The sequence below is a fragment of the Pseudorca crassidens genome, chromosome 8 (genome assembly GCF_039906515.1).
Source record: "Pseudorca crassidens isolate mPseCra1 chromosome 8, mPseCra1.hap1, whole genome shotgun sequence".
Classification (NCBI taxonomy): Eukaryota; Metazoa; Chordata; class Mammalia; order Artiodactyla; family Delphinidae; genus Pseudorca; species Pseudorca crassidens.
Genome location: NC_090303.1, coordinates 19987819 through 20049501, shown reverse-complemented (window position 1 = coordinate 20049501; position 61683 = coordinate 19987819). Strand labels below are relative to the sequence as shown.

Genomic DNA, 61683 nt, shown 5'->3' with positions numbered 1-61683 from the left:
ACTCTTGGCTTCTGCTTCTAGCAGTATGACCTAGGTACTCTAAAAAGCCTTCCTCACACTGTTCTACCAGGTCTTGGATAAATTACAATGAGCTTATTTTTTTTTTTTTTAATTTTGTATTGGAGTATAGTTGATTTACAATGTTGTGTTTCGGGTGTACAGCAAAGTGATTTAGTTACACGTATTCACATATCTATTCCTTTTCAGATTCTTTTCCCGTATAGGTTATTGCAGAGTATTGAGTAGAGTTCCCTGTGCTATATAGTAGGTGCTTGTTGATTATTTTATATATAGTAGGGTATGTATGTTAATCCCAACCTCCTAGTTTATCCCTCCCCCCACTTTCCCCTTTGGTAACCATAAGTTTGTTTTCTAAGTCTGTGAGTCTGTTTCTGTTTTGTAAACAAGATCATTTGTATCATTTTCTTTTAGATTCCACGTATAAGTGATATCATATGACATTTGCCTTTCTCTGTCTGATTTACTTCACTTAGTACAGTAATCTCTAGGTCTAACCATGTTGCCACAAATGGCATTATTTCATTCTTTTTTATGGCTGAGTAATATTCCATTGTATATATGTACCACATCTTCTTTATCTATTCATCTGTCAGTGGACATTTAGGTTGCTTCCATGTCTTGGCTATTGTAAATAGTGCTGCAGTGAACATTGGGGTGTATGTATCTTTTTGAATTATTGTCTTCTCCAGATATATGCCCAGCAGTGCAATTGCTGGATCAAGTGGTAGCTCTGTTTTTAGTTTTCTTTTTTTTTTTTTGCGGTATGTGGGCCTCTCACTGTTGTGGCCTCTCCCATTGCGGAGCACAGGCTCCGGACGCGCAGGCTCAGCGGCCATGGCTCACGGGCCTAGCCACTCCACGGCATGTGGGATCTTCCCGGACCGGGGCACAAACCCGTGTCCCCTGCATCAGCAGACAGACTCTCAACCAGTGCGCCACAAGGGAAGCCCCTATTTTTAGTTTTTTAAGGAACCTCCATACTCTTCTCCATAGTGGCTGTACCAGTTTACATTCCCACCAACAGTGCAAGAGGGTTCCCTTTTCTCCACACCCTCTCCAGCATTTATTGCTTGTAGACTTATTGATGATGGCCATTCTGACCGGTGTGAGGTGATACCTCATTGTAGTTTTGATTTGTATTTCACTAATAATTAGCAATGTTGAGCATCTTTTCATGTGCCTGTTGGCCACCTGTATGTCTTCTTTGGAGAAATGTCTATTTAGTCCTTCCACCCATTTTTTGATCGGGTTGTTTGTTGTTTTGATATTGAGCTGCATGAGCTATTTGTATGTTTGGGAGATTAATCCCTTTGGGTCGCTTCATTTGCAAGTATTTTCTCCCATTCCATAGGTTGTCTTTCTGTTTTGTTTATGGTTTCCTTTGTTGTGCAAAAACTTTTAACTTTACGTCCCATTTGTTTATTTTTGTTACAATGAGCTTATTTTTAATAGACAGCTTGGCTTGCAAGGAAGTAAGAGAAATCCCAAAGTCATAAAAAAGAAAAAGAGTAAAAAGTAGCATGCACTGTAAGCAAATCCATATATCAGAGTAGGGAATGGGAGGAGGCTAAGCCTTGGGCCACTGCAAGTAGATGGGCTAAATTTGAGAATCTCACCCTAGACCAGGACATTTGAAGATGGCCATAACCTTAGACAAGGGTGGCCTAGGAAGAATATTCATGCTAGCAAACCAAAGAAGCTTATCAAGAAGTCTGTCTCCACACTGATTCTAGATAGGGTGAAAAAGAAAAAGAGGAATAGTCACCCTCTGAAATTTTTAACCCATGAAACTGGCCCCGTCTAGTCTGGAATTCAATCTTACACTCTCCTTATGATCAAAGAAACTCCAAACCAAGAAATCAAAGAACTTGCTAGAGCACTGGTAGCTGGCAGATCTCAGGCACACAGATCTCACCAATTATGTTCAACAAAGTAAGTGCTCACAATATTAAAATTACTAAACACACAAATAAACCATGAGACAGAATCATCAGAAATAATTAACAGATTTATTGCCCCAGAGATTTTAGATATTGGAATTACTATATAGAGAATATATATAATCACGTTTTATATGTAAAAGAAATAAAGGTGATTTCTAAAAAATAAAAAAATGTAAAGAATCCATTAGATACAACCAGATAGATTTGAAGCAAAATGCTTAGAATTGAAAAATATGATCCCTGAAATTTAAAATATGATTTGTAAATTAAATATAAATTAGGTGTAATTGAAGAGGAAAGTTGTGAACTAGAAGACAAATCTAAAGAAGTTTCCCAGAATGAAATACAGAAAGCCAAGGGGTTGGAAAATAAAAAGAGGCTAAGCATCAGGGAAGATATATGTGTCTAATCAGAGTTCCACTAGGAGAAATAAAATAATGGAAAGACAATATTTGAATAGAAATTGTTTGAAAATTTTCCATAAATGATGAAAGATATGAATCCACACATATAGGAAGTATGATAGATATCAAGCAAGATAAATGAAAAGTAAATTCAAGCATGACAGTAAAAGTGTAGTCCAAAGTTAGAGGAACTACCATAAAAGTAACCAAAGAGAAATGTATACCACCTACAAAAGAACAATTTCTAGACTGAAAATAAATACCAGAGACATTAGCATAATATATTCGAAGTGCTGAAGTAAAATAATTGTCAGTCTGAAACTGTGTTTCAGCAAAACTCATTTTTCTCATTAACAGTTTTTTTGAAAAATTATAGTTCATGTACAATATTATATAGCAAAACTCTTTTTTAAGACCAAAGATGGAATACAATCATTTTCAGATAAATGAAACCTAAGGGGATTTACTAGCAATAGACCAACACAGATAAAATTTCTGAAAATGAGTCAAGAAGTATGGTTTGAGGGACTTCCCTGGTGGCGCAGTGGTTAAGAATCTGCCTGCCAATGCAGGGGACATGGGTTCAAGCCCTGGTATGGGAAGATCACATATTCTGCAGAGCAACTAAGCTTGTGCGCTACAACTGTTGAGCCTGCGCTCTAGAGCCTGCGAGCCACAACGACTGAGCCCGTGAGCCACAACTACTGAAGGCTGCATGCCTATAGCCTGTGCTCCACAACAAGAGAAGCCACTGCAATGAGAAGCCTGCGCACTGCAATGAAGAGTAGCCCCCGCTCGCCACAGCTAGAGAAAGCCTGCGTACAGCAACAAAGACCCAATGCAGCCAAAAATAAATAAATAAAATTAATTAATTAATTAATTTTTAAAAAAAGAAGTAAGGTTTGAGATTCAAAAAGGAATAGAGGGCTTCCCTGGTGGCACAGTGGTTGAGAGTCTGCCTGCTGATGCAGGGGACACGGGTTCGTGCCCTGGTCCAGGAGGATCCCACGTGCCGCGGAGCGGCTGGGCCCATGAGCCATGGCCGCTGAGCCTGTGCGTCCGGAGCCTGTGCTCTGCAACGGGAGAGGCCACAACAGTGAGAGGCCCATGTACCAAAAAAAAAAAAAAGGAATAGAGAGCAAAGACTTTGGGACGTGTGAATAAATCTAAACAAACATTGTACAAATCAATAATAAAACATTAATTTGTGGAATAAAAAAAGACAACTAAAATACTGGGTAACAATAACATGTAAATTAGGATGAGATAATCAGAGTTTAAGAAATGTGTATTAATTGGGAAGAGAGTTGAGATATAGATGAATAATAGCTCACAACTGATTGTTTATAGTGTACTAGACATATGTAATAACTCACTTAACCCTCGTAACAGCCTTCTGAGTTACATACTATAGTTATCCTCAGTTTACAGATAAAAGTGGCACAGAGTTTAAATAATTTACCCAAGGTCACATAGCTAGAAAGCAAAGAGCTGGGTTCAAACTCAGGTAATATAACTCTAAAATGGATATACTATATAGTATTCTCTGTGCTGTTTCTAGAAAGTTAAAAATAAGTGATAAAAATTTAAGTAAACAGTAGAAGATATAGTTTCAAAACAATGAGGGGAAGTGGAATAAGAAAGAAAAAAACACTAAATAAGTACAAAAGAAGGCCCTCCCCAAAAAACAAAAAAACAAAAAAGTAGAAAAAGCAGAACAAATAAAATGCACAATGTAAGATAGAAAAAAATAAAACCAAATTAGATAACATAATAAACAGAAGTAGATTAAAATTAGTTAAAAGAGAGATTTTGAGATTCGATTTTTAAAAACCCATCAATATGCTGTTTACAAGAGACTTATAAAACATAAGGACACAGAAAAATTAAAAATAAAACGTTCCTTATGTGCTACACCTCAATTTTTTTAAATGTTAATATTCCACAAAGAAAATAACTATCAAACTTTCAATTAACAGATTATTTAGTACACAATTATCCAGAGAACAGAAAGAAGCAATGGTCCTACAGCTCATTCTGAGGACAGTTTGAAAAAGGAAAACTACAGGCCCCTCTGTATCCTAACAGGAACAGCATTCTAAAATGTATCTATTTAGGGCTTCCCTGGTGGTGCAGTGGTTGAGAGTCTGCCTGCCGATGCAGGAGACATGGGTTCGTGCCCCGGTCCAGGAGGATCCCACATGCCGTGCAGCAGCTGGGCCCGTGAGCCATGGCCGCTGAGCCTGCAAGTCCGGAGCCTGTGCTCCGTGACGGGAGAGGCCACAGCAGTAAGAGGCCCCCGTACCGCAAAAAATAAATAAATAAATAAATAAATAAATAAACAAAATATATCTATTTAAATCACCACATTAAGAGGCTAAAAGTTAAAAACCATATGATTGCCTGATAAATGCAAAAAAAATCATTTGATAAAACTTAAAACCTGATGATAATAACAATTTTTACAAAAGTAGGAATGAGGACAATTTTCCTTTACCTAAGAAACAATTTCTATCAAACAATATACTTTTACTTGGAATTATGACAGGTAAAAAGTAGTCCCTTAAAATAAAGAACAAGACAGATAAGCCCACCATCAGTACCTTTGTTGATACTACATAATCTTCGCCAGCAGAGTAAAACAAGAAATAGAAGTAAAAGGGATAAGAATATGAAAGGAAAAATGAAACTATCATCATTTTATGATTATAATTACTCTCATAAAAGATACAGGTAAAAATTATTAGAATCTATAAGAAATTAATTAAATGACTAGATTTAAGATCAAAATATAAACATCACATTTCTAAAAAAAAAAAAAAAAACTGGGGAAGTAAAAGGGAAAAACTCAAGCATTTTTTTCTGCCTTTTCTGTGTAAACTGTTCCATGGATAACGAACTAGTAGGCAAAGGGAAGCATCTCATACAATTATTCAAAGTAATACATGAAAGCAAAATGGTAGAAATAGAATATCATCTTTTTGCAACCGACAATGAATTAATGAGTCTAAATATTGAGTATCAATGGCTGCTAATATTTTTTTAAAAGAGTGAAAACCAGACTTCCTGAAAAAAACATAAATGGATAAAACCTGAGCCTGATGAAGCATCTGGATCAAGCTGCCAATTTCTAAGAAATACAGAGGACACAGGAACGTGATGGACTATAACATGAGTGTGCAACCAGCAAAATCCACACTGTAGAACTCTGTGTCAAACAGACTGAGTTTGCAACAGATGAAGTGTAGGGAAAAGCAAAGGATGGAGGGAGAATCCATAGATTAAAAGAGACTTAAAAGACATAACAAGGTGTTTTAAAAAAAAAAAACAGGCAAGACTAAATTATAGCGTAAAATAATGTAAGGGAGAGATTGCTATGAAAGACAGGATAGTGGTTATCTAGGGGGAAGAGAGGGGACTGTGAACTGTATGGGGCATATAGAGGGACTTCTGAGATGACAGGAAAAGTTGTTTCTTGACCTGGATAGTGGCTACAGTGTATCCATCTTATAGTTATCCACTAAGCTCTACATTTGTTTCATTTAGTGTTCTGTTTCTATGCTTTACTTTACAATTTAGAAGTTTTTAAAAGTTTTCTAAGAAGCTGTATTTCTCTATCACACAGCAAGCAATTAGAAAACATAACTTCAAAAATATATATTATTAATTCATGATACCCAGGAATACATCTAGCAAAATATGTATAGAACCTTTATGGAAAAAATAATAAAACTTCAGTGAAAGACTTGAAAGAAATTCTTTTTAAATATAGAGATATACTATATTCACTGATAGGAAAACTCATTAGCATTAAGATCTGATTCTCCCCAAATTGGTTGTTGTTGGGAGACAATTCTACATGAGCCTCTTGTATTTCTGAAGGTCTTGTGTGCAGAGACACTAACTGCTTTTATTCCAAGCTGTCTTTTCAAGACTCTTTGTATACTAACAGCCTGGGAGGATAGAGACAGGGTTTCCCTCCAGAGCAAGAGAGTAGATTTTTTATTGTTCTCTAAAAAGATAATGTCTCCCTCTGGGGCAAAGATCAGGCTGACTCATTCCCCATTATAGAAGATGCAGGTTCCCTAAGCTCAGTGTCCTCTCCTGTAATATAACCCACTGGACTGCAGCTACCACCCAGCCCTCTTCTCATAGCCCTCTGTCTGGAAACACGGCAAGGGGAACCAACACCAACACGCTGCTTGCTGTGCTATGAGTAATAGATCCCGTCCTTCGTCTGTGACCCAGGAGTCTCGTGTGTTCTGCCAGCATAAATGAGACTGTGGCAGGCTAGCTTATTCATTTGTAAGTAGGATAAATCTCAGACCCTTCACAGTTCCTCATAGTTAACCACTTGGGAAAAAAAGAGAAATTAGATACCTACTTACATTGTACACAAAAATCTACTCCATATGAATTAAGGACTTAACTGTGAAAAGCAAAAATTTAACTTTTAGAAGAAAATATAACCTAAGGAAAGGGAAAGATTTATTGAACAAAACACAGAAATCATAAAGGAAATAAAGTCAGCTAGATTAAAATAAAAGACTTCTGTTCATGAAAATATTCCATAAAGAAAGCTAAAAGCCACAAACTGGGAGAAAATATTTGTTAACTTTATTAGTGGTAAAGGATAACAATACAGAATATATAAGAACTCTTGAAAATCAATTTCCTAAAAGCCAAAAAAAAAAAAAAGGAAAAATCAAACAAAAGACATGTATAGGAATTTAATAGAAAAGGAAACAAATGGCAGACATATGAAAAGATACTCAACTTCATTAGTAATTTAAAAATGTTAATTAATTGCACAATGATAATGTCCATTTTATTGGCATAAATTTAAAGCACTAGTATGATTTATAGCAATAGGCTTTCTTATACTGTTAGTAAAAGTAAAATTTGGTATAATCACTTCAAAATATAATTTGGCATTATCTTGTAAAATTGAGCATTTGCATACACTAAATAAATTCATCAATTCTGTTTCTAGGTATAACGCTTGAGAAATTCTTGCCCATAAGCACCAAAAAACATGTACAAGAATGGAAAATACCAATATTTATCAACAGAGAATAGATAAATAAATTGTGGATTTATTTATGTGGATAATTAACTTATTAAATTGATGAATTAATACTACTATAAGTATGGAAATGAATAAACATAAGTTACAAATATCAACATAAATGATTATATTATATTAGATATATACTTTTGAGTGGGGAAAAAAACAGCAGATACACTATGGCTTCATTTTTATAAATCTCAAAAACAAAGGAGAACTAAACTGTTTGTTTAGTGATAAGTATCTATATGATAAAACTATAAAGTTGTAAGTACAGAAATGATAAAAACAAATCTCATGGTTGTGATTACTTCTGGAGAGTTGGGAGGGATTATAATCAAGGAAAGGTATACAGGCAATTTCAATAGTTCCAGATCTTAACTGAGTGGAATGCATGCATATATATAGATATATTTCAATGAAGATGTCAGCATTTTAAGAAAAAACAAGTTTTTAGATGAAAGCACTAACTGAATCTTTAAAATATACTTGACCATGCACCAACAGTAAATATTATTTTCTCTTAAACTGGAAGTAAATCTATATCTGTTAGAAATAATGCGGCCAAACAATGTGAATCTGAAGAATTTTGTTGCCAACACTTTATAGCAAGTATATGAGCCAAAGTGATTTAAGTTTGTAAAAATGCAAAATAGTATAAACAAAACTTGTGCTAAGCCAGATTTGAACATCTAGTGAGAATAACATTCATACTAAGTTTTCTGCATTGCGTTCTTTTTGCATTCATTTTTCACTTTTTTTAAAGATTCAAAACATACATATATATCACATTTTTGTATCAAATATTATCTAATGAAATAAGATAAAACAAATTGAATATTTTAAAAGATAACTTGACAGTTGTGAGGAAAACAGTAGAAGCAGGGACATTGGGGGAAGGCTACTGCAGTAGTCAGGGTAAGAGAAGGTGGTGGCTTCAACTAGAAGAGGCAGTGAAGATGGAAAGAGGTGGATAAATTTGGGATGATGTTGCAGATTGGGTTTCCTGGGATGCTGACTCTGAGAAAGATCAGGGTGAAATAAGTGTATAATTCGGGGCTCTTAGCATCAACACCCTTGACAGGGAAATAAAAGGGAAAGGAAGGGAGCAGGTTGGGCAGAAGGAGAAGTTGGGCTGTGATGCAGTCTCAGTGAAGGCCTCAGCAGAGTCATCCTGTGTTAGGAGTCGGGCCTCAAGCATCTGTCACTGTACATGGTTTGCTTACCCCCAGGAAAGGGGTGTGACCTTGAGTGTGGTGGCTCTCTTCAGGGGAGGGCAATTTCCAGAGAGGGCAGAGTGGCTGTGAGTTGGCAACACATCCAGCAGCTGTGGGCATAAGTCCCTTAGTCCCCTCTGAGGGGCACGTCACAGCATCTAGTACAGATATGTGTTGGGGGAATAGGAGACTTGCTGATGGATTGAATGTGGAAGATGAGGAAAGAGAGCTACTGAATTTTTGCTCTGAGAGCAGATGGTGGTGCCATTCATTGACATAGGAAGAAGGGGAGGAGGAAGAGGTTTAGGAGAAGGAAATCCAAAAACTCTTTTCTGTGATGTTTAAGTTCAAGATGCTTATAAAAATTCAAGAGGAGATGGCAAGTTAGATAGGCAGTTAGATGTAGACATGTGGATTCCTAAGGAGAAGTCCATGGTAGAAAACAAAACAAAACAAAACAAATTTAGTAGACATGGCAAATAGATGACTTTTAAAGCTCTGAGACTGGATATGATCATTTAGGAAGATTGTACAAATAGAGAAGAGGACCCTGACCAAGCCCAAACCACGCTGACTTTAGAAGTGGGGCAGAGGGACTTCCCTGGTGGTCCAGTGGTTAAGAATCCACCTTCCAATGCAGGGGACGTGGGTTTGATCCCTGGGTGGGGAACTAAGATCCCACATGCTGCAGGGCAACCAAGCCCACGTGCCGCAACTACTGAGCCTGCACACCACAACTAGAGAGCCCACATGCCACAACTAGAGAGCCCACACGCTCTGGAGCCCATGTGCCACAGCTAGAGAGAAGCCTGCATGCTGCAACGAAGAGCCTGTGTGCCACAGTGAAAGATCCTGCATGCCACAACTAAGACCTGATGCAGCCAAAAATAAATAAATATTTTTTTTAAATTGAACTCATCTTTTTTTTTAAAGACTAGTTTTTGTAAGTCAATTTATTTTTTTTAAGTATTATTTTAACTATTTATATTTATTTTTGGCTGCATTGGGTCTTCGTTGCTGCACACAGGCTTTCTCTAGTTGCGGCAAGCGGGAGCTACTCTTCGTTGTGGTGCATGGGCTTCTCATTGCAGTGGCTTCTTCTGTTGCGGAGCACGGGCTCTAGGCGCGTGGGGTTCAGTAGTTGTGGCTCGCGGGCTGTAGAGCACAGGCTCAGTAGTTGTGGCGCACGGGCTTAGTTGCTCCGCGGCATGTGGGATCTTCCCGGACCAGGGCTCGAACCCATGTCCCCTGCATTGGCAGGCGGATTCTTAACTACTGCGCCATCAGGGAAGCCCCAAAACTGAACTCATCTTTAAAAAAAAAAAAAAAAAGGAAGTGGGGCAGAGGATAGGAGCCAACAAAGAAGATTAAGAGGAACCCATGACATGGGGTATAATGGAAGCCAAGTCCTGGGGAAAAAGTATTTCAAGAAGCAAAGAGTAATTAAGTGTCAAATGCTGCTGAAAGGTCAGGTAAGACAAAGCAGAGAGGAGACCACTGGATTTGGAAATTATGGGGGTAACGTGTCATTGACAAAACAGTCTTTGTGAAATAATAGAAATAAAATATGAGCAGTGAATTAGGGAAGAGAGTTGAAATTGAGGAGGTGGAGGCAGCGATATAGACAACTTTTACAAGAAGTCAGTCATAGCCATTTGAATCTGAGAGACTAGGATTTGTTGCTAGCTTTTTGAGTTTCTCAAGATAAGATGGAATTTTTTATAATATCAATTGTCCAGTAAGTTGGCACATTGTTCAACACAGTGCAGACCAACATTGTGAGTATCAAAAATACATCTAGGAGTCAGGTTCAGCCAGTGGGTTATGAGTTTCTGACTTCCATCAAGAAAGCGAACTCTCGGTCTTCCCTGGTGGCGCAGTGGTTGAGTCCGCCTGCCGATGCAGGGGACGCGGGTTCGTGCCCCGGTCCAGGAAGATCCCACATGCCGCAGAGCGGCTGGGCCTGTGAGCCATGGCTGCTGAGCCTGCAAAAAAAAAAAGAAACGAACTCTCAAAAAGTAAACTATTATAAATATCATGGTAGAGCATGCTCCAGGACAGGTGAGTGAGTACAGGAAACTTGCGGAGGCTAGAATGCATAGAAAGTTGGGGAAGATTCATTTAAAATGACCCCGGAGAGGAAGACAAGCCTCAGATGGACTTTCTCAAGGTCAAGATTGAAGGAGGAGGAAGAAAAAATTGCTGGCAAACGCTTGTGGCCAAATCACCTATCCTCCGACGTAGCATTTATCAGCACTAACACTTACATTCTGATTTCCGTGTGGCCCTCTCTTTGATGTTATTTAGGTCCGAGAGCCAGATTGTCAATGGCTTTTCATTTCAGCTACTTTGAAGTTTGGACTTTATTCTGCAGACAATAGGAAACCATTGAAAGTTTTTGAATAGGGGAAAGATATATAATCAAAGTGAGTTTTTAACAGGATTATTTCTTCAGCAGTGAGCAGGATGGAGTCAAGCAAGGCTAGGTTAGATGCAGAAAGTCCATGTAGGAGACTTTTTTTGGTTGTGGAAATGGAGAGTAAGAGGTGAAGATTGATGGGTGTGGGGCATTAGAAAACAAAGACAATGCTCAGTCTACATTAGTGTGTGTGTGTGTGTGTGTGTGTGTGTGTGTGTGTGTGTGTCGGGGGAAGGGAGGAAGGGTGACAGTGGGGTTGTGTGGGCTGACATGTCAAAAGCAATAATAGCCAATATATGGATGGCACCATATAGCCTACAAGTGCTTTCACATCCATTATCTCATTCGCCCTCACCACACCCTTGTGAGCTATTATTATGCCCATTTAACAAATGTGGAATCTGAGGCTCAGAGAGGTTAAATGATTTGCCCATAAGGTCACAAGATGTTCTTGACCATGGGTGTCCTCACTCCGTGTTTTGACAATGGCTTTCAGGTACACTTAGGCTCTTGATGGTGTGTGGGCAGGAGTCAGCCTGTGTTTGCCTTTCGAAAGGCATGTCCTGAAATTTCAGTTTCTTGGAGGGATTGGCTGGATTCCACTTCTTTGATGCTGGTTCCCTGTGAACTTTCTAAAAGAGACTATAATTTACATATGACAGCTGGAGAGAAAAAAAAGAAAGAATCCATTTCTAAGTTAGTTTTCCATTTTGACTCCAGGCGTTCTCTGAAATGAAACATTAATTCTCTCTCCTAGGCAGGGTAACAGTTAGATCATTAAAATTCTCATCCTGTGAGGGCCAAACCTTGGTGAACTGAGATAAGAAAATGCATTTACCTCTCTTCTCACTGCCTGCCATGCCCCCTCTCAAGTAAAAAGCTGGGAATTCCCTTCTAATGGGTGAGATCTATTTCATTATCTCAACCACAAGTCCATAGGCCCAGGGGCTCAGATGTCAAACCAACCTAGCGGGTCAATTCTACCTTCCTGAATTACTTAAATACTGGCTTTTTCTCTGGCATTAACTGAAAGGAACTTCCCCAAGGACTAAATTGACAGCTGTATTTTCAATTATGGACTAAAGGTTGCTTCTTATCCAAACCAAGATGGCCGACTGAAAGAATCCCAGAAGTATGTGGATGTGATGTTACCTTGCTGATGGACTTTCTCAAGTCAAAACATTTACTTAAAACTTTGTCTTCTCCCAAAGCAGGAATTTCTAACACTTTAGAAGCAGCTTTCCTTATAAAAGCCTTTACACTTTTCAGGTCTTTTAACTTTAAAAAGCTTGTGAATTCTCTTCTAGGTGATTAAAAGCCATTTTGAATTAAATACAGTTGCCCTGATCTTGTCAAAAACGATGGTGCAAAAAAAAAAAAAAAGATGGTGCTTTCCTAGAGCTTAATTTACTATACAGAGTTAGAAAGCAGTTGGATTTTTAAAAATTGGTTTATACTGCCATCTAGTGATACATTTCATTGCAAATTTCAACACCCTAGAGTACATTTTGGTAGGTCTGCTAGGTTACCCTTAAAAACTTCGTAGAATCGAGGATTTATGCTTCCAAATAGAAAGCAAACTAGCTCCTCTACACAGCGTACAAGGCCCCTCTCATATACAAAGGCTAAGAAAAAAATTTTAACACAGATATAGAAGGGAGCTCCCAACAGAGGTCCTGTTAAACCACAGAGGCTTCTTACATTAGCTTTTTCACTTATATCTTTGATTTTTATTGTAATTATCCCACATAAGCTGTTTATGTCTTCTAGGCAAATAAATTCAATCTTGGCTGACTAATTTAATGGTCACTCTATTTGAGAAAGTAGAATTGCATACAGGTTAAACATATGGGAGCTACCATGATGTTGTCCAGGTTCAAATCCTAGCTCAGAATCTGCAATCTGTGTGCCCTTGGAGAGTTATAAAACACCCCCATGGGCTTCCCTGGTGGCACAGTGGTTAGAAATCCGCCTGCCAATGCAGGGGACACGGGTTCAGTCCCTGTTCCAGGAAGATCCCACATGCCGCGGAGCAACTAAGCCTGTGCACCACAACTACTGAGCCTGCACTCTAGAGCCCGCGAGCCACAGCTACTGAGCCTGTGTGCCACAGCTACTGAAGCCCGCACTCCTGGAGCCTGTGCTCGGCAACAAGAGAAACCACCACAATGAGAAGCCCCGTGCACCGCAACAAAGAGTAGACCCCGCTCACCACAACAAGAGAAAAGCCTGCGCACAGCAACGAGACCCAACACAGCCAAAAATATAAGTAACTTAATTAATTAAAACACCCCTATGCCTCAGTTTCCTAATCTACAAAAGAGGGGTAATAATCAAATCTACCTCACAGAGTCATGCAAAAGACACTATGCTCAGCACAGAAACTAGCACAAAGTAAATGCTCAGTGGAAACACAAGGTACCATTATATTGATGGATTACAGGCAGCCTAATGTGCATAGCCACTGAGGATGCAGAGATAGAAGAACAGCTCCCTGTCCCATACCCTTAGCAAATAGATCTTTGGACACAATGAAGACCCAAGGTCAGGTCTCTGGATACTAGAATTATTATATGATCCAGCAATTCTAGGTAAATACCTAAAAGAATTGAAAACAGAGACTCAAACAAATTTTGTATTATTCACAATAGCCAAAAGGTGGAAACAACCCAAATATTCATCAGCAAATGCATGGATAAACAAAATGAGTTATATACATTACGGAACACTATTCATCCTTAAAAAGGAATGAAATTCTGATACATGCTGCAATGTGGATGACCTTGGAAACATTATGCTAAGTGGAATAAGTCAGACACAAAAGGATAAATGTTGTCAGATTCCGCAATATATGAGTTACCTAGAATAGTCAAATTCACAGAGACAGAAAGTAGAATGGTGGTTACCGGGGGCTGGAGGAAGGGGGCAAAGGGGAGTTAATTGTTTAATGGTTACAGAGTATCAGTTTGGAATGATGAAAAAGCTCTGGATATGAAATAGTGATGATGGTTGCACAACAATGAGAATGTACCTAATGCCACTGAATAGTACACTTAAAATGGCTAAAATGGACTGTGGAAAACAGTATGGAGTTTTCTCAAAAAACTAAAAATAGGACTACCATATGACCCAGCAATTCCACTCCTGAGTATATATCCAAAAAAAGCAAAAACACTAATTCAAAAAGATACAGGCACCCCAATGTTCATAACAGCATTATTTACAATTGCCAAGACATGGAAACAACCTAAGTGTCTGTCAACAGATGAATGGATAAAGAAGATGTGGTATATGTATACAATGAAATACTACTCGACCATAAAAAAGGATGCATTTTTGCCATTTGCAACAACATGGATGGACTTGGAGGGCATTATGCTAAATGAAATAAGTCAGAGAAAGACATACTGTATGATATCACTTATATGTGGAATCTAAAAAAATACAACAAACTAGTGAATATACAAAAAAGGAAGCAGACTCAGAGATATATATAGTGGTTACCAGTGGGGAGAGAGAGAGGAGGGAGGGGCAGTATAGGAGTAAGAGGTAAAAACAATTATGTATAAAATAAGCTACAAGTATATTTTGTGCAACAGAGGGAATATAGCCGATAGTTTATAATAACTATAAGTGGAGTATAATCTTTAAAAATTGTGAATCACTATATTGTACACCTGTAACGTATATGATATTTTACATCAACTACTTCAATTTTAAAAATTTAAAAAAAAAAAAGAAGAGATAAACCAGGCTGGAATAGGCAATGTGCTGGGAGATATTGAGAAGGTGTTTCTCGAACTGGCCTTAAGACTATGCCAGCTTTAAATGATCTGGGAGGAGAAAGGAGGAATCACGTGGGAGGACCCAGCCTGTCCTGAGCATGTGAGGGAATTGGAAGGACAACCTTCACATCTTCTTGCCACAAAGACTCTGCCACCAATAGTGATTCCACTTGGTTAAATAAGAAATAATAGAACAAGTAATAATAATGGCTAACCTTAGGTAGTGCTAAAGACTTTGTGTTTATTACCTTGCTTAACCCTCATAATAACATCATGAGGTAGAACTGTAGTTATCAACCCATTCTGAAGCTCAGAATGTTTAAATTCCTTGCCCAAGACCATGTGCTAGAGAAAAACAAAGCTCCAGACCCTGGCTCTTCACTGCTGGTTTAAACTACCACTGGTTAATGAATGACACATTTTCCACTCTACTTAACATTTTCCCACCACCTAGATAACCAGACAGAAAGGTAAACTAATTTTAAATTAGCTCCAGTTAATATTAAATCAACAAAGCATTATCTGAATTAGTCTCAAAGTAATGATTCTTAATCTTTGGGGGTCAGGGTCCCCTCTGAAAATCTGACAACAATTAAAGCCCCTCATCCATACACACACAAAGTTTGCATAGAATTTCAGGGACTCCCTGAAGCCCAGGAGGAGCCCTAAGTTAACATTTCTTGACCTCACTCTTCCCGAGCCAAATAAAACCCCTCCAAGTGCAAGTGGTGTGGGCGTCACACCGGGTCCCAACTCCTCCCATTAGCACAGATCATCAAGGGTGCTGGGGCAGCTGCTCTGCCTACACATATAATCAGATCATAAACTGTCTTCAACCATATTTGTTCTGTTGAATAAGCATTTGAGTTCTTGGCAAGCGTCATGGTCTGGGAATGCTGATGCTTTCATTCTGCCTGTGTGAAGGGGAGCAGGCTGTGGGTAGGCCGTCTGGAGGAAGACTGTGTGAGCAGATATTGTTGCTGCCGCCCCACATACTGTCAGGTGCCACTAGCTGCTGGGGTGGTCAGAAGCCACTTCCAGCCTAGGGGCCAAGAAAAAAAAGCAAACAGAATTAACCTAACTGCCATCCTGGAACAGTCCTGCCCCATGTGTATTGGAGAAGATCAAAAGCATAATAAATAGTTCCCTTTCCCCTCACTCTTGAGTCTAGCAGCTGTGTTTTTCTCCTCTCTAATTTTCTTCTATGCGAGGAACAAAACACAGACAATATGGTATAATGTTAAAAATATTTATAATGTTTATAAATATATAATGTTTAGGAGAAAGATGAAGGTTTAAAGCCTAGCTTCACCACTTACTCGGGCAAGTTACTCAGCATCTCTAAACCTCTGATTTCCTTTTTTTTTTTTTTTTTTAATATTTATTTGGCTGCACTGGGTCTTAGTCTTGGCATGTGGGATCTTCCTTGTGGCATGGGGGATCTTTAGTTGTGGCCATGCGGGATCTTTAGTTGCAGCAAGCGGGATCAAGTTCCCTGACCAGGGATAGAACCCAGGCCCCCTGCACTGGGCGAGCAGAGTCTCAGCCACTGGACCACCAGGGAAGTCCCCGAACCTGTGATTTCTGTTTTAGAAAATGTTGACACGAATGTTTATATTACAGAATTGTTGTGAGGATTAAGTAAGGCAATACACTTATATTCCTGGCACATAATAAGTACTTAATAAGCAGCTACTAAAACCACACCTCATGGTATTTATATTTCTGGCTATCAAGTTTCCACTGAGATTAATAACCCTGTTAATCTGTGTGTTTAAGTCCTTGAATATCAAGAGCTATTGTGATCTCAAGGAAATATAAAAGAGCCATACATCCTAAACCCCATCGTTCAGAAGCTATAACTGCTTTCTCAGCTTTCTCTTCATTCCTGGCACAGAGCTTGGTGAACAACTGAATGGTGGCAGGTACATGTGGGCCAGAAGTTACTCTGGGAGAGCCAGGATCACCTTAAGAAATTAGCAAGTGGAGCAGACATCCAGTTCACTGTCAGAAGACAAGGTCACTGTTAAATCGTAACTTCCTTGACGAGCACACTGTGTGCAGGAGAGGCTCGGTCTTCAGAAGTTTTCTGCAATCCTCTGGTTCCCTGAAAGGAGTTGTCTCCAAAGCACCTCTGGGCAAGCTCTTCCTCTCTTAGCTTGGACGTAAGGAAAGACCTTGGGGAAATCAGCTGGACTTATTTACATCCTAAATCTTTAAAGCAAACAAACAAAAAAGAATTTGAATTTACAATGAAAGACACACAATAGCCTTAAAGACTTAACAAAATAGAACCCAGGATTGAGGGAAAAAAGGAGAAGCAGATGGGATAACCCTAAAGTATACCTCAGTTGTAAATTTCACTCTGCGCTTCCCGAACAAAATGAGAGACAGTAGGTTTCATAGCTCTAATCAGAAGAGAATAAAATGCCATTTGTAGGGGGAGATACAGCTCTTTCCTGGTACTAAAACCTGGTGAGAATTTCTCATACAGTGGAACATACATCAAGATCTGGAGTCATGCCAGGTACTGTCCTCACAACTGTTTTACAGTAAATAAACAGTTTTCGTGTAGCTATTTATTATAGTGACCTGAGATAAAACACTACCTCAAGGGAGATGATCAGACAACACCAGGATGTGGGACATTCCAATGTGGCTTAGTGTCTTCAAAACGTCAATATCATGAAAAGAAAAGGTGGTGGTGGGGAAATGTTTAAGATGAAAAGAGGCAAGATACTGAAGAGACAGAACCATTTTCAATGTATGACTTTTGGTTGGTGAAGAAAATCATTGTAAGACATTTTGGTGGTAGTCGAAGAATCATGAATATGGACTGATTATATATTAGATGATATAGGAAATTATTGTTAGATATGGTAATGGCATGGTGGCTGTGTAAAAGAATGTTTTCTTATTTATCATTTATTTTTAGAAGTGCATCCTGAAATATTTAAAGGTAACTTTGAAATGGTTCCTACACACACACATGCACAAAATGATATTTGACAAAATGTTAACCAGTATGGAATTTAGTGAGGGATACATGGATCAGCATATATTCTATTATGTGTTTGAATATTTTCACAGTAAGAAGTGAGAAAAAGAAAAAGACTCCGAATAGCCAAAGCAATCTTGAGAAAGAAAAACGGAGCTGGAGGAATCAGGCTTCCTGACTTCAGACTCTACTACAAAGCTAAAGTAATCAAGACAGTATGGTACTGACACAAAAACAGAAATATAGATCAATGGAACAGGAGAGAAAGCCCAGAGATAAACCCAGGCACGTATGGTATCTTATCTTTGATAAAGGAGGCAAGAATAGACAATGGAGAAAAGACAGCCTCTTTAATAAGTGGTGCTGGGAAAACTGGACAGCTACATGTAAAAGAATGAAATTAGAACACTCCCTAACACTGTACCCAAAAATAAACTCCAAATGGATTAAAGACCTAAATGTAAGGCCAGACACTATAATACTCTTAGAGGAAAACATAGGCAGAACACTCTATGACATAAATCACAGCAAGATCCTTTTTGACCCACCTCCTAGAGAAATGGAAATAAAAACAAAAAGAAACAAATGGGACCTAGTGAAACTTAAAAGCTTTTGCACAGCAAAGGAAACCATAAACAAGATGAAAAGACAAAAAAAAAAAAAAAAAAAAAGATGAAAAGACAACCCTCAGAATGGGAGAAAATATTTGCAAATGAAGCAACAGAAAATATTTGCAAATGAAGCAACAGACAAAGGACTAATCTCCAGAATATACAAGCAGCTCATGCAGCTCAATATCAAAAAAACAAACAACCCAATCCAGAAATGGGCAGAAGACCTAAATAGACATTTCTCCAAAGAAGATATACTGATTGCCAACAAACACATGAAAGGATGCTCAACATCACTAATTATTAGAGAAATGCAAATCAAAACTACAATGCGATATCATCTCACACCAGTCAGAATGGCCATCATCAAAAAATCTACAAACAGTAAATGCTGGAAAGGGTGCGGAGAAAAGGGAACCCTCGTACACTGTTGGTGGAATGTAAATTGATACAGCCACTATGGAGAACAGTATGGAGGTTCCTTAAAAAACTAAAAATAGAACTACCATACGACCCAGCAATCCCACTACTGGGCACATACCCTGAGAAAACCATAATTCAAAAAGAGTCATGTACCACAATGTTCATTGCAGCTCTATTTACAATAGCCAGGACATGGAAGCAACCTAAGTGTCCATTTACAGATGAATGGAAAAGAAGATGTGGCACATATATACAATGGAATATTACTCAGCCATAAAAAATGAAATTGAGTTATTTGTTGTGAGGTGGATGGACCTAGAGTCCGTCATACAGAGTGAAGTAAGTTAGAAAGAGAAAAACAAATACCATATGCTAACACATATATATATATGGAATCAAAAAACAAAAATGCTTCTGAAGAACTTAGGCGCAGGACAGGAAGAAAGATACAGACGTAGAGAATGGAGTTGAGGACACGGGGGGGGGAAGGGTAAGCTGGGACAAAGTGAGAGAGTGGCATGGACATATATACACTACCAAATGTAAAACAGATAGCTGGTGGGAAGCAGCCGCATAGCACAGGGAGATCAGCTCGGTGCTTTGTGACCACCTAGAGGGGTGGGATAGGGAGGGTGCGAGGGAGACGCAAGAGGGAGGAGATATGGGGATATATGTATACGTATAGCTGATTCACTTTGTTATACAGCAGAAACTAACACACCATTGTAAAGCAATTATACTCCAATAAAGTTGTTAAAAAAGAAAAAGTGAGAAAAAGAACACATGGGGAGAAATCTCAGAGGAGCACGTACCCTACGTTTGCTAGAGAAAAACGCCTGCAGACTGCCCTGGGTATACCAGGGTAGGAGGCATGAACTTGTTACGGACTGAATTATGTCTCCCCCCAAATTCATTATGTTGAAGTTTAACCCCCAAAACCTCAGAATGTAAACATATTTGGAGATAGGCTCTAAAATGAGGTCATTAAGAAGGGCCCTAGGGCTTCCCTGGTGGCGCAGTGGTTGAGAGTCCGCCTGCGGATGCAGGGGACACGGGTTCGTGCCCTGCTCCGGGAAGATCCCACATGCCGCAGAGCGGCTGGGTCTGTGAGCCATGGCCGCTGAGCCTGCGTGTCCAGAGCCTGTGCTCCACAACGGGAGAGGCCACAACAGTGAGAGGCCCGCGTACCACAAAAAAAAAAAAAAAAGAAGGGCCCTAATCCAATATGACTGGAATCCTTATAAGAAGAGAAGATTTGGACACAGACACATACAGGCAAGGTGATGTGAAGATGCAGGGATAAGACAGCTGTCTAGGAGCCAACGAGAGAGGCCTGGAACAGATCCCTCAGAAGGAAGCAACCCTGTTGGCACCTTGGTCTGGAACTTCTAGCCTTCACAACTGTGAGAAAATAAATTCCTGTTGTTTAAGCCAGAAAGTCTTTGGTACTGGGTTAAGTCAGCCCTAGCAAACTAATAGAGAACACCTTGATTTGCCACCAAAGCCCAGGAAGCTTTTCCTGTATCCCCACCCAGCCCTCTCCCCCTGACACTGTAATCTGGACACTGTATAGTCTATACTGGGCAGAGCAGGACTGCAAGGCTCATCAGAAGGTAGTTGCCCTGAGCAGACTTGGATTGCAGCTGCTCAGATGCACATACTCCCCAGCCCAGAGACTGTGCATCTGAGTGCTGCAGTCCAAGTCTGACACGTATTGGTCCTTTACCTTTGTGGGTTTTCTGTCTTAAAAGTTAAGAAATCGGGCTTCCCTGGTGGCACAGTGGTTGAGAGTCCGCCTGCAGATGCAGGGGACACGGGTTTGTGCCCCGGTCCGGGAAGATCCCACATGCCGCGGAGTGGCTGGGCCCGTGAGCCATGGCCACTGAGCCTGCGTGTCCGGAGCCTGTGCTCCGCAATGGGAGAGGCCACAACAGTGAGAGGCCCGCGTAACAAAAGAAAAAAAAAAAGTTAAGAAGCTGTGTGTGTGTGTGTGTGTGTGTACGTGTACGCATGCACACGTATATTGGGGAAGAGGGAATCTAGCTTTAAAAGCCCTGTAGCTAATATTTATTTATTCTAATGAATATTTAATATTTAGAATTACAATTGATATTCAGGTGGTGTGCTGCCATACTCGACTGTTAAAGTATTTAAGTAACTTCACGCTTGTGGATAAATAGCATTACCTTCCTCATCACCCCAGCTCCTCTCTGGAGACTCCCCACAGTCCAGCAGCTAACGAGTTAATGCCTGGCACCAGAAGGTGCTCCAGAACCTGCTCCAGCAGTCTTGCCCTGCACTCTGGTAGGAACATCTGTCTCTGCCCATACTAGCTGTTACATGTTTTTCCAGTCCATCTCTCTTAGTGCGCCCTCAGCTCCCAGCACTGTCCTCTAAATTCTTTATGATGCATTATTTCACGACAGCTCCAAAGCATATTAGTCTTTCTCTTTACATATGAAGAAACTGAAGGTCAGAGAAATTAAAGTAGTGCAGGGACACAGGCAGAGTTCATAGCCACTGCTCCCCATTTTCTGACTGTACCCCCTGGAACTGGTATGTCAGAATTCTTTTCTCCTTAGAAGAGAAAGCAGAGCAGTCAAGAAGAGTTCAGGGGCTCCAGCCCAAGGTCCTGGGGAGTCTGGGTTTTCTCGGGGCTCCCCTTTTCTCCAGGTCAGATCTCCCCAGATAAAAACACTGATATAGGTGCTGGGTCATAGTAAAAACACACATAGGACAAGCTGTCCTGTAACCAAACAGCTTCTAAAGCTGCACAGCGATTCCAGGCTCTCCTCACTGCAGACACTACGGGAACAGAAGATGACCTCTCACCTGCAGCCGTGGTGCCCCTTGGAGGGCGAGGCAGGGCTGAACAGGTGGGTATGACCCACTTTAACCTTTCAAAGCAGTGGCAAAAGCCTGCACAGCTGTTCGAGGAACACCTGGACATTCTTTTGGCCCTGAGAGTTTTGCTGTAGGAACCTTGCACTCAGGTCCCTGACAATGACCTGCCCACTTGTGGGACACTCACTCGGGCCCTCCGGCCGTGCGGTACAGGAAGGCCCACCTCCTTTCACACTGACCCTGGCCCCCTGATTTCCTTGTGACCTTCTAACTTTGTTTCTGCCTTTCCCATGGCACTTAACCCCAGTGTGACCTGAAGACTCAATAACCCTAAAAACCAGTCCTGCTAACCAGCTGGCCTGGGCACAATAGCACTTGGAAAGCAAAGTCATGGGACTGAAACCAAAAGAAAACCTATTCATGAGAGAAGCAGCTGGCAGCTGGAAAACAGAAGGAGAGAGAAAGAAAGGCCAGTCCCTACCTCCTACAGGACCCGATTAACTGGGGATTTCAGAGTAAGAGTCACTCAACCTGCCTGAGACCCCTCCCCTCTCCTAATGAAGGCAGTGATGCTTATCGGAGCCCCCCACCCCCACCCCCGCCATCCCCACATCCTTCCCAGCAGGGCTCAGGAGAGCAATCCTGCTGACAGGAGCTTTGAGATGGAAAGCAGTGAGGAGAGGGCGTGGGGAGGACCACGGCTGCCCTGGGCAGTCAAGAGATGCTCTTCATCTAAGGCTCCTTTCCTATTAAGCACCCATGAAATATTTCTGAGGACATATGTTAAATCATTTTAAATAACTGCTAATTGTATTCATTTAAAAATTTCACAAGTAGTGTATTTTCATTGAAGAAAAAAGAGGGAAGAAAAGGAGAGAAAAGTCACCCATAATACAACTAGGACATAACCACTTTCAACATTTAATGCATATATGTTTTCACTCAGAAAACTAGATATCACAGTATATATCCTCAACAATAGATCATAAACAGCTTTCCACGTCCGTGTAACCACTTCTACCACTCCCTTTTAGTGGCCGCAGCGGGTTTTATTGTGTGGATAAAAGGTAGTGGCTTAAGCCAATCCCCTATTGCAGTTCATTTGGATTGTTTCTGATGGGAGTTAAATTCCTTTATGAAGTGGCAGACGCTGAGACCAGAGGGGATGATATCGCAGCCTTTTAAAGTTCTCAACCCCATCATCCCCACCACCCAGACTGCTTGGCATTTTGAACACTGTGTTCCCTTATAGTCAACCTCAGGATGTTTCCAGATGTTTTGCTGCATGATCCCCATCCAGAAACAGGTGTGGTAGGAGCCCCAGCCTCATCTCTTACATGGGCTTCCCCCCCTTAGCCCTCAGAGATAACAGATCACAGCTGAGGCAAAAAAAAAAAAAGTGGTATCAACTAGATCTCATTTCCAGCATCTTTATTTTATTAGCAGACAGTGATTTCCCAACTACACTGTTGGCGTCTCCCTGCCCACAGTAGGATTTCTGCCTGATTAGGCTCTGGAACTTGCTAGCAGGAGTTTAATACTCCTGCAGTGGGAGAGGGGTGAGATGGGGTAGGGACGAAGAGATACCAAGCAGGGAACACACACACACACACACACACACACACACACACACACACACGCACACACGCACACACACACACAACACAGGCATGCTCCGTGGTCTATACACAAAGGAGATGAGAAGCTTTCATAAGGAGACAAAAGTTGTATCTTATGCATTTCAGAGGGAGAAAAGCCAGGAGCTAGGAACTGAATACAAGTGTCTGTTTTGCCCCAAAGGGGGGTTGTCAGTGTCAGAGGCGTTCTGTGGGTGCTGAGCCAGCTTTGGGCTGATGCTGTCCGATATCTGTTTTACACCCTGCAATCTCTTGAAGTCTCCTTCATATTGCTTGAACATCTTTCCCTTTTCTCATTTCCTCACTGTGACGTCAAGAACACCCTTGAGACCACAGAGTACCTTTAAATGACTAAGATACAGCTTCTGAGGAAAAAAGGAACGAGGAGGGGTCAGGGGAGGCCACTCCTGCTTTTGGCAATTGAAGGGAGGTGGGAGGACGGGGGAGCCTCCCCCTTCCGGCAGGACATGTCTGGACACAGCAGGACAGCCACACCCTGACTTCCCCATTTCCTGCTCTTGATGGTACCCACCCTCTCCAAACTGCCCAGACTTGAAAAGCTGAAGCCACCTCTGTCTTCTCTTTTCCTCCCACACCTAAGTGTCATGTTCTGTGGGCTCTTTCTTCCCACTTCCCCACTCCCATCCCTTCCTTTGCATTTCCACAGCAACTGCCCTAACTCAGGCCTCTCCCCAGCTTCCTACAAGTCCTCACCTTCTCTACTCCACCGTCTTAACCCCTCCTAGCCCATTCTTACCGACCGGATTCATGTTCCTAATCAGTGATTTGCATTATGTTGTTCTCCTGCTGCAAAACTCCCCATGGACCCCATGGCCTGGCAGGAAAAGACCACCACAACTAGGCTTTGTCCTGCTCTTCCACCCTGTTCTCACCCTAGCTGCTTCCATCGTCCACTTCCACGCAATCCAGTCTTCCCTGGAAGGCCCACCTTTCCCTGGAATTCCACCCCCGGAATGCCCAACCTTTCTCATCTTTGCCTTTGGAATCAGAATGACCCTTGGAAGCGAATCTCCATGAACCTTTCCCTTACCTCTGAACCAAAGAAAGTACTCCTCTTCTATGGCTTTATTCTCTGTACCTTTCTCTGTCCTGTATTTTACTATCTTGTTAATGTCTTATCTCTCCTACTGAATTACATTTCCTAAAGGGCAGGGGCCTGAGTTTTGTTGGTCATTGTATTGCCTGCAGCCCCAGGGAATTCTGAGTTTGTGTGAGCTGGTTTCGTAATTACGGGCAATTATCCTGACAGCTCTGTTGGATACACCTACAGGCTTGAAGACATGGTCCCTGGCCCTGGAAGGCTCAGAGGCTCACCCACCTTCTAGATTCCTAGGTATGAGGACAGATGCCCACACTTGCCAAAAGAGCTTAGGCTGGTGTTATAGACTGAATTGTGTCCCCCCCAAAATTCACATGTTTAAATCCTAACCCCTCGTACTCCAGAAGGTGACTTTATTTGGAGATGGGGTCTTTAGCAAGGTAGACAGGTTAGATGAGGTCATTAGGGTGGATCCAAATTCAATTTGATTGGGGTCCTTATAAAAAGGGGACATGTGGACCTCGAGACAGACAAGCAGAGAGCAAAAAATGATGTAAAGACACAGAAAAGACATCATCTATAAGGCAAGGAACTCCGGAGGCCACCAGAAGCTAGGACAGAGACCTGGAACAGGTCCTTCTCTCACAGCTCTTCGAAGGAACCAATCCTGCCCACACCTTGATTTCTGACTTCTAGCTTCCATACTGTGAGACAATAGTTTTCTTTTATGATAAAACACCCAGTCTGTGGTGCTTTGTTGGGGCAGCCCCAGCAAACTTATACATCTGGATGCCTGAGAAACGTGAGGAGAGCAAAGCCAAGTCATGGAGATGCTCTGGGCAGGAAGGCAGTGGGCCCTCAGCACCAATAGCCCGTGCCAGCAGCTGAGCCGAGGGCAAGGGCCAGCAGCTGGCCTGCCTGACACAGCTCTTTGAAGAGTGTTCTGCTTCTGTATTTGCGCAGAGGAGGGTGGCATTAGGGATGGGGGCAGGAAACCGCACTGAAGGGCAGACTGTCCTTCCAGGCTCCAGATGCTTCCAGCCCAACTCTTTTAAAATGAAAGAAATGGAAAGACATCATAAGCTCTGCAGAGACTCAGAGCTCTGCCCTGGAAACCCCTCCCTAATTACCACCTTCCACTGTGGCTCCTGGTGCCTCCCTCCTCCTCAGCAGGGGGCTAGGGATGTGGACATGCCTCTTCTCCTGACTCAAAGGGTCATTTCCTGAGCGCTCCTTACCAAAATATGCCTTCCCACTCTGGGGAGCCTCACCAGACGCACTAACTGTATTAGGATTGATTGGATATAATTAAGTTCGCTGAGTGGAACTGCTCCCCATTAGCAGACAGGAAAACTAAGGTATGGTGGGCCTCACCTTCAGGCTGGCTGCTGGCAGGAAACAGATGCCAGAGCTTCTGCCCCACCTGGAGTCAGTCCCATAACCTCCCATAGTGAAGGTAGTAGGCAGGGGAAAGCAAGAACAAAAGCAGTGAGCTCAGAAAGAAGTATGTGCCTGGGCCCCAGGACCATGGAACAGCTGTACCACCATATATATATATAGCAAACATGCCACTGTAAGAGCGAACACTTAGGCACCAGGACCTTGCTCTGAGCACGCTAAGCCTGTGCTGCCCAGTACAGGAGCCACTGGCCACATGTGGTTACTAGACACTTGACATGTGGCTAGTCCTCCAAACTGAGATATGTTGTTACAGTGAAATACACACTGGACTTGGAAGACTTAGTATGAAAAAACGAATATAAATATTAATATTTTAAAAATACTGTTTACATGTTAAATGGATACTGTGTTTATATGCTGTGTTAAATAGATTATATTACTAAAACTAATTTCACTTATTTATTTTTGCCTTTTTAAATATGGTGACTGGCTGGGACAACGTTAAATGTACCAACATTTACATTATAGGGGTCCCAGAGGAGAAGAGAGAGAGAAAGGACCCAAGAAAATATTTCCCATGTTAGGGAAGTCGAAAACTTCCCTAACATGGGAAAGGAAATAGCCACCCAAGTCCAGGAAGCACAGAGAGTCCTGAGCAGGATAAACCCGAGACACATAGTAATCAAAATTAATAAAAATTAAAGACAAAGAAAAATTATTAAAAGCAACAATGGAAAAATGACAAATAACATACAAGGGAACTCCCATAAGGTTAACAGCTGATTTCTCAGCAGAAACTCTACAAGCCAGAAGGGAGTGGCATGATATATTTAAAGTGATGAAACAGAAGAACCTACAACCAAGATTACTCTACCCGGCAAGGATCTCATTCAGATTCAATGGAGAAATCAAAAGCTTTACAGAAAAGCATAAGCTAAGAGAATTCAGCACTACCAAACCAGCTCTACAACAAATGCTAAAGGAACCTTCTCTAAGTGGGAAATACAAGAAAGAAAAGGACCTACAAAAGTGAACCCAGAACAATTAAGAAAATGGTCATAGGAACATACATATTGATAATCACCTTAAATGTGAATGGATTAAATGCTGTAACCAAAAGACACAGGCTTGCTGAATGGATACAAAAACAAGACCCATATATATATGCTGTCTACAAGAGACCCACTTCAGACCTAGGGACACATACAGACTGAAAGTGAGGGGATGGAAAATATATTCCATACAAATGGAAATCAAAAGAAAGCTGGAGGGCTTCCCTGGTGGCGCAGTGGTTGAGAGTCCACCTGCCAATGCAGTGGACACGGGTTCGTACCCCAGTCTGGGAAGATCCCACATGCCGCGGAGTGGCTGGGCCCGTGAGCCATGGCCGCTGAGCCTGCATGTCCAGAGCCTGTGCTCTGCAATGGGAGAGGCCACGACAGTGAGAGGACCGCGTACCACAAAAAAAAAAAAAAGAAAAAGAAAAAGAAAGCTGGAGTAGCAATACTCATATCAGATAAAATAGACTCTAAAATACAGAATGTTACAAGAGACAAGGAAGAACACTACATAATGATCTAGGGATCAATCCAAGAAGAAGATATAACAATTATAAATATTTATGCACCCAACATAGAAGCACCTTAATACATAAGGCAAATGCTAACAGCTATAAAAGAGGAAGACGACAGTAACACAATAACATTTGGGGACTTTAACACCTCATTTACACCAATGGACAGATCATCCAAACAGAAAATTAATAAGGAAACACAAGCTGTAAATGACACAATAGACCAGATAGATTTAATTGATATTTGTAGGACATTCCATCCAAAAACAGCAGATTACATGTTCTTCTCAAGTGCACAAGGAACATTCTCCAGGATAGATCACATCTTGGGTCACAAACGAAGCCTCAGTAAATTTAAGAAAATTGAAATCATATCAAGCATCTTTTCTGACCACAATACTATGAGATTAGAAATAAATTACAGGGAAAAAATGTAAAAAACACAAACACATGGAGGCTAAACAATATGTTACTAAATAACCAAGCGATCACTGAAGAAATCAAAGAGGAAGTCAAAAAATACCTAGAGACAAATTACAACGAAAACACAACGATCCAAAACCTATGGGATGCAGCAAAAGCAGTTTTAAGAGGGAAGTTTATAGCAATACAATCCTACCTCAAGAAACAAGAAAAATCTCAAATAAACAATCTAACCTTACACCTAAAGGAACTATAGAAAGAAGAACCAAAAAAAAAAAGCCCAAGTTAGAAGGAAAGAAATCATAAAGATCAGAGCAGAAATAAATGAAACAGAAACAAAGAAAACAGGAGCAAAGATCAATAAAACTAAAAGCTGGTTCTTTGAGAAGATAAACAAAATTGATAAACCTTTAGACATACTCATCAAGAAAAAGAGGGAGAGGACTCAAATCAATAAAATTAGAAATGAAAAAGGAGAAGTTACAACAGACACCACAGAAATACAAAGCATCCTAAGAGACTACTACAAGCAACTCTATGCCAATAAAATGGACAACTTGGAAGAAATGGACAAATTCTTAGAAAGGTATAACCTTCCGAGACTGAACCAGGAAGAAATAGAAAATATGAACAGACCAATCACAAGTAATGAAATTGAAACTGTGATTAAAAATCTTCCAACAGGGCTTCCCTGGTGGCGCAGTGGTCGAGAGTCCACCGGCTGATGCAGGGGACATGGGTTCGTGCCCTGGTCCAGGAAAATCCCATGTGCCGCGGAGTGGCTGGGCCTGTGAGCCATGGCCGCTGAGCCTGCACGTCCGGAGCCTGTGCTCCGCAACGGGAGAGGCCACAACAGTGAGAGGCCCACGTACCGCAAAAAAAAAAAATCTTCCAACAAACAGAAGCCCAGGACCAGATGGCTTCACAGGTGAATTCCATCAAACATTTAGAGAAGAGCTAACACCCATACTTCTCAGACTCTTCCAGAAATTTGCAGAGGAAGGAACACTCCCAAACTCATTCTACAAGGCCACCATCACCCTGATACCAAAACCAGATAGAGATACTACAAAAAAAGAAAATTACAGACCAATATCACTGATGAATATAGACGCAAAAATCTTCAACAAAATACTAGCAAACAGAATCCAGCAACAGATTAAAAGGATCATACACCATGATCAAGTGGGATTTATCCCAGGGATGCAAGCATTCTTCAGTATATGCAAATCAATCAATGTGATAACCATATTAACAAATTGAAGAATAAAACTATATAATCATCTCAATAGATGCAGAAAAAGCTTTTGACAAAATTCAACACCCATTTTTGATAAAAACTCTCCAGAAAGTGGGCATAGAGGGAACCTACCTCAACATAAAAAAGGCCATATACAACAAACCCAAATCAAACATCATTCTCAATGGTGAAAAACTGAATCCATTTCCTCTAAGATCAAGAACAAGACAAGGATGTCCACTCTCTCACCACTAGTATTCAACATAGTTTTGGAAGTTGTAGCCACAGCAATTAGAGAAGAAAAAGAAAGAAAAGGGATCCAAATTGGAAAAGAAGAAGTAAAACTGTCACTGTTTTCAGATGACATGATACTATACATAGAGAATCCTAAAGATGCCACCAGAAGACTACTAAGAGGTAAGCAATGAATTTGCTAAAGTTGCAGGATACAAAATTAATGCACAGAAATCTCTTGCATTCCTATATGCTAACAACGAAAGATCGGACAGAGAAATTAAGGAAACAATACCATTCACTATTGCAAAAAAAAGAATAAAATACCTAGGAATAAACCTACTTAAGGAGGTAAATGACCTGTACTCAGAAAACTGTAAGACTGATGAAAGAAATCAAAGATGACACAAACAGATGTTCTTGGATTGGAATAATCAATATTGTGAAAATGACTATACTACCCAAAGCAATCTACAGATTCAGTGCAATCCCTCTCAAATTACCAATGGCATTTTTTACAGAACTAGAACGAAAAATCTTAAAATTTGTATGGAGACACAAAAGACCCCAAATAGCCAAAGCAACCTTGAGGGGAAAATTTGGAGCTGGAAGAATCAGACTCCCTGACTTCAGACTATACTACAAAGCTACAGTAATCAAGACAATATGGTACTGGCACAAAAACAGAAATATAGATCAATGGAACAGGAGAGAAAGCCCAGAGATAAGCTCACGCACCTATGGTCAAGTAATCTATGACAAAGGAGGCAAGAATATACAATGGAGAGAAGACAGTCTCTTCAACAAGTGGTGCTGGGAAAACTGGACAGCTACATGTAAAAGAATGAAATTAGAACACTCACTAACACCATACACAAAAATAAACTCAAAATGGATTAAAGACCTAAATGTAAGACAGGCCATTATAAAACTCTTAGAGGAAAACATAGGAAGAACACTCTTTGACATAAATCACAGCAAGATCCTTTTTGATCCACCTCCTAGAGAAATGGAAATAAAAACAAAAATAAACAAATGGTACCAAATGAAACTTAAAAGCTTTTGCACAGCAAAGGAAACCATAAACAAGATGAAAAGACAACCCTCAGAATGGGAGAAAATATTTGCAAACAAATCAACAGACAAAGGATTAATCTCTAAAATATATAAACAGCTCATGCAGCTCAATATTAAAAAAGCAAACAACCCAATCAAAAAATGGGCAGAAGGGGGCTTCCCTGATGGCACAGTGGTTGAGAGTCTGCCTGCCGCTGCAGGGGACATGGGTACGTGCCCTGGTCCAGGAGGATCCCACATGCCACGGAGCAGCTGGGCCCGTGAGCCATGGCTGCTGAGCCTGCACGTCTGGAGACTGTGCTCCGCAATGGGAGGGGCCGTGGCAGTGAGAGGCCCACGTACTGCAAAAAAAAAAAAAAAAAATGGGCAGAAGACGTAAATAGACATCTCTCCAAAGAAGACATACAGATGGCCAAGAAGCACATGAAAAGCTGCTCAACATCACTAATTATTAGAGAAATGCAAATCAAAACTACAATGAAGTATCACCTCATACCAGTTAGAATGGGCATCATAAAAAAATCTACAAATAACAAATGCTGGAAAGGGAAATGTGGAGAAAAGGGAGCCCTCTTGCCCTGTAGGTGGGAATGTAAACTGATACAGCCACTATGGAGAACAGTATGGAGGTTCCCTAAAAAACTAAAAATAGAATTACCATATGACCTAGCAATCCCACTACTGGGCATATGCCCAGAGAAAGCCATAATTCAAAAAGACCCATGCACCCCAGTGTTCACTGCAGCACTATTTACAATAGTCAGGTCATGGAAGCAACCTAAATGCCCATCAACAGACGAATAAATAATGAAGAAGTGGTACATATATACAATGGAATATTACTCAACCATAAAAAGGAAGAACATTGGGTCATTTGTAGAGACGTGGATGGACCTAGAGACTGTCGTACAGAGTGAAGTAAGTCAGAAAGAGAAAAGCAAATATCGTGTATTAACGCGTATACGTGGAATCTAGAAAAATGGTATAGATGAACCTGTTTGCAAGGCAGAGGTAAAGACACAGACATAGAGAACAAACGTATGGACACCAAGGGGGGAAAGTGGGGGCGGGTGGTGGTGGTGTAATGAATTGGGAGATTGGGATTGACATGTATACACTAATATGTGTAAAATCAATAACTAATAAGAACCTGCTGTATAAAAAATAAATAAATACAATAAAATTTAAAAATAATATATGGTGGCTGGAAAAGTTTATAAATTACACGAGTCTTGCATTTATATTTCTCTTGGAAGGAACTGCTCTAAACACAGCATGGCGCCTAATGTTTAGCACAACCCAGTGCAGTGGTGCTAGTCTCAGTTCCCTTTTACAGAGATAACGCTCAAGCCCTGAGATGTTAAGAAATTTGCCCAAAGACACACAGCCAGTAAGAAGAGGAAAAAAACCTAGGGAGTTCAAGAGTAGCAGCAGAACCATGAGTATGGCTTGAACTGGGACAGTGGCAGGGAGATAGGGAAAATGAGCAGATGGAAATCCATTCTTAGGTAGAAATACTTGCCGCCAAGGACTGTGTGAGGAGCAGTGACGAGGAGGAAAGGATGACTCTGGTGTGTGGCCTGAAGCATAGAAGCATTTGGGTCACAGGGCCTGAGTGACACAGGGAAAGAGACGCAGGTGTATAATGTTCAATCCCAACTTTTCCGTTTACTGACTGTCTTATCCAGAAGTTATGTCCCCTTTCAGGACTCAATTTCCACAGTTGGAAAATGGGAATAATAGAACCTGTCATAACAGAGTTGTCATGAAAAAGAAACAGGAAGATGTATATAGAAGTGCTGCATATGTGTTTGTTGGGTAGTTGTTTAAAAAGAGAGACGGGTTTCAGGAACCTGAAACACTCCTGTCCTCTGCTCTCCTGTCATTTCCCAGGCTGCTCAATCAATGATTAGCTCCCGGGCCACCTCCCCTGAGAAGCACATCAAAGAAAGCACCAGTGGAATGGCTTCTGTCTCCCAGGGAGGCCGCCTAACTAGGGTCACAGCCCCTTTCTCACCCGAGGAGCTGGGCCAGGGCCATAAAGCCGGACAAACTCTCACAATGTCAGGTCAGCCCTAGGCAGAGATCCAAGATGCGGAGCCCATCTGGGTTCTTCTTCCCACCCCACAAGGGTCAGGATTCCTGGTGCAGAGGCCCACAGATGCTCAGCCATATACCTTCAGGGGCAAACTCAGCCTCCTCTCAGAGAGTGTCTTCACTGTGCCAGGACAGAACCCTCCCAATCCTGTCCAACGCCACTATATTCTATGAGAATGGTGCCCCCTGGAGTTGTGTAGCAAGACCTCTGTGAATCAAAGCCAATTGCTGGCTGCCTACTCTTCGTCCTACAAAGCCCAGGCAGATCTGAGAAACAGGTGAAGGGTGTTTTGAGAGCTGTCTCCATCCCTTCTGTAATCCCAGGCAGGAGCCTGCCCTGAATCCTGCTTTTCCTTACATATTGCAGTCGCAGACGGAAGGAGATCTGAACTGAATGAAGGGCCCTTCCACCATCCTGCCCTGGCCTCGATCCTGACCTTGGTACAGTAAGTTGACGTTCCTATCTGTCACTCCCGTTAGATTGGGCAGGGTAGATCTTGCTCTAGTCTGGTCCATGGTGCTTAGTGAATGTTTGTTGAATGAATAAGTCCGTCTCTGCTAAGATATCTACCAGTAATTGTTTCCCACAGAGATGGTTGTATTATAACAGCTCGTTCTTTAAAACCAAGACAACTTCAAGAGAGCCAAAGGACTGACCACGGTACTGATGGTATATACCTGCCATGACCTTAGGGAAAAGGAGCCTTTTCAGTGCTTCTCAGCTGATACCAAGTAGGCAACATTCTACTGCTAATGCTTGCCCCAGCCTCCCTGTAAAAGGTTTCAGGTTGGCTGGATAGAGCCCTTGGAGGGGGCTTTCCAGCCGGACTCCCTGACAGAATTCTCTGTTACAAGGCTGACTTTTCTAACATCTCCATCCAACTTCAATATCCAGGCCTGGGATATCAGGGCCTCACTTTCCACACCTTCTGAAGGACCCTCACCTCCTGATTAATTGTCATGGGGCTTTTCCACGTCTCCGATTTCTGAATGTTTGCGAACAATATCATTTCTCAGCTGGGTGGAGTTTAGGGTGAGGTGATTAAGGCACTCGCCTCAGGTGTAAAATTTAAGGGGCACCAAAAAACTCAGTAATTAAGATAAACCATATTTGGATACAATCATTAAAAAAATCAAAACTAATGCAAAATAATCCATGATGAACAAACTATCAAAAGAAAACATTTTAAAGATTACATTAAGTATTATTTATCTCGATTACTGAGTTTTTTGGTGCCCCCTGAAATTGTGTGCTGAGGTGAGTACCTCACTGAGTTCAGTCAGGCTAGTTTCAGTCTCTCCAGAGTGGAGTGTCCTAACCTCAGCTCCCGTCTCTAACTGCTGCTGGCTTTAGTACAGACTGTAACTTGTGAGAACTGGCTTGAAGGAGATTAGTAGGATGGTGATTGGTCTGGGGCCCATTTACAGCCGTGCGAGAGCTATGCAAACAGATAAGCAGGGGGCCAAGTCTATTGTTCCGGAGTTCCCACCGGCCTTGAATGGCCCTTGGGCTCTGTGGTCTGGTGATCAGAGGTGTAAAGGTTTCTGAACAATTCTAGGCCTTTGATATGGTTGCCAACACTCGCATTTTTCATTCTGGGAACAGTGCCACCCAGGGCCACAACCCCCCTCCTCCACCTAAGCGAAGAAGTGCCTGCTGGTGGCGGGTGGGACAGGTCCTGCGAGGGCAAGGGTCAGGAGGACAGAGCAAAGGGGTCAGGAGGATGGAGCAAAGGGTCAGGAGGACGGAGCAGTGTCTCTTATCCTGGCTGCCTGTTCTTTTCCCTCTGGTACACGCTGACCTCCCCACCCTTTTGCACTTTCAAAACCTGTGCTTATCTTATTCCTCTGTCCGCCTTGGCCAATGCAAACACACATCTCTGCTCCTCCCTGTGGAGGAGCTGTCCCAGCACTTCCCAGTATGTAAAGATTTCCCTTGAGCTAATTCAGAACTTGGCCCTGGCTCTGTGCTGACGTCCTGACCCCACTGAGGTTTCTTTTTTCAAAAATGCGAGAGAGTGAGCTCTCTTGTTCTGGAAGCAGGGAGACACAGCCTCAAGTTCCTCTAATGATGCCTTTAGAACTCTCTTCTGAAGAACTGGGGCAACAAATTCGTCAACAAAGTTCTTCTGGGGGAGGCACCCTGTGGGGATGCCCCCCAGAAGAGGCGGTATCTGTGCCAATTTGACTGCTGTTTTGGAGGAGCACAGGTGAAGGAGAGGTAGTTTCCACTAGGCAAAATATTTTTTCCACTTCCTGTTCTTTGCTATTTTGCTTTCTTCCGGAGTTAAACCACCGGAGTTTCAGAATCAGATGCAACTTACGGTGAAGGCCTGCCACATGGCCTCTATTCCCCAGAATCTGGTGACCCAACTAGATTCCACGAGGCCAATCAAAGGGCAAGCTTTTGCAATAGCAGAACTCACTGTCCTGAAATCAGGCTCTTAAGAGTAAGCCTGGATCTCGTGAGGTCTTTCTTCCTAACGCTGACCTGAGGGAGATGGGCATTTTTATCTGGGAAGAGGTCTGCGTACTTCCACTTCAGCCCCGACATCTCCCTAGGAATGACTAGGGGGTTTCTTTCGCCATCATCTGGCCCCTCTGAGAAAGCAAGGAAATGCAGCAGAGGGCCTGGGGGAACCCCTTCAACGAGAGCCTGACAGCAGATCAGCCTCTTCGAACCGGAGGTGTGGGCGTGTGTTATGTTGCTGCGCAACCAGAGGCAAGCAAGCAGCAAACCGCAGAAGGCAGAGCCCGTTACCGAGGGGGAGTTTGAAGCACCTCGTGACCCCCCAGGGACTGGACCCAGCTAGATCAAGGGAAAAGGCGGCCTCCAAAAGTCCTCAGTGACGCAGAGGAAGTCAGGGGAAACAGTCAGAGGCTAGTCACCACTGACTCACAGTCTGAACGGTAGAGCAGGAACGAGCTGCCAGCGGCAGGCGCTCGGACCCCTGGCTTTACAGATACAGGAGCCGGAAGCCGGAAAGGAACCGATTGGGATCCCACTGCCGGGGTCCGAGCCAGAACCACCGCCCTTATGGCCTTCTGTTTGTTTAGCTTTAACAATTTGCAGACTCTCTCATGTGCTTTAGTTTCATCTGATCCTGAACTAAGAGCAAATATTTATCCTTCAAGGGAGAGGCCAAATGAGAACTGATTTATTTCCTCATATGAGAGGGGAAGAGTACGTTTCTAATGGAAGTCTTCCCAGGATTAAATGAGTTAATTATTTTGGGGATTCAAGAGGATATAATAAAGGACACCCCCTCATCCCTTACAAAGCTCTAATTTAGGGATGGGCATAAAGAAATCAAACAAATGGGATCAAAATACCAACTTTATCCTGATAGGTTTTATATGGGAGTCAGTGGTTTATACGTGTGGGTAAGTGAACCCCAGAATTAGGCAGGGTACCCACACAGCCTGGAGCAGCCCTCCCAGGTGGGAACTGTCCCTGTAAACCACGCATCACGGGAGAAGAGCGCCAATAGAGGCTCTAAAGGAGGCTGGCTGCCAAGAGAAGGAAGACAGAGAGAGGCTGAGCTATGCATTTGGGGTCCGTACTCCCCACACTCACCACTGAGAAGCTGCTTCTCCTCCCCTTCCTGTCCTCCTGTCCCTCCCCACTGTTGGGGAGGAGTGAGTCAAGGAAAAGGGTGAGGTCAGAAATCTGCCAGAAGAGCTTCCCCCGTGCGGAAGGAAACATCAGAGGTGAGCAATAAGTTTTTCCAACCTAACGTGTAAACACTTAGTACTTGGTACAACAGTAAGTGCTCAATAAAAGTTAGCTGTTACTATTATTATTCTGACTGTAGCCTGTCAGTCATACCAGAGACTGCCTTACCCTCATCGGTGTGACTTCTCTGATTGTATCTGCCCTTATTAGATGTGTGAGCTTGGGTATGTTACTTAACATCCCTAAACTTCAGTGTCTGCCTCTATAATAAAAATAGTACCTACCCTATAACTGGGGGGAACTACATGATTTAAGTGGAAAAGACTTAGCACGATGCCTGGAGCATAGTAAATATTCAATGTATGGTGACTAGTGCTGTTATAAAAAGAACCTGGGAGTCCAGAGCAAAATAAATGCAAAATTAAGACTGAGGCATTATTGATTTAGAGGAGGCATGTAAAGGAAAGTCTGGCTACTGTCTGTTAGAATTAGAGCAGTTGCTCCCATTGGATCTACAATCTGGACACCTAAGAGTGAATACCTGGAAGTATTGCCAAACCTTTTGGGCCTTTTCCCATCACTTTCCGTACAAGGAGGAGAAAGTCTCAGTCTGGTGTTGACCTTGGGAAGAGGATGATATTCTTTTTGCGGAGCGCAGGCTCCGGACGCGCAGGCTCAGCGGCCATGGCTCACGGGCCCAGCCGCTCCGCGGCATGTGGGATCTTCCCGGACCGGGGCACGAACCCGTGTCCCCTGCATCGGCAGGTGGACTCTCAACCACTGTGCCACCAGGGAAGCCCAAGATGATGATATTCTTGAAGCTGTGAGCTCCTTGAGAAGGATGAGTAAGTGCTGTTTTATGTGTTGACTGAAATGGCTTCAGCCAGTCACAAGATCTAAGGGCCACTGTCTGAGCTCCAGGAGGATAGAAACTGAGGTTGTCTTATTCACTGCTTTGTCTTTAGCACCTAGCATGGTGTCTGACACATAGCAAACATTTATTAAATATTTGGTAAATAAGTAAGTGAACTGGAAGGTTGCTCTCCACACGAGTGATGGGGAGATGGTACCTAAGATGTGGTCTGACTCCTCCTCCAGATCTAAGGAATGCTGAACGAGAAACATTCCTACAATCCCTGACTTTGTTTGGTCTTACTTAGGGGAGGAAGGAGGGAGGGGGAGGAGACTAAGTTGCAGAACTAGAGATTGCTGCTTTTTTTCTTCAAAACCGCAATGGGTGTTATTTTGAATATAGGGGCTTGAGTTATTCATGCTAAGGAGTTCCTATACCAAATGAGATAAGAAAGAGTGGAAGATGGAATATCTTAGCAATCAGGGTAAACTATACCAACAGCTCACTTTGAGACAGGGATGGATGTAGGACACTGGCAGATTTAATGAGATTTCATCCTAAAGTCTCAGACACTCAAAGAAGCTATCAGCACACTTTATATAATAGCACAAGACTGGAAGCAACACAAATGTCCATCTATAAGGGACATCTACACAATCGAGTATTGTGCAGTTGTAAAAAAAGAAGTGGCTCTGTGTATCAACATGATCTCTGGGATACCTTGTTAAGTGAAAAAAAGCAAGATGCAGAACAGTGTGTAGAGTATATTACTATATCTGAAAAAGGGAAATGAAACTACTTATATGTATTTGCCTTTTTTAAAGGAAATATAAACCAAACACTGGTAAAATTGGTTATCTGTAAGGAGAGGGGGGGATGGAGTGAAGGGGAGAGAAGTAAGACACTAGACTTCTGTCAGTGTACTTTATCTTGTAGGTTTGACTTTGGAACCATGTCTATGCTTTAAATAATTATAAAGCAAAATTTAATAAAGCAAAATTTAATAAAAGGGTTAAAAAAAAGAAATTCCTAAAGATTGAGAGTAAATAAAACAAATGAATCTAATTGTGTATCGAATTAGTGGCAACTATACAGAAAGGAATTATTTCTAATAACTTTATATATTAAATTGACTCTATCCCTACTATAATACATCCTAAAGATAAAAAGGAACTGTGTCTTAGTTTGCTAGGGCTGCTATAACAAAGTACCACAGGCTGGGTGGCTTACACAACAAAAATTTATTTCCTCACAGTTCTGGAAGCTGGAAGTCTTAAGATCAAGGACTCAGCAGGGTCAGTTTCTTCCAAGGCTCCTCTCCTGGGTGTGTCAATGGCTGTCTTCACCCTGTATCTTCACACAGTCTTTTGTGCATGTCTCTGTCCTAATCTCCTCTTCTTATAACAAGACCATTCATAGGATAAGGACCCACCCTAATGAACTCACTTAACCTTAATTACCCCTTGGAAGACCCTATCTCCAAATACAGTCACATTCTGAGGTACTTCAGCATATTAATTTGGAGGCACACAGTTCAACCCATAACAAACTGTAAAGAAATTTAAAACTATATTCCATATAGCAGTAGTAATATTGGTATTGTGGTGTGTGTACAGTTTTTTAGCCCCAGCTAAGGCTCCAGACACCTTGAAGCAAAGATAAACCATACCTGTTTTCCTTCCCAAATTCCTGACCCGTAAAATCACGAGCAAAATTAAAAAGTTATTTAAGCTGCTGAGTTAAGGGATAATTTGTTATGCAACAATAGTAACCATGAGAGGGCAGACAGCAGAAGCAAGAACTACAATCCTGCAGCCTGTGGAACAAAAACCACATTCACAGAAAGATAGGCAAGATGAAAAGGCAGAGGGCTATGTACCAGATGAAGGAACAAGATAAAATCCCAGAAAAACAACTAAATGAGGTGGAGATAGGCAATCTTCCAGAAAAAGAATTCAGAATGATGATAGTGAAGATGATCCAGGACAGAATGGAGGCAAAGATCGAGAAGATGCAAGAAATGTTTAACAAAGACCTAGAATTAAAGAAAAAACACCTCGAAGATTTAAAGAAAAAACAAACAGAGATGAACAATACAATAACTGAAATGAAAACTACACTAGAAGGAATCAGTAGCAGAATAACTGAGGCAGAAGAACGGAGAAGTGACCTGGAAGACAGAATGGTGGAATGCACTGCCACGGAACAGAATAAAGAAAAAAGAATGAAAAGAAATGAAGATAGCCTAAGAGACCTCTGGGACAACATTAAACGCAACAACGTTCGCATTATATGCATCCCAGAAGGAGAAGAGAGAGAGAAATACCCGAGAAAATATTTCCCATGTTAGGGAAGTCAAAAAGTTCCCTAACAGGGAAAGGAAATAGCCACCCAAGTCCAGAAAGCGCAGAGAGTCCCAGGCAGGATAAACCCAAGGAGAAACACGTCTAGACACACAGTAATCAATTTGGCAAAAATTAAAGACAAAGAAAAATTTCTGAAAGCAACAAGGGAAAAATGACACATAATATATAAGGGAACTCCCATAAGGTTAACAGCTGCTTTCTCAGCAGAAACTCTACAAGCCAGAAGGGAGTGGCATGATATACTTAAAGTGATGAAAGGGAAGAACCTACAACCAAGATTACCTGGCAAGGATCTCATTCAGATTCGACAGAGAAATCAAAAGCTTTACAGACAAGCAAAAGCTAAGAGAATTCAGCACCACCAAACCAGCTCTACAACAAATGCTAAAGGAACTTCTCTAGGCAGGAAACACAAGAGAAGAAAAGGACCTACAATAACAAACCCATAACAATTAAGAAAATGGTCATAGGAACATACATATCAATAATTACCTTAAACGTGAATGGATTAAATGCTCCAACCAAAAGACACAGGCTCGCTGAATAGATACAAAAACAAGACCGATACATATGCTGTCTACAAGAGACCTACGTCAGACCTAGGGACAGATACAGACTGAAAGTGAGGGGATAGAAAAAGATATTCCATGCAAATGGAAATGAAAAGAAAGCTGGAGTAGCAATACTCATATCAGATAAAATAGACTCTAACATAAAGAATGTTACAAGAGACAAGGAAGGACACTACATAATGATCAAGGGATCAATCCAAGAAGAAGATATGACAATTATAAATATATATGCACCTAACATAGGAGCACCTCAATATATAAGGCAACTGCTAACAGCTATAAAAGAGGAAAGCAGCAGTAACACAATAATAGTGGGGGACTTTAACACCTCATTTACACCAATGGACAGATCATCCAAACAGAAAATTAATAAGGAAACACAAGCTTTAAATGACACAGTAGACCAGATAGATTTAATTGATATATATAGGACATTCCATCCAAAAACAGCAGATTACACTTTCTTCTCAAGTGCACACGGAACATTCTCCAGGATAGATCACATCTTGGGTCACAAATCAAGCCTCAGTAAATTTAAGAAAACTGAAATAATATCAAGCATCTTTTCTGACCACAATGCTATGAGATTAGAAATAAATTACAGGGAAAAATACACTAATGATGAAAATTCTGAAAGAGAAATTAAGGAAACACTCCCATTTACCATTGCAACAAAAAGAATAAAATACCTAGGAATAAATCTACCTAGGGAGACAAAAGACCTGTATGCAGAAACTATAAGACACTGATGAAAAAAATTAAAGATAATACAAATGGAGAGATATACCATGTTCTTGGATTGGAAGAATCAACATTGTGAACATGACTATACTACCCAGAGCAATCTACAGATTCAATGCAATCCCTATCAAATTACCAATGGCATTTTTTATAGAAATAGAACAAAAAATCTTAAAATTTGTATGGAGACACAAAAGACCCCGAATAGCCAAAGCAATCTTGAGAAACAAAAACGGAGCTGGAGGAATCAGACTCCCTGACTTCATACTATACTACAAAGCTACAGTAATTAAGACAATATGGTACTGGCACAAAAACAGAAATATAGATCAATGCAACAGGATAGAAAACCCAGAGATAAACTCATGCACCTATGGTAACTAATCTATGACAAAGGAGGCAAGGATATACAATGGAGAAAAGACAGTCTCTTCTGGGAAAACTGGAGAGCTACATGTAAAAGAATGAAATTAGAACACTCCCTAACACCATACACAAAAATAAACTCAAAATGGATTCGAGACCTAAATGTAAGACTGGACACTATAAAACTCTTAGAGGAAAACATAGGAAGAATACTCTTTGACATAAATCACAGCAAGATCTTTTTTGATCCACCTCCTAGAGTAATGGAAATAAAAACAAAAATAAATAAGTGGGACCTAATGAAACTTAAAAGCTTTTGAAAAGCAAAGGAAACTACAAACAAGACAAAAAGGCAGCCCTCAGAATGGGAGAAAATATTTGCAAACGAATCAACAGGCAAAGGATTAATCTCCTAAATATAAAAACAGCTCATGCAGCTCAATATTGAAAAAAACAACCCAATCAAAAAATGGGCAGAAGACCTAAACAGACATTTCTCCAAAGAAGACATACAGATGACCAAGAAGCACATGAAAAGCTGCTCAACATCACTAATTATTAGAGAAATGCAAATCAAAACTACGAGGTATCACGTCACACCAGTTAGAATGGGCATCATCAGAAAACCTACAAACAACAAATGCTGGAAAGGGAAATGTGGAGAAAAGGGAACCCTCTTGCACTGTAGGTGGGAATGTAAATTGATACAGCCACTATGGAGAACAGTATGGAGGTTCCTTAAAAAACTAAAAATAGAAGCACCATATGGCCCAGCAAGCCCACTACTGGGCATATACCCTGAGAAAACCATAATTCAAAAAGAGACGTACCACAATATTCACTGCAGCACTATTTACAATAGCCAGGTCATGGAAGCAGCCTAAATGCCCATCGACAGATGAATGTATAAAGAAGATATGGTACATATATACAATGGAATATTACTCAGCCATAAAAAGGAACGAAATTGTGTCATTTGTTGAGACATGGATGGATCTAGATAGAGACTGTCATACAGAGTGAAGTAAGTCAGAAAGAGAAAAACAAACATCATGTATTAACGCATATATGTAGAACCTAGAAAAATGGTACAGATGAACCAGTTTGCAGGGCAGAAATAGAGACACAGATGTAGAGAACAAACGTATGGACACCAAGCGGGGAAAGTGGCAGGGGAGTGGTGGTGGTGTGATGAACTGGGAGATTGGGATTGACATATATACACTAATATGTATAAAATGGATAACTAATAAGAACCTGCTGTATAAAAAAAAATAAATAAAATAAAATTCAAAAGTTAAAAAAAACCCAACAACAATAGTAACCATAACAGAAGCATTTTTGTCCCCACCCCCTACCAAAAATAAGCCATTGTGGGGCAGAGGGTGGGAGGTGGGGGGCAGGGATTGAATTTTGTCAAGCCTCTAGATATGACTCTACCTACCAGTTTGCAGGAGTATGGAACATGTTAGGGGAATACGATGCCACAGAAATAAAATCAGAAAAGTCCAGAATGTGGAAATCTCTGCAGGACAAATAATCTGGCTTTTTCAAAAACAACAACAACAAAAAGTTGCAAAAAAAAAAAAAGTTGAAGGAACAGGAAGAAAGAGGGGGAATTGGTTGGTTAAAAATCTTGAGAGACAGATCAACCAAATTTGAAGTGTGGGCTTTGGATCCTGATTCAGACAGACCTAAACAAAAATATTATTTATGATACGATTGGGAACATATGAATACTTACGGGATATTTGATAGTATTAAAATTATGGTTAATCTTTTCAAGTTTGATAATGTGATTGTGGTTATATTTGTCCTGTTTTCTTTTGTTTTAATTGTCTTTATCAAAGAGATAGATGCTGAGGAATATGTATGAAATGAGGTAATGTGTGGTTTTTTTGTCAAAATGATCATGTGTGTTGTGGAAATTGGGGATATAGGGAGTGGAAGGATATAGGTGAAACGTGATTAGTCATGGATTGATAATTTTTTAAGCAGGGTGACGAGTGCATAGGAGCTTATTTTACTGTTTTTTCTAATGTTGTATGTTTGAAAATGTCCATAATCAAAAGGGTTGTTGTTCCTTTTTTTTTTTTTTGAGCAGAAAACTTTATCCTTCAAAAGATTTGAAGGTATAATTTACGTAACAAGCATTTCATGCAACATTAATTGAACACTTCCTGTGTGCCAAGCACTAAGCTAAACTCTGGGGCTGCAGAAATGGATCAATCATGGTACTGCCTCCTTGAAGCTAGCCCATGGTCTAGTGGCCAAGCAAGCATGTACACTATAAGAAGAAAAAACTTGCTAAGTACTGCAAAAAAGGAATGGTCTGTCTGTCTAGGACAGAGTTTCAACAAAGAGTTCATCTTCAACAAATCCATTCCCACCGACCCTGACTTCGATGCTTGACTCAGCATTTACAGCTGGGTCCCCCAAGGCCTAGCATAATATAGGTTTGAACTTGTGTAGAAAGTACGACCTCAAAATATTTGAAAAACTCCATGTGTTATGATATGACTGCAGCTTTCCCAGCGTTACAGAGGGGCTCAACTTCATGTATCTACTTCATGCTTGTCTTAGTCAGCTCGGGCTGCCACGACAAAATACCAAAGATGGGGTGGCTGAAACAAAAGACATTTATTTCTCACTGTTGTGGAGGCTGAGTTCAAGATCAGGTTGTCAGCAGAATCAGTTCCTGATGACAACCCTCTTCCTTGATCAAAAGTAGCAGCCTGCTGGCTGTGTCCTCACATAGGGAGAAGGAGTGAGTACCTGGGTGTCTCTTCTCCAATCCCATCATGAGGGCCCCAGTCTCATGCTCTCGCCTAAAAGCAGTTATCTCCTAAAGATTTCATCTCCAAATATCATTGCCTGGGGGTTAGGGCTTCATCATGGGCATTTGGGAGGGATACAGTCAGTCCATAGCAGTGGTCTACTTCAGTGTATCTTTATGGTATGGTCCATAGACCCAACTGCATCAGCATCACCTGTTGAGCTTTTGAAAAATATTCAGGGGCTTCCCTGGTGGCGCAGTGGCTGGGAGTCCGCCTGCCGATGCAGGGGACACGGGTTCGTGCCCTGGTCCGGGAAGATCCCACATGCCGCAGAGCGGATAGGCCTGTGAGCCATGGCCGCTGAGCCTGCGCATCAGGAGCCTGTGCTCTGCAACGGGAGAGGCCACAGCAGTGAGAGGCCCGCATACCACACACACACAAAAAAAATTCAATCAGAAACCTTTCCCCAGATTTGGTAGATCTGAGCTGGGCCCTAGCATCTGACTTTTTAATAACCTCCTGGTCAATGTCTCAAGCATGCTAGGTGAGAACCACTGACTTAGAAATGGCCAGTCCATTAGGGGTGGCCACATCTGGGGGGAGGGGCAACTTAAACATTAAATTTCATAAGGTCAGTATTTCCATCCCCCAATTTCTACTTTCTAATTTTTTTAATTTAATTTTTATTGGAATATAGTTGATTTACAATGTTGTGTTAGTTTCTGGTGTACAGCAAAGTGAATCCATTATACATATACCTATATCCACCCATTTTTAGATTCTATTCCCATATAGGTCATTACAGAGTATTGAGTAGAGTTCCCTGTGCTATACAGCAGGTTCTTATTACTTATATATTTTACATACAGTAGTGTGTATATGTCAATCCCAATCTCCCAATTTATCCCTCCTCCCCCCACCTCCTTTCCCCCTTGGTAACCACAAGTGTGTTTTCTACATCTGTGACTCTATTTCTGTTTTGTAAATAGGTTAATTTGTACCATTTTTTTTAGATTTCACTATATCTAAATATCATATCATATGATATTTGTCTTTGTCTGATTTACTTCACTCAATATGACAATCACTAGGTCCATCCATGTTGCTGCAAATGGCATTAATTTGTTCATTTTTATGGCTTAGAAATATTCCATTGTATATATATATATATATATATCCCCCACATCTTCTTTATCCATTCCTCCATCAGTGGACATTTAGGTTGCTTCCATGTCCTGGATATTGTAAATAGTGCTGCAATGAACATTGGGGTGCATGTATCTTTTCAAATTATGGTTTTCTCCAAATATATGCCCAGGAGTAGGATTGCTGGATCATATGGTAGCTGTATTTTAATTTTGTAAGGAAGCTCTATATTGTTATCCATAGTATACTGTTCTCTGTAGTGGCTCTATCAATTTACATTCCCACCAACAGTGCAGGAGGGTTCCCTTTTCTGCACACCCTCTCCAGCATTTATTGTTTGTAAATTTTTTGATGATGACCATTCTAACTGGTGTAAAGTGTTACCTCATTTTAGTTCTGATTTACATTTCTCTAATAATTAGTGATGTAGAGCAGCTTTTCATGTGCCTCTTGGCAATCTGCATGTCTTCTTTGGAGAGATGTCTATTTAGGTCTTCCACCCATTTTTTGATTGGGTTGTTAGTTGTTTTTTTTTTTTTTATATTAAGCTTCATGAGCTGTTTGTATATTTTGGAGATTAATCCCCTGTTGGTCGCTTTGTTTGCAAATACTTTCTCCCATTCTGAGGGTTGTCTTTTCGTCTTGTTTATGGTTTCCTTTGCTGTGCAAAAGATTTTTAGTTTCTTTAGGTCCCATTTGTTTCTTTTTGTTTTTATTTCCATTTCTCTAGGAGGTGGGTCAAAAAGGATCTTGCTGTAATTTATGTCATAGAGTGTTCTGCCTATGTTTTCCTCTAAGAGTTTTATAGTGTCTGGTCTACATTTAGGTCTTTAATCCATTTGGAGTTTATTTTTGTATACAGTGTTAGTGAGTGTTCCAATTTCATTCTTTTACATGTGGCTGTCCAGTTTTCCCAGCATCACTTATTGAAGAGGCTGTCTTTTCTCCATTGTATATTCTTGCCTCCTTTATCAAACATAAGATGACCATATGTGTGTGGGGTTATCTCTGGGCTTTCTCTCCTGTTCCATGGATCTATATTTCTGTTTTTGTGCTGGTACCATACTGTTTTGATTGCTGTAGCTTTGTAGTATAGTCTGAAGTCAGCGAGCCTTATTCCTCCAGCTCCATATTTCTTTCTCACAATTGCTTTGGCTATTCAGGGTCTTTTGTGTTTCCATACAAATTATTAAATATTTTGTTCTAATTCTGTGAAAAATGCTGTTGGTAATTTGATAGTGATTGTACTGAATCTGTAGATTACTTTGGGTAGTATAGTCATTTTCACAATATTGATTCTTCCAATCCAAGAACATGGTATATTTCTCCTTCTGTTTGTGTCATCTTTGATTTCTTTCATCAGTGTTTTATAGTTTTCTGAGTATAATCCTTTTGCCTCCTTAGGTAGGTTTATTCCTAGGTATTTTATGCTTTTTGATGTGATGGTAAATGGGATCGTTTCCTTAATTTCTCTTTCTGCTCTTTCATTATTAGTGTATAGGAATGCAAGAGATTTCTGTGCATTAATTTTGTATCCTGCAAGTTTACCATATTAATTGATGAGCTCTAGTAGTTTTCTGGTAGCATCTTTAGGATTTCCTATGTATAGTATCACGTCATCTGCAAACAGTGGCAGTTTTACTTCTTCTTTTCCAATTTGGATTCCTTTTCTTTCTTTTTCTTCTCTGATTGCCATGGTTAGGACTTCCAAAACTATGTTGAATAAAAGTGGAGAGAGTGGACATCCCTGTCTTATTCCTAATCTTAGAGGAAATGGTTTCAGTTTTTCACCATTGAGAATGATGTTTGCTGTGGGTTTGTCATATATGGCTTTTTGGTTTGTCATATATGGCTTTTTTTATGTTGAGGTATGTTCCCTCTGTGCCTACTTTCTGGAGTGTTTTTATCATAAATGGGTGTTGAATTACTTTCTAATTTTGATTTTGGATTTAGCGTGCGTTTCTTTTGCTTTTGTAGTTCGACTGATTACTGACAAACTTCCTCACTCTGGGTCCCAGGACCCAAACTTCTCTCCTGAGCAGGTACTAATTCTTCCACTTATCATAATATCCCACTTCTGAACATATTCACTATTCTGTACTCATCTTAGTTAATTCAACTTATACCTACATTATTTTCTTTGGCTGTAGCACTTCAGAAAGCAGCATGAAGTTTTGGGGATTTTTTTTTTTCCTTCCCAGAATTAGAAAACGCTTCTTCAACACAGGACCTTAGTATTTTCTTTCCTGGTCTTTCAACTTCATTTAACACCTCTGCACCCACCCAAGAAAAAGAAAACTTTCTAGACTCTTTCAACGGATTACACACATGACTCATTACAATATACATTCCTTATAAAACTGTGACTTTGCTTTAGTTCACAAAATGTGAACTAAATGTCAACACATTTCATGGGATTAATTTCTAAAACACTTTTGGGTCTTGGGATGGGTTTCAAGAAGCTACAGTTAACTATTGATTAGTTGCAAGTTGATTTTTTAACTTGTTAAAAATTTCACTTCTTCTGCCTGTTTCACCGTTGCCTGCCTGTATTTGGCTTCCCAGCTTCAAACCGCCAACCTAAAATGATAGAGTTCTGTGTCCCCTGTGTGCCAGACACAGTGAATAACAGTATAGAAGGAAAATACACATCCCCCACCTTCAAGATTAAAACGCAGATGGGGAGAGAAGAAATCATGAGGGATTATAAGAACAGTATAAGGCAGTTTATACAGTAATGACCCTGTTCCAGGTTTTTCCTTTTTTAGAATCTATATTAGTCTGCTAGCTTAACTGACTAGATAAACTGAGTGATTTGTTTTCTTCATTCCTCTGACCACGCATGGGCTATCAGGGAAGGCAAGCGGCATTTTCTCAGGGGCCTATGAAGTAACTTGAGATTTGTATAAATTTTCAGGAAAGAGAGGGAGTAGTCATGGTGTTGTGTTGCTGAAACTTTTGCGCAAAAGCTTAGGCATCATCGGAGTTCTTTATGGAGAGAGGATTTGACTTCCAGGCAGTGCTTGGAACAGGCCACCGTCAGGGACATTCTCCACCCTCCTCCCCGTTCTCTCTCACTTCAGTCATTGCTGTTATGTAAACTCAGTCATTTTTTCCCTTCCAGCTCAGGTTTCCTCATCTGGGCAGTACCTTTTTCCAGTGGGCTGGCCTTCTGTAACCTCTACAGGGAGCTTTGTCACAAACACAGGTCCTGATTCACCTCGTGTACCAGCCAAAGAATTCTTAAACTCTTATGTTTAAGAACTCATTTCTTTTTAAGCAATGTTTTATAATTATCAGACTCTGAGAAAGGAAAATCATACCCCAGGACCCAGAGAGAGGCGATCTGAGAGCAGGCTAGTGAGTGTTTCCTTTGTTTTAAATAGCTAGCTGGTCTCACCATTTCAAAGCGCTGACTTCAATTCTCAGCACTTCCTTCTTGGAATCTGCCAAATGCACAACATCGTAGGACAGCACGAGCCGGGTCTTTGGTCCTCAGGTCAGGCTCTGATACTGTGCACATTTGATTTTACACCCTCTGCCCCCTCTTCTTATTCAATCAGGACATAGACATAAAATGCCTATTTCATATTTACCGAATTCCCCTTGGGAAGAGAATTGCAAGTGGTAAGAGAGTTAATTTCCCAAGAAATACATCTTAAAGGGTGCAGCTGGACTCCAGGAGATTTGCCACCTGGCCTGCCCGACGGAGCTGTTCAGTGGGCTCTTCATGTGATCGCAAGTGCCTTGTCCACTAAACACTCCTTGAGATTTCTTTTGACCATAAATCAAATTTACACGGAATCCAGGATTTCCATCTGTTTAGTGCTGCTAGAAACTCAGAATTTCTGACTTTCTTACTGCTTAGATGCTTGTTTGCCTGTTGCACTGAGATGAGCCATGTGACCAGTATCTCTGGGAAGTGAATGTTTGGGTCCGGTTATCTTGTCGTCATGACAAGATGAAAACTAATTTTATGTTTGTAAAAATTGGTCAGAGCCACATACTATATGATTCTATTTATATGAAATCTCCAGAATAGGTACATGCATAGGTACAGAAAGTAGATTAGTGGCTGCCTAGGTCTGGGAAGTTTGCGGGGAGGGGAGGAGTCAGAGTGGCTGTATATGGGTTTGGGGTTTGTTTGGGGGGTGATGAAATGTTCCAAAATTCTTTGTGGTGATGGTTGCACAACTCTGTGAATATACTAAAAACCACTGATCACACATTTTAAACGGGTGAATGGTATGAAACATGAATTATATGTCAGTAAAACAGGAAATACACAGGCAGCATTGGGGAGGGTGTATACATGAACTTGTTCCAGTGAAGGAGACAGACTACCGGGCATCACTGAAGGAGCAGTCTGGTCTCCTATCCTATTTACCCCGACAGTATAAACAGTTTCTATTTGGGGCCTTTTTTATAGTCTTATTACAGTTAGTGAGCAACAGTTAAAAACCACAGTGAGGACTTGGTTACAGCTTTCCTTGTTTTCCATCAACAATAAACATGACTAATGTCACCAAGGCTCAACTCAACCACATGCGTGGATTCAGGAAGTTTTGCACTCACACTGGGGGCTACTGGGCCTGACCAGCTGGAGATTTGGCTCCTTGGAGAGGCAGTTGTTGGCTAAACTTGGGCTCTGGAGCCAAGATGTTGGTGAAGGCTGGGAAATTGTCTTCCTCTGACCTGGGGGTGAAAGGTTGCTGTGGAAGGAAACCTGAGGGCAGAGAATTCTCTGGCTTGTTGTGGGCATACAGGCTGGGAAATCATGAGAAGAGCAGATTTTTTTTTTTTTTTTAAGATTTATTTATTTATTTATTTACTTTGGCTGCGTTGGATCTTCGTTGCTGCGTGCGGGCTTTCTCCAGTTGCAGCAAGTGGGGGCCCCTGCCCGCCGCGGTGCACGGGCCTCTCACTGCAGTGGCCTCTCCTGCTGCAGAGCACGGGCTCTAGGTGCACAGGCCTCAGCAGCTGCGGCACGCGGGCTCAGTAGTTGTGGCTCGGGGGCTCTAGAGCACAGGCTCAGCAGTTGTGGTGCATGGGCTCAGCCGCTCCGCGGCATGTGGGATCCTCCCGGACCAGGGCCCGAACCCGCGTCCCTTGCGTTGGCAGGCGGACTCCCAACCACTGTGCCACTAGGGAAGCCCAGAAGAGCAGATTTTGAGCCCAACGTTCCTCTAATTAACTTCCAGCCCAGCACCCCTCTTCCACCTCCACCCCCCCCCCTTCACTGACCTCCAAGGGAAACCATACCCGATCAGGGGCACAGGCCGGGGAAACCTGTGATGAAGTGACTGCACCAGAGAAAGGATGCAGCAAGAGCAAAGAATATGAGATAATTCTCCCCTGTCACTTAGTAACAAGGGTCTATGATGGTTAATTTTGTGTGTCAACTTTGCTGGGCCACAGTGCCCAGATATTTGGTCCAACATTATTCTGGCTGTTCCTGTGTTTTTGGATGAGATTTACATTAAATCAGTGGACTCTGAATAAAGCAGATTGCCCTCCATGATGTGGGTGGGCCTCATGTAACCAACGGAAGGCCTAAATAGAACAAAAGGCTGACCTTCCTGCAGCAAGAGGGAATTCTGCCAGCAGACTGCCTTACCACTTTGTCAGCAGCATCAGCTGTTCCTGGCTTGCTAGCAGAACCCGCGGTTTCAAACCACAACTGTTTCCTGAGTCTCCAGTCCGCTACTGGCCTCCATTGTCAGATTTTGGACTTGCCAAACCTCCACAGTAGATGAGCCAATTCTTTAAAATAAAACTCCTTTGCTGTATATACACATCGTGTTAGTTTCTCTGGAAAACCCTAACTCATACAGGCCCATAATTCTCTCTCTTCAGGAGTGACACTTGGAGCAGAACAGACATACAGCTTTGATCTCACCAAAAGGAGACTTATTAAGACAGCAAACCAGGGACAGGAGCTTCCTAAGTGGGAGCTGAGGTCTCAGTGCAGTGACATAGTGAGCACAGGTGGTGGGAGAGCCACAAGAGCAATGCTCATGGCGCCTCCAACTAGAGAAGAGGTGTTGAGAGAGCATACTTCTAAGCAGTACCCACGGCTGGTGTAGCCTGGAGGAATGTGGTTTCACTGAAATACTAAAGCACGTCCTGCGGCCAAGCTGGAGTCTTCACGTAGAAAGCTTCTTATAGGGAGGGTCAGTTGAGGTTGGCTCTCCAGGCTTGGAAGGGGTCATTTCAAATTTCTGTTCTTTGTGGACAGAGCTCATCAAATACTCATTAGGCATGGGTAGCAGCAGAAATCTCCATGGTCAGCTTCTTGAGCTACCTTCAAACAGTGGAAGCTCCCCTAACAATCAACAAATAGAAACTCTGGGGAGTTCTTATACACCTGGGACAATGTTTGGCCATCAGCAGGGGCTCACATCCTGAAATAACTGACATCCATTTGGTCCCGCTTGCTGCAAACTGTGAACTTCCTTGAAACATACAGACTCATGCCTATTCTGAAACGAGTCACGCTGGTAAAAACATGGAAGGAGAAATGGGGCTTGATATTTAGGAGAAAAGGAGAGCAGCGCCACGGGCAGTTACACAAGAGAAGGTATGGAGGAGGAAATGAGGAAGCAGGAGCAAGGCAAAGGTCAAGGTCAGCTGAAATAGGAAAATCAGCCAGAAAGCACATTGCGAGGTCTTTGAAGACATTTCCTTCGAGTCCCACCCTACTGCAAAGCCTAACAATGCTGGTATGGTGAGTGTTCTTGCTTCGGAGCCTCTGAGACTTGCGCTGTCCATGCTGCTCCTTTGGTACATGGCATGGTTTTCTGGACCCATAAGCATTTCTGTACAAATGTCCTGATTCTTCAGTTAAATTTAAAGGCAGCCACCCCCGCCCCCATTTTTGGAATAGTATATCCTTAGCGCAAGAAATATGAACCAGACTAGGATTTAAGCACAAAAGAAAGTAATACAGGGAAGGTGGTGCTTATAAAATAGTTCGAAGTACTGAAGGAACAGGCATGTGGGCTGGTGCCTTTTGGAATGACTCCCTGAAAATCCAGAGAACAGGCTCCCCCCAGCCCCACCCCCGCTGCAGGAGCTGTAACCTCTCTCCCACTTAGGAGGGTGGGGCATCAGGGGGCTGTCCCTGGAGCTACTGAGTTCATGAACACACTGCAGTTGCTGTACTTGAGAAATGTGCAAGTTAGGATTGGGAACGCCCCCTTGCCGCTATGGACATGAAGCTTGACTGAGCAAGTTTGACCAGAGAAGGCTGATGGCTTCTGACTGACTTCTGCCCTCTGAAACTCACACAATCAGTGAGTTGCACAGGCTCAGCTACGAGGGAGTCTGCGAGATGTAGCTGTGAGCTTTCCAGACTCTGAAACACAGAGAGGCACCCCAGGAAGAGGTAGCAATGGACAATCCAATTCAATGACAATACCTTTCCCTCGCAAGTAGGGATTATAACTGGGGTGTTATCTTTGCCCTGGCTCCTGGGTAATCTTGCACTGGTTCTGTTCAGCCCCAGCCAAGATCAACCGCAAGGCCTTTCTTCCTCCCCCACCCCCATGCCACTAGAGGTCCAGGGTCCTGACCTCCTTCAGGCTGATGAGCATTCCAGGCTGTTGCAAGGATGGATTGTCCATGTGGAATAAGGAGGACAGAGACCCAACAATTTCTCCTGCCTGTCAGGCAATGGAGGAAGCCTGGTTGCTGTCAAGTGTAAGTCCTCACCAGACACCTGCCAGATGGCAACCACTGTAGCCCCTTGGCACAAAGCACAGAGCTCACTCAGAGGCAGGCTGGCACTCACTTCCGGCCCTACCTCTCTCATCACTTCCTTTCTATCTCCCCTCATTCCTCAGCCTGGGGAATACTTCCCTAATCTGGGTGAGGAGCTTTGCTTTCACTCCTCATGTTTTCTGAATCTGCTGCCTATATTAGTCCTCTCCAGTCCATAAGGGCCTAGGCCAATGGTTTTCAAATGTTGCTGCATCCAAATCACTTGGAGGGCTTATTAAGACAGACTTCCCTGGTGGGGAAGTGGTTGGGGGTCCGCCTGCCGATGTGGGGGACACGGGTTCGTGCCCCGGTCCGGGAAGATCCCACATGCCGCGGAGCTGCTGGGCCCGTGAGCCATGGCCGCTGTGCTCCGCAACGGGAGAGGCCACAACAGTGAGAGGCCCGCGTACCGCCAAAAAAAAAAAAAAAAAAAAAAGGCAGACTGCTGGGCCTCATCCTCAGAACTGCTGATTCAGGTCTGGGTGGGGCCCAAGAATTTACCTAACAAGCACTCAGGTGATGCCCAGGTGATGCTGATGCTGCTGGGCTGGGGACTGCACTTTGAGAACCACTGGCCCAGGCTTTTGAAACTCCAAAATTCTGTGCTTTCTGCTCTCAGGTCCCGTCCGGTAGGTATGAGCAAAGAATGATTTGTCTGTTCAGATGGAGAGGTGGCACAAGGGGAATAAAAAATCTTGGAGAAAAAAAAAAAACAGTGTTTCAGAAACATAAAAAAATCCTACCACTCAGTAACAATAATGGGGACCCCTTTGTTATGCTTTCAACGTTTGGAAGAGTGGTACTTAATTAGTTGAAAAATCTGGCTCTTGGATGGTGCAAAATAATTTTTTCTTTGCCCCTGGAATCTTCTATCTGTCCCCACCAAGTACACCTTGGAGGACAGAAAGGAGCGAGTCCTTCTCTCTTCTCTTCCTCTCGCTCCTGGGCCGTTTAGTCTCTCCGCCACCCCTCTGCCCCCTCAGGGTCTTGCTCCCCGCTCTCTCTGTTCCTGGCTGGCAGTGATGTAGCTCTCTCCAGTCTTCTCCAAGTGGAAGGGCTTAAGCTACTACTTCTGGACACTGTGCTGAGCCATGTACGTACGATACCTCATTTCACCCTCACAGCAGTCGTGCAGGATGGTACTTTATTCTCGTCTCACAGATGAGGATAGGAGTTGGTGGATCCAGGATTTGAGCCCAGCTTTGTTGGGCTCCCGGTCCTGGGCCCTTCCCACATCTTCATGATCTTGCATCATTTTGCATCCCCCGCCCATAGGACAGAGACCTTCCAAAGGAGACCTGCAGTCACTGCAGGTGCACTGAAGGAACCCCATGGAAGATGCCATTCTCTAAGCCAAAGCTTTTTGGGACACATCATTCACAGTAGGGGCTGTAGGACCATTGTTTCTACCCAGGAGACTCCTTCCCTGGATGTACGTTCATTTCTGGGACATTCTTTTTGAAACTGAACTTGGTGGGAACTTACGGTTTCATTCCAAAAAAAATCCCACAAAATTCCCAGCAAACCCCAAATCATGTAGGTTGTAGGGAGTTAAGTATGTTATTTTTGGCAGAAATAGTTATAGTCTGGCAGTAAGCTTCTAAAAACATAATAAAAGTGCTTTTTAACATCCTGTTTTTTCCTCCTGTTGTTGATTTTTGAGCATTTCTTCCCAAGCAAGGAGTTATGCAACAAGATTTCAAAGTTGCCAAACTTTTGTTTTATTGGTAGTTTTATTTGGTTCCTTTTCTATGTTTCTCTGCACCTTATCTGCTTTAAACTTTAACCTAGGAATTGAGGTGGCCATAAAGCACGCTGAGAGTGGCCTAGAAACCACATGGGGCTGGATAACAGTTTCCTGGAGCAAAGTGAAAAGCTCTGAAACGCTAATTGCAGGCTATGAAGGTTATCCATAGTCCCCTGTCAGTGGGGATCCCTATGTCTTTTGGGGTTTCAAAAATGTCCATTCCCATTTCCCATGAAAGCCAGTCTGGAGCACGGGTTAGGAGTATCGATGTTAGAAGTAGACAGCTTCATCCACATCCTGGTTCTGCCTCTTCCTAGCTGTGTGATCTTGTGCAAGTTACCTGACTGCTCTATGGCTCAATTTCGTTATAGTTAAATGAGGATGATAAAGCATCTGCTTCACAGGGTGGTTGTGTGGGTTGAACAAGTTAATGCATATAAAATGCTTACTTGGAGCTGTCTCTGGTGTGTAGTAAATGCTCAGCTAAAGTTGCTCTCCTTATCATGAAATTGCTTTTGCCCTGGGATGTAAATCAGATCACAATATGTGACTACATCTATGAACATCTTTCTGGCTTCCAGACTGGTGATAGACTCACAAAGTCCTGGTCCTTGCCAACGATGGGTGGTAGCAGCAACTCTTCCCGAACAATTTGCTTCTTATAAGCAATATTGCCATCCTTTTCGTTAGGCCTCTCTTGCTGCTCCATGTCAGAGATTAAAACCACGGGGGCAAGGGTCATAGATCCAAGCAATCTAGCTTGCCATCAAAAGCCCTGCTGCAAAATGTGGCCTCCCTTATTTCTAGCCTACTCAGGGTGGCCTGGGCACCATGAAACTTCAGTCCTGGCCCTGCCATTAACTAGTCGTGTGACACGGGACAACTTACTTCAGTTCTTTGAGTTTTAGCTCTAAGTAGTAAAATTAAAGACCTGGGCCAGAACCCTCAGATTTGGAGCTTCCTAGATCCCAGGGAAACCTACGTGGGCCCGAGAGCAGATGGATGGCTGCACTCAGGTGTAAAGTTTGATCGTTGCCAACAAGCCAAGTCTACTGGTAGCCAAGCCAGCTGAAGTAGTGGGAGCATAAATAAGAGAGGCAGAGACATCAGTTTTTTAACAGATGGTGTCCAAGGCCCACTGGGAGGCCGCAGAGCTGAGGTTCTGCACAGCCCCAGAGGTGTGCTTCCCCTAACAAACATAAAGCGCATGGGAACCATGTAGCGGCAAAGTGAATGTTGCGAACCCTTGGCCTGCGGTTAAGAGTATTTACCCGGTGTGATATTGTGATTTATAATAAGAAATAGATATCTGGTCTTTGTCCCTGTTCCTGGCATAGTGCTCCAGAAACCCTTGGAATTTCCTAAGTGATGAGAGTGATAAAGGTGCCTTTTGTTAAGTCTAAGAGATGACTTTTAGATCCCACCTAAGGATGGGGACTGGCTGCCAGGAGAACCAACAACGTGATTAGAGGGTTGGAACTTTTAGTCCCACCCCCGACCTAAGGGGAGGGGAGAAGCGCTGGAGGTTGGGCTCAGTCACCAGTGGCCAATGATTTAATCAATCATGCTTAAGTAATGAAGCCTCCAGAAAAAGCTAAGAGGATGGGCTTAGGAGAGCTTCCGGGTTGGTGAACAGGTGGAGGAGTCTTGAGGACAGCGGCACGCTCACAGAAGGTATGGAAGCTCTGCGTCCTTTCCGCCACCTTGCCCTCTGCAGCTCTTTCATCTGGCGGTTCCTGAGTTACATAATAAACTACTAATCTGGTAAGTAAAATGTTTCTCTGAATTCTGTGAGCCGCTGTGGTTAATTAATGGATCCCAAGGAAGGGATTGGTGGAAACTGCAATGGGTAGCCCGTCGGTCAGAAGCACAGGTGACTACCGTTCTTGTGATTGGCGTCTGAAGTGGGGTGGGGTGCGAATTTTTGTAGCACTGAGCCCTTAACCTGTGGGATTTGATGCTATCTCCAGATGGATGGTGTCAGAATTGAGTTGAATTGTAGGACACCCAGTTGGTGCCTTAAAATTGCTTGGTGTGGGGAAAAAACCCACATGTTGGAATTGAGAGCAGAAATATACCTGGCCTCAGAGAGATGTAGGTTCAAATTCCAGCTGTGCTATTTATTCTTTGGGTGACCTTGAGCAAGTCATTTAACCTCTCCTAGTGTTGGTTTCTCCAAGTGTTATAGTCATTATTAAATAAATAAGTATATTAAACACCTAAGACAGTTTCTGAGAGACTAATCTTTTTAACTATCATTAATTACTGTTATTGTCATCAACATTTTAGCAGCATCAGCTGGTGGGAAGAGGCAGGCAGGGGAGCAAACTTGGCTGGCTAGGCTGGCTCTGGAAAAGGTAGTCAGGTGGGCTCAGTAGATAATGCAAACTAGCATTTGGTCCAGGCAACCATCAGTACCTTCAGGGAGCAAAGTAAGCAGGGGGAAATGACTGGATGGTGAACCAAAGTCTTGAAGGAGTCATGGCTTTTGAGCAATTGACTTACTCCCAGCAGAGTCCCAGCCCATGGGGGCAGTGGCAGGGTGGATAGGGAGGCATATAGCTGGCAAAGAGCCAGACAGAGTAACCTCAGCTAAGGGGCAGGTCTTCGGTCCTAATGAGGGGAATTGAGGCACCAGGGCAGCGTAATGAGCTAGGTCACGTCACTGCAGGGTGGACCTCCAGTAGAGGAAGGAAGGGTGGAAAAGCTGTGATGTGAGAGACCTCATGGGCTCTCAGAGCTCTGCCTGACTAGTCACGGCCACCAGTGGCTCGGGCTCTCAACACACCTCCCAGCAGTGTGATCACCTGGTGGCCAGGGAGGCGAGTGGTTGGTATATGGCAGTCTGAAGGAGATAGGAGTAAGGAGAACAGTCCTCAACAGTGACAAGGGCCTGAGCTTGGAAGAAAAAGACTTTTCTTATCTGCCTAGGATGCACACGTAGTTTTTTTCTTGGAGAAGAGAGCTCCTGGGTCTATCCCAGCTATCTACTCGGTTTTTTAACAAATGCTGAAGCAAAATGAAATGGAAAGGTTGGAGGGTAAGAATAAATAAAATTACTTGGCCTGTAGATTTGATGGAATTTCCCCAAATAGTTTACCAAATATGAAATGTTTTAGGCTCAAACTGGGATTTTTTTGTTTTGTTTCTTTTTAATTTAGAAGCAAGCCTGAATACTTGAGCCCTGTTATAAACCATGTTACCAGAAGTCTGGAAGTTTATACTTCAAGTTTCCTGTCATTTTGTTTCCTACTCATTTGTTTGTAGTCATGCACTACTCATATGAGAAGAAAAAAAACCCTGGGCTAGACAGCAGTTCTTCTAAATCTCTTAGTTTTTTTTAACCTGCTCATAAGATTTTCATTTACTTTAGCGTCTGTTTATGGTATTTACCTCTTGCTCCTCTACAAATCACTATGTGATTTTGGCCTCAGCTTTGTTTGAGCTTACTGAACTTTCTTGTTTATGCTGCCTGTGAGCCAAGTGTCTATATAAGGCCCACTCAGCTCCAGTTGTGTGGCGTTGGACTTCATCTACACCTCAACTTTGAAACAAGTTCCCTAAAGGAATTAATTCTATCTCCTTGCTAATGAAATGACTAACAGCAGCAACACCATTTCTTTTTATTTTTTTCTAAGAGGAAATGCTTCAAAGTCTCTGGTTTGAAAAACGGGAAAAGCTGGCTCATATCTGTATAGATTAAAATCTTCTCAGTGCAGATTCTAGACTTGTTATTTTTTTGTTTTTTTTTAGCTGAGTTCATGGTCATCATCAAATGATTTGAAAATACTAATTTATCATACTTCTTATAACTATATCTGAAATATCTTCCAACTCCGTCTGGAACAAAAATTTCAACTTAGGTGTAGGATCTGAGGAGGTAGTTTGGGGACAGATGGGTAAAGATTATTTTTTTGTGGATTTCATTAAAGGCTGTTTTAAAAATATTGTGCTATTAAGCTGTTTTTTGGAGCGATAATTATGTGGGCCTAATGTTTTACATAAATAATCAGGTTTCATATTTTCATTTAGCAGTGCATAGATTTTTATTACTTATTAATGGAATACAAAGTGTTCTTGGTAGTTATTTTGGTTTCAAGTTAGTTTCCTATCTTTATAATCTTTATTAGATTTAACTGGTCTAAAACCAGCTAGAAAAAAATTCCATTATAGCTCTAATTTTTTGGTTTCACATTTGCAGAATCAGAAGCTTTTATAGAGATCTATTTTATTGGTAAATAATGTCTTGGTCTCACCATTTTCATAGTCCTACCTTTAGACTTTGTCACTGTAAAGAGATCCGTTTTGGTACTGGCAGAAATAACTTTGGTTAGGAAGTAAATATTGGTAGATTTATTCTTAGTTATTGAGTTTTATTTGCAGATGATTAAAAAGTGAATGAGAAATTTTTTTTTAAGAAATGGAATAGAGTAAATGTAAATGGGTTTCCTCAAGTCATCATAAAAACATGTTTAAAATAGCATTTCCAGACCAACAATGAGAGTTGTGTCACAAACCGGGGATAATCACTGTTTTTACTCTGTGCTCCTGAGGTCTATTTAAAAAATAGCATGTACACATATTGTGAAAGAGAGAATCTTAAATTTTGCCTTACAGTGTGCGTACTTGCATGTGTATATAGCTGTCAGGAAGTAGTATTTTAGGCACAAAAAAACTGAGAAACTCTTAAGGTGTGGAATTATAGTAAACATGCCAGAGAGGAAAAGGGAGGAAAAAGGTGAACTAAAAAAAAAACCCTGATAGTATTATTTCATCCTGTTCAGTGTTGGTAGAATGGTAAAAAGAGGTTTCTATTACGTACAACTAAAAAGGACCAATTAAAGTGCGGAGAAGTGGTCTTTGCATAGTCAAATGCTAGGCAGGGAAAAGTAATGTCACCAGAAATTATTCTCGCAAATTTCAGTAGAGGACTGCAGGACAATAAGGCTTTGTTAATCCCATACTGGGTTATTCAAATAGTGTGTAATTCAAAGCAATTGCTGCTCCCCAGGCAGGAATTTACAATCGCTATATTGGAAGGGAGGATAATGTGTCATTCCAAGGGGAAATCAGGTCTGGAAAAGGCCTCTTGGTTGAAGAACCTCATATGTCCCAAAACAGCTCCAAGGCAGGCCAAGTAAAACAAACTGCGAACCACCCTGTGAAGTCAGTCGGCCTCGAACTAAGCTGTATTTCCCTTGCTTCTCTCCTGCCTTTTTGGTGGATGGCAAAATGTCCCCAGAGCAAGGAGCAACAGGGGAGGGGAGGCAGAGAAATTCCAGTCCTGGATAAGCTATTACATAGAAAGTGACTGCTTGCCCCCTGGCAGGGGCATACAAAGTTCATTCAAGAAAACTCTATCATCCACGTATGGGCTGTATGTATATTTAATTATTGATAATAGTGAGTACGGAGCATCCTCCCTTGGCATAAAAACACTGGACAAGAGTCAGACATGAGTCAACTGCAAGAGGAGGCCTGAATCATATTTTGAACAATTTTGGTCAACAGTCCTTCAGAGAACAAGCCTCCAGTTTTATGGTGTCACTTTTGTGCAATTAAATGTGAACAGCTTAAAATTCCATAACTTATGAAAAGTCAGCTTTGATTCCAATGATCAATCGATCCATGCTTCCAGGGACACCAAGCTATGTTAGTCCCCCAACATCCTATGGTGAGGCCATTCTGAGCGACCAGTTCTTGTGAACTAGCTACTGAGGCACATAAATAGGTGGTGCCAGTAAAACCCTTATGAAGAGCCCTCCTTAAATGGGGTGGGCCATTTGTGACCTGAGAGCTGCCTGTCAGGCACTCAGGAAGCCAATAGGAAAGACCCATAGATGACACATCTCAGAGGATTTGGATTCAAACGATTTTTCCATGGTCTGGGATTCTAAGCTGCCGTCACATGTTGCAGCATGCACTTGGCATTCAAGTGCTGCTAGGGCAGAGGTGCTGGTTGCTTGCCAGATACCTGCATGCCTCCCCATCAGTCACAGCTGCTCTGTAGTGTGTTCTGTCCAACCACTGGGACAGAAGTGAACTGTGTCACTTCCAGGCTATGCACAGGAGAGCACGTGTGTGTTCTCCACTCGTTCTGTTCCTCTACTGCCAGCCAGGATGATGGAGGCCCAAGACTCCAAATGTCAGAGCCTCTGTCAACCAGGGCTGTTGAGCAGGATTCCCTTGTGTCTACCTTCCACTCTACCACCAACCTGTATTGGTCCCATAATGAAAGCAAGAATAAATTTTCATTGTGTTGAGCCAGGATTCTGGGCTTAACTGGTTATTACAGCATAGCCTAAGCGAATACAGCTGCTTTTCTAGATCTTTTTGTAAAAAAGCAAAAATCCATCTGGGGAAGGCATGAATAATCTGAGTGGTGCCATCCTTGAACCAGCCACGGAGGCTCTGCCAGTTTGCCTTTGCATCACGTGCCCCCAAACTTATTCCACTCGGTGGGTTGTCACTGTTCCTGCAGGGCGTGTTGAAGGAGGAAGTGAGGAAGAGCCCTGGCTGGTGGTGGGGGTGGGGTGGGGGGGGGACAGTTCCCTTCTGATGGTTTCTCTTCTGATTCACCAACCTCCTCTTGGGATTTTAGGCTTGCTAAACATACGGTACAAATCAGTGATATTATTCATTGTGGTTTTCATTTGAGTGAGCTAGTTTCCGCTCCTAAGAAGGGTCTTAACACAACAGGAAGTTTTTCTTGGATCTAGAAATGGAACTCTGCCTTCTGACATGAGTTTTTTACCAACTTCTGCAATCTCAATTTTCCTACTTCCCTGTCAAGAGGGTGGGGCAAATGGAAGAGACGAGATGAAACCAGAAAATGCTGATCTGTATAGTAGTAGAGTTAGGGCTGGTAGGGTTTGGAGGGGAGAGGGGGAGAGAAAAATGGCAGCCTGACCAAGCCAGACCACCTCCTCCCAACTGACCACTTTATCTCCTCCCTCTTCCGCCACTTTGGTCTTGGCAAAGAGGTATGAAGAGAGAAGTGAAGGGTCAAGGAACATTATGATAGTTGGTAGTCACCCCTTGATAGTAACCTTTGACATGTGTGTCCCAGCTGACGTTCCCCGAAACATTGTGCTATGCCTCACCCATTGGATTCCGCTCCACGGGGGCAAGGGAACATGTCTCAATACCCACCATGTAGAGGGCACCCAAGAGTGCCTGGAGGAATACAGGAAGGAATACTTG

At 42.0% G+C, this 61683-nt stretch overlaps 1 long non-coding RNA gene across 1 annotated transcript; it reads right to left on the bottom strand.

Moving 5' to 3' along the window:
• Window positions 1–16786: 16786 nt before the first annotated feature.
• Window positions 16787–36192, bottom strand: LOC137228556 (uncharacterized). Its single transcript, XR_010945303.1, has 3 exons — window positions 36053–36192; window positions 31901–31989; window positions 16787–17071 (listed from the first exon to the last, which is right to left on the bottom strand). It is a non-coding gene; the product is annotated as an uncharacterized lncRNA (long non-coding RNA).
• Window positions 36193–61683: the final 25491 nt, after the last annotated feature.